We start from the raw sequence: 72089 nt of genomic DNA, 5'->3' as shown, positions 1-72089 counted from the left end.
TACAACAGGCCATAACACATAACCCACCTTAATAAAAACACGCAGCTTTCTTTACCTTGCTGCAGGGCTACGCCGCGTCGCCGCCCATAGTATGATGCCCCCCCTATGAAGGCCTCGCCCGGCGCCTCAGAGCGGGTTTTTTGTGTGTTTTCTTGTCCGTGTTGCTGTTTTCATTGTCGCCATCCTTGTCTCGAATCTCCCACGTTAAGTATGAAGCTTTACATGTTTCAGCTATTACGGAGACATGAGTTCCTTAGAAACGACAAGATTTATGTCTGTAATAGTGTATGAAGTCATGTCCGTGGAAAAAATAAAAATTTTCACACATATATAGTTCATGAAGTCGTGTCCATGTAAAAAAGAAAAAAGCATACACACACACACACACACACACACACAAACACACAAACACACACACAAACACACACCGCCTTCATAACAGTCTGTACAATCAGTTCAAGATTTATGGCCCTTACTTAACCTTTCCTCCTGCTTCCCCCGCCCATGACTGTGTACTCGCGGGAGCTTGTATTGTTTTTATATACATGTTTTTTTTTAACTTCGTTTTTGTCAGCCCGCGGCTATCACAACTAATCTGTTTCTAAGGCGAGTTATGTTTTATGGCTTTATTTTACGACGCGACCTCTGGAGACCTTTTGGGCGTTAGACTAGATACACAATTTTGAACACAGTGACGGGACCTTTGATGCTGTATATCAGCTTTCACGTGTCGTTTGTTTACTTGTACACAGACTTCAAAATCAAGAGAGGTGTATTGTACAGGGGTAAATACTGCCTTAAAACAAATAATTAGCGTTGTAACCCCTCAATTAGATGTGTTTTTTACGAATGAATGCACGTTACTTGTATATATAGTGGACTACCATAATGAACATACAAATATATCATGAACTTGAGGAAAAGCATAAACAAACGAGAGGGCATGACTAGTGAGCTTTATTATAATCAACCTGCCGGAGTTTGGATATCATTACTAAGCCCCTTCTTGTTCACTCCTTCGTTCGAACAGAGAGAACGTTTATTTTGTTTTCAGTAAGTGATGTCCAGATTTCCTTGTCTCCTATTTGCTATTAACGAAGAAGTGTTTTTTTTCATTGAGGTAAGTATCTGGAATCGCTACTAGGGAAACAATTGCGTGGCTTTACTTCCATTATCATTATACTTTAACCCCTCCTCCCCGTCCCTCTCCCCGCCCCTACAAGTAAGAGAAGCGGGAAGATGGTGGTGATGATGCTAGTAATGATGAATGGTTATAATAGCAAGCAAGATTGATAATAATTGATAAGAAAGATAGTTGCAAGTCTACCGGCGCTATAGGCGTAGACGTAAAAACAAACGAACAAACAAGAAAAAAGAATCCTCCACTTGTGATAATGAACTTCCTATTTAATTCCTGCACTCCGTCACATCACCTTAACCCGAACCAATCCCTTCAATAGTAATAGCGAAAACAAAGGAGCAAAGACTTATAACTAACTCTGGGGAGAAAACAAACAAACAAACAAAAAAAGAATCCTCCACTTGTAATCCTGAACTTCCTACTTAACTTCTGCACTCCGTCACATCTCCTTAATCCGAACCAGTCCCTTCACTAATAACAGCAAAAACAAAGGAGCAAGAAAAACAAGAAATCAAACTAACTTCGGGTCCGTCCGTAACTTCCCATTTTTCCGGCTTAAAACTTTATATTCGTCGCTCATCATCCGCAGCAAACTTTACGTGGCCTTCGAGGCGGCGAGAAAAGGATGCCACGGAGCGCCTAATGAGTAAAGTGTGGCCCTGATTGCGATAAATGTGGCGGAAACCTTCGCTAAGTGGAGGCGCGGGAGGCGAGTCGAGGCTGCAGACGGACGGGATGTATGTATGTATGTATGTATGTATGTATGTAAGTATGTGGTGTCTGAGGTGGGGGAAGTAGGGGGGGGGGCGTATGTGTTTGTGGGTGTGAATGGGATGTATGTATGTATGTATGTATGTGGTCTGAGGAGGTGAGGGGAAGCGAAGGGGAGTGTGTGAGGTCTGTATTTGTAAGTATGTATGAATGTATGCAGCGTGAGGGGGGAGAGGGGGGGGGGCGTGTGTCATTTACTGTGTCTTTGTGTGTGTTCGTATGTATGTATGTAGTGTTTGAGAGAGAGAGAGAGAGAGATTTACATAGATTTACATAGAAAATCAGACCACACAGACCCCATGGTCCAGACTTGGTGGTCTGTCCTTAAACCTAAGTGATTTTACATTAATCAGAAGACTCCAAAACGTTGCATTTCTACTCTAGTTGATATTAAGTTGAAGGAAGTGACGGTCGAGCTTATTTTTGAAGGAGTCAATCGTGTTACACTGGACCACTGATGGTGGAAGCTTATTCCATTCTCGCACTACAACGTTGGTGAAGAAAAATTTGGTGCAATCTGAATTTACTTGTCTACATCTGAGTTTTACGCCATTGTTCCTCGTGCGCAGACTGTCATCGATCATAAACAATGTTGATCTGTCTACATTCGTGAAACCATTAAGTATTTTAAAACATTCGATCAATTTTCCTCGGAGGCGACGTTTCTCAAGAGAGAACATGTTAAGGATAGAAAGCCTTTCTTCGTAGGATTTGTTGCGCAAGGAAGGGATCATTTTCGTTGCCCGACGCTGAACACCTTCTAATTTAGCAATATCCTTTGCATGGTGGGGGGACCAAAACTGTACCGCATATTCCAAGTGGGGTCTGACTAAACTGTTGTAGAGCGGGAGTATTACATCTTTATTCTTGAATACAAAGTTTCTTTTAATGAAGCCCAACATTCTGTTCGCTTTATTTGCTGCATCGATGCATTGCTGTGAGAATTTGAGGTTTGACGCGATTTTGACCCCCAAGTCTTTGACGCATTGAACGCTTTTGAGTTTAAAGCCGCGCATTTCGTATTCGAACTTCTTATTCCTCGTTCCAACTTGAAGGACCTGGCACTTGTCTACGTTAAAGGGCATCTCCCATCTATCCGACCAAGCTGAAATTTTGTGCAAATCCTCTTGGAGGCTTTGCCTGTCTTCGTCAGTGAGAACCGAGTTGCCAATCTTTGTGTCGTCTGCAAATTTACTAATGCGGTTATTGAGTCCAACATCCACGTCGTTGATGTAAATAATGAAGAGCACTGGGCCAAGGACCGAGCCCTGAGGGACGCCACTAGTGACAGGCGCCCACTCTGAGTTAAATCCGTCAATCACTACTCTTTGTTGTCTGTTGCTCAACCAATTCGCGATCCATTGGTTTACTTGACCGTCAATACCTATTTGCTTTAATTTGTAAAGTAATTTATGATGCGGGACTTTATCAAATGCTTTCTGGAAATCAAGATAGACTACGTCCAGTGATTTGGTTACGTCATAAACAGTGAAGAGGTCGTTATAAAAGGTTAATAGGTTTGATAGGCAGGATCTTTTGTTTCGGAAGCCATGTTGTGAGTCCCCAATCAATGAGTGGCTTTCAAGGTAACTCACAATTTTGTCTCTAATTATGCCCTCAAGTAGCTTACCTACAACCGAAGTTAGACTAATGGGCCTGTAATTACCTGGTACTTTTTTGTCTCCTTTCTTGAAAATCGGTGTCACGTTAGCCTTTTTCCAATCTGAAGGGACGATGCCTTGTCGCAAGGACATATTGAATACGGTTGTGAGGGAGGAGAGTATTTCGCTCTTCGTTTCTTTCAGCAGAGTTGGATATACTTTGTCAGGTCCAGGACTTTTATTTGTTTTAAGTGAATGGAGAGCTTTAAGGACTTCATCGGTTGTTATTTCAAAATTAGGCAATGCATGCTCGAGATTTACAATAGTACTGGTGTTGGTGGTAGCGAGAGGAAGACTGTTAGTATTAAACACCGAGGAAAAGTAATTGTTTAAGAGGTTTGCAATGTGTTGGCTGTCAGTCACTAGTGCACCGTCGCTGTTTGTTAAAGGTCCAATACCACTTTTGATCGCCTTTCTGTTGTTTATGTAACTGAAGAAAGATTTCGGATTATTTTACAGTTGGCTGCAATATTTTCTTCGTATCTACGCTTTGCCTGACCTACTAGTCTTTTTACTCGTCGCCTGGCATCATTATAAAGTCTAATGTTTTCGGGCGTGCTTTGTTCTTTCTTTAACCTGTAAAACAATTTTCTCTCATTGACTGATTGTTTAATTTCGCTATTAAACCACGGTGGGCTTTTATTAGTGTTAATTCGCTTCTCGCACAAGGGGACGAATGTGTTCTGCTGAGTGAGTAAGTGATTTTTAAGGCTTAGCCAGGCTTCCTCTACGTTGCCGTCATCTGATAGTTGTATTTCTGTTAGTTTTTGTCGGATTTCTACGAAGTTAGCTCTTTTGAAATTGGGCACCTTTACTTTATTTTCAGTCACTGATGATTGAGCTTTAATGTCGACGCGCACTAATTTATGATCGCAAGAACCGAGGTGTTCTCCTACCGTGACACTACTGATTAGGTTATCTTGGGTCGTTATAACAAGGTCGAGTATATTATTTTGTCGAGTTGGCTCAGAAACCATTTGGCTTAGATAATTTTCTTCTAGAAATTCGATCATTCTATGTGACTCGCCTTCTGTACCTGACAGTGTCGCCCAGTCGATATGGGGGAGGTTAAAGTATCCTAATATCAGTGAGTCGCTGTTATTAAGTGACTGCCTTAAGACGCTGTACATTTCAAGGTCGTCATCGAGTGATTGCCCGGGAGGTCTGTAGGTGACAGATATATTTAAGTTGACTTTTGCAATGTTTACTCGCACGCACAAATGTTCAACGTTACTGTTTCCCGGTGTTTTGTCAGTGGGTTGCAAATAGCTTTTGACATAAAGGGCGACGCCACCGCCTCTACAGTTTACACGATCTTTGTTGAAGAGTCTGTAGCCATCTATGTTGTATTCGGAACTTAAATCAATATTTGTGGTGTCGATAAATGTTTCGGTTATAGCAATTACGTCAAAATTTTCTGTTAAAGCAAGACATCTCAGTTCATCAAATTTGTTTCTTAGGCTACGCGCATTGAAACTAAGGATTTTTAAGTTATCTAGAGTCTTAGTAATAGAGGTGGTGGTACTTGCGGGATCACGGTTACGGGTTTGTCGCGATGCACGGCGTCTATTTACACGGGCGGATGGAGGACGTGGCCGTGACTCGTTTTTGGTCGGATGACACGCACTGCTTCGTTGAGGAGCCTTCCGAGTCTGGCTGCCCCGATGGGAGAAAGGTGCAATCCGTCCCTGTGGAAGAGCTCATTTTGTCCATAGAAATTGTCCCATGCGTTTAGGAACTCCACGTCAAGCTCCCTACAAAGAGTCTGTAAGCGAGAGAGAGAGAGAGAGAGAGAGAGAGGACAAAACCACTTAACACATGGAAATTATTCTATCTCCTATTAATTTGTATCTCGCTTTATCTGCCTGGGATGGTCTTGGGGAAGATCCGGGGAAGGGGGGTGGAGGGTCCGGGGAGGGGGTGGGGAGGGGTGAGGTTGTGGGGTTAACTGTTCCCCTTCACCCTGGCCATGCTCTCGTCCCTCCCTGGCCACCCTGTTCCGCCCACGTCGTTTAAGAGATGGCTGGAGAGATACGCCTAAGGCCTCATTCCTGTTCTCCGTAATAGCTTCCCCCTCCACTGAACCTCAACAGGAAGAGAAGGCACGTCCTCTCTCCTCGCGTTATGTGGATGCCAAAGTAAAATGTTCCAGTAGAGTTCAAAGTTTATACCGTCCACGTGTGTTAGAAGGGAAATGTTTTAATAAAGACCAGAGTTTACTGTGTCAGAGAAGGGAGAGAAAAGGAAGTAAAGAACGGCAGACAATTTTCCTCTTTTATATAGACCTACAATGCTCCTTTTATATAAATCAACAATGCTCTTTTTATATAGACCTACAACGCTCCATTTCATAGACCTACAGTTCCTCTCCACGGCTTTCACGGGACTAACTTTGTTATGGACCCGTAACACTCACACTATGATGAAAGCAAGAACGACTACAGATAACGGTAGGTCGTATTTTAGTTTTGGTATAGTTGGTAAGAACGTATGGCAGCTATAGCTAACGGTAGGTCGTAGGCGCATAAAAAAAAATCTTCATCGTGTCACAGCCTGAAAATAAAAGATACAATATAGACTAGAGTGTAACGGTAGTATACCTTGTCCCATTAAAAGAAATCCAACTTCTAAATCTTCGCCTTATGGGTCACGTCTTCTTGTCATTGATAGTAATTCCCTCGTCCACAAACTCCAGAAAAAAATGCCAGATTCACTCGTAAACTTCATATGATCCAGAGAAAGTCGGTCAACTACAAACAAAAACATGTAGGTAATATTTTAATAAAGAACATTCAGAGAGTATTTAAAGAGAATCAGGAATAAGAAAAGGAATTGGACAGGCCGTGTAATACGCAAAAATGCCAACAGATGGACAGGGAAAGTGACAGCGTTGGAACCCAGACGTAGAAATCAGGGCAGACCAAAGACCACGAGAGATTACATTAAGAACATTTGCTTGAGCAGGATGAAGTACACTAACATCAGATAGAGGTAGAGAACGTTTGGGAAAGTCGAACAGTTAACTAGTAATGCCTGAAGATGATGATGGTGATGATGATGACGTCAGTGTGCATGTGGAAAGGCTGACGTGAGGTGGTGCTCCAGGGCGCTCCTCACCACATAGCCAAGATACGGGCATATTATAGATCTTGGATAGGGTGTCATAAAGATGATATCGCGTGTCCTCCGCCTCGACACGACTCCGCCCTCCTTTCTGCCGAGTCCCACCCATACGTTGTTGTTTTTGTTTTTCATTTTATGGGGGACTAAAGGAGAAAGACGATGTGGACGAGTTTGGAGGGAGAAGGGGAGGGGAAGAGAGCGGGAGTGGACGCAAAAGTGGATGGAGGATGAAGAAGAAGACGAAGAAGACGAAGAAGAAGACGAAGAAGAAGAAGAAGAAAAAGAAGAAGAAGAAGTAAAATAAGAAAAAGAAGAAGAAGAAGAAGAAGAAATAAAGAAATTAAAAAGAAAACGAAAAGTGAAGAGGAGAGGAGGAGGAGGGGGAGTAGAAGGAGAAGGAATAATAAGTAGTGGGAGGCAGGCGGACGTTGATTGCCGGTGTCGAATGGCAGGTGAGGGAGGTACCGAGTTTCCTGCTATAATTACAATCACTGCCATGTTTACAATGACGCCCAGGGCTTCCTCTGCCACTGATCAACGAGACCTTAACCTGACACGTACATAACACATCGACAGCAAAAAAAGCAGATTAGCAAATTTAAGTAAACTCGGCGCGATCCTCACTCAGCTGGTGCCGAATACGTTAGTCAAGTCGATGATTGTACCCCGCTTAGATTTTATATTTTTACATGTCAAATTGTAGCGTGTAATTATCATGAATACACGGACTTTTAAGGGTGCGGAGCCTGTATACATCACGATCAGACTCTGCGGATGACAGGTGACGTGCAAAGACTGGCATAATTGGATTAATATACGTGTTGAAGCTCACTGAGGGTCCCGCCGGCACGAGGGGTTGCCAGACTCGCTTTAAACACAAAACCTGCGCCGAGGAAGGGAATATGCCTTATCTTAAACCTCGCTTGCTTGTCTCAAAAATACTATATCGGCCACGCTTCTTCATCTTTAAGAGAAAGCTAATTAACAAGAAAATATAGATGCCAGGTTTTTGTGTGTTTTAACTAACGCTCTGGACCCGGGGATTAAATACTTATCAGCCAAACTCGTACGTTTCAAGACAAAAGCTCCTGGGCAGGTACGTATCTCTAGCCTCGCCTTAAGACTGATTATAGGCGGCTGACTAGAGGACGCTGCAGTAAAACACAAGTATTGCGTTGCCCATTCCGCTGAAAACCACAACTGCGACGCTTCCGCTGGCACATAACCATACACAATTCTAAACGGCAATCTCCTGCAAGTGGTAAACTATCATTTGGGACGCCTGTCATCGAACAGGGGCATCGACAACTTAATGACAACGCGCCCATTTAAGTCTGAGGACGGCGCAGGGCTAAACTGACACCTATATAGACTTGGGACGTAATGTTGAAGGGGGGGTGGGGGGTATAGGAAGCTGTTTTCGTGTGTGTTGCTTGTTGACCCTCTCCCCCCTCCCCCACCCTCACCTCTCAACTAGTTTTTTAAAGGAGCCCACCAATATTCCAAAGAACATTCTGTGTAATGCAGTGAAAATACGATTACAGTCAGAGTGCAGTGCTGGTATGGTCGAGGAAGATGCATAGCGATTGTTGAGTATGTCGCCCATCTACCCCGTCCACCCGCCCTGCCGACACGCCGAGGTCCCCAGGGTACGCCCGTCCGCCCACCCTGATACTGGCATAGATGCGTTCATGTGGCAGTGCAATGTTGGAGTCTCGTCACTCAGGTGGAATACGATGCACGCCCCCCCCGGCCCCCCCTCCAAGGCTGTGCAGAAGCTCCCTCAACCACCATCTCCTAGCCGAGCAGAATCCACCCTCCCCTATTATTAATGTCCAGGACTTGGCAATCACTACTAAGCCTGTAACCTGAATAACCTTTCGACACCACTGCACCTGCCCCCCGCCATCACCTGTTACATGACCCACGTTGGACCTGGGGCTAGCACCGCCACAACAACTGTCTAGCGCCACCACACTGCACTGAGCCTCATCTCCACCCCCGTGCCACCAAATCATCATCAATCCCACCATCCCACATATATTTTAGCAGAGATTTAGTATTTTTATATATATTAACATTCAAACAGACAGAGACACGGGCATAGATAATCCTACCCCTGCCTAATGCCCCTATCTACGGTCTAAATACTTGCCCCTTCTAAATACTTGCCCCTGCTAAATGCTTGCCCCTGCTAAATACTTGCCCCTGCTAAATACTTACCCCTACTAAAATACAAGCCAGACACATTCACCGCAGCTGGTATCGGGCGGGACGCGGAAGAAGCCCTCGCCGCAGTCCCCTGTGTGTGGGCAGCCGATGAGGGCGGCGCACAGGGCGATGGACTTCCTCCAGCGCTGGGGGTGCAGGCGAACGTAGCGGGCCTTGAAGGGGGAGTTGAGGTAGTGGCGCCGCTCCGTGTGCTTGTCCAGGTTGCCTCCAAACACCTGCAACAGTGCACAGGTGACGCCTCTGCCTTGGATGTACACAGAATATTGCTGGATTCGTCATGGAAACATTTGTGGTCACGGCGAACAGCATCTCGGCCGTCAATGGAGGTTAGGGGACGAGAGGGTTAGGTGCGGCTTTCATATCCGAGGATAAAAAGCTGCGGGTTAAAATTACACTTGTTGCCTTGACGTATTTGAAATTAGTAAGATTTTTATGTGAATTTGGTATAGCAGCGAGTAGTGATGCTTGAATGTACTCTGAGGGCTGACTTTCTCCTGGGCGTTAGGTGAAAATTTTGGATAAGATGGTGAACCGAATAGGACTCGTATTTTTTATTTTATATATTTATCTATTTATTTACTTTATTAATTTTCATTTATGCTTGGCCCATAGCACCGGTAGGATTTCATGCTGGGCCCTGTTGGTCGGCCCCAGCCCGTTGGTGGCACAGGCAAGTGTTTTGGTGGCGCCATTTATGCTTGGCTCATGCTGCCCCGCGGAGCTCCACTTGATCCTCTATAGAGAGTTTCCCTAGAGTCCAGGTTCATAGATGGTCTTCAGGAAAGTATATGGGTAGACTTTGGTCACTTGGTTATGACTAGAAACGGTCAGCTTGTAGCGGCGGGCGGGACTTGAACCCGGGTCTTCCACGACATCGCGCCTGCACGTAGCCCACCCAGCCACCGCCTGCTCTTGAAAATATGTAACACACACACACACACACACACACACACTTCACAGAGGCGGTACAGGTGAAGGTTGGGGGGTCCTTCATTGAGTCCCGCCGTCGGCTAACGATTTATCAGCCATCGTCAATTAAGATCACTCACATTCTGTTTGTAGCCCTACCTACCACGCCTTCTGCCAAAGGAAACACCGGGATGCATGAGCTAAGTAGTAAAAAACAAAATACCACGCACGCTGGCTGGGACCAAGACTGGGGCTGACCACCACTGCCTCGGGACAACACAGCGGTGTAGGAGGTTCAGATCGCTCCCCTGATTGAAATCACTCAGGAGTAGTCTGGACCTGGTTGAAATCACTCTAGAGTAGTCTGGACCTAGGATGAAATCACTCTAGAGTGATCTGGACCTAGGTTGAAATCACTCTAGAGTGATTTCAACCTGGGAAGCGATCTGAGCTTCCTGTACTCCCTCCAGGTTCTGATTACTCCCTTATAGGTTCATAACACTTTCGTATTTTTTCCCTATAAACAAAAAAATTAAAATATCCTAAGTTGACTGCCTTTATTATATAAGAACATAAGAACGTAGGAGTCTGCAAGAGGCCGGTAGGCCTGTACGAGGCAGCTCCTTTGAGCCTAAGCTCCCGTATATCTAACCCCACCTAATATCCCTGTCCATGAATTTATCTAATCTATTTTTTTAATGAAACAATTGTATTGGCACCCACCACATGACTGCTAAGCCTATTCCAATCATCCACCACTCTGTTAGTAAACCAATTTTTGCCTATGTCCCTGTTGAATCAGAATGATTCCAGTTTAAACCCATTACTTCGTGTCCTACCCGGTTCTCTTACCAACAAAACCTTATGAATATCCCCCTTATTAAAGCCCTTCATCCATTTATAAACCTCAATCATGTCTCCACGCACCCTTCGCCTTTCTAGAGAATGCAAGTTTAACTGTTTGAGTCTTTCCTCGTATGGCAAGTTCCTCAACCCCTGAATCATCTTAGTCATCCTCCGCTGCACCGATTCTAACATTTTGATATCCATTCTATAGTAAGGTGACCAGAACTAAGCCGCATAGTCAAGATAAGGTCTAACTAATGCTAAATATACTTTGTGGAAGACTTCGGCGCTTCTGTTGCTTACGCTCCTTGAAATAAATCCCAATACCCTATTTGAGCGATTTTTAGCTTGAATGAATTGTGCCCTTGGACGGAGATCAGAGCTCACTAAGACCCCTAAATCCGTCTCGCACCCAGACCTGCTTATGAGAGTCATTTAAGCAATAGTTATGTGAGGGGTTGCTCCTAGCTATACTCAGAATACTGCACTTCCCTACACTGAACTCCATCTGCCATTTATCCGCCCAGTCATACAATCTGTTTAGTTCATCCTGGAGAATACTAGCGTCCTAATCCGACTCTATTATCCTACCGATCTTGGTATCATCTGCAAATATACTGACATCACTACTAATTCCTGTATCTAAGTCATTGATATAAATAATAAACAAAAGTCGACCTAATACCGAACCTTGTGGGACCCCACTCGTAATACATCCCCAGTCAGATCTTTAACCATTGATTTGCACTCATTGCTTCCTATTGATAAGCCACGCCTTGACCCAGTTCAGAACTTTACCCTCTACTCCGTGAGCCTGTAATTTAAGCAACAGTCGTTGGTGAGGAACTTTGTCAAACGATTTACTAAAATCAAGATACATTACATCATAATATTCATCTGTCTTCCGCCTCAAATACTTTATTGTAAAAGGACAAGAGATTGGTGCGGCATGACCTGCCTTTCGGAAACCCATGCTGCGAGTCGTGAATTAAGCTATGTTTCTCTAGATGCTCCCGAATGTTCTTGTCTGTTATGTACTTCTGCATCTTGCCTATAACCGATGTTAAGCTAATTGGGCGACAGTCTCAAGCAGCTGACCTGTCCCCTTTTTTTTTAAATCGGCGTCACATTAGCTACTATCCATAGGCTGGGCACATAACTAGTATTTACCAGAGCTGGGCGCGTTACTGGATTTGGGATATTCCGCTACCGCTCCTCCGCACCTCGGACGAAGGTAGTCAGCACCTGTACTTCTGCGCCTAAAATGTTTTCGCTCGGTCCGCTACCGGACCTCAGTACCTCCTCTACTATACCCAAAAATATTAGAGCGCGCCTAAAAAAAAAACTGGTCCGCATCTCAAAAAACTACTTATACCTCCCTAATTTACATTTTCCCTTTCTTAATTAAATTCTTGCATTACACTGGGAGGGGTCCAGCTCCATGTCAGACAAGGAAATGTCTGACGTCGCCAGCGGCGTAGGGGTTCATGAGGCTGACGGTGCAAGCGTGCTGGTTCTGTAGCTCACGCTATTGACGCTACTATCCCCAGATACACTCCTTCTCCTGTCGCTATCACCTCTTTTCACGTATCTGTCCATGTTTATTTTTAAACACTAAACAATTAACAATCGCAGTGAATCACTAAAAGTCAAAAGATTCTGAAAAGAAAAATAAACTTGACATAGTAATCAACTGGTAGCACATAGCTCTCCGAAACGCGCTAAAGTAATGCCGCGGGCTATTTGTCGTCTTCGTTGTGGTTTTTCCTTGAAAATCTCAGGTGCGGAGATCTGGACCCCAAATTTCGCCTGTCCGCACCTGTTACTTCCGCACTTTATAAAACTCTCCGCACTTCCGGGCTTTCGCTCCTCGTTTGGTGGTCCGCAGGTGCGGAGGAGCGGAGGTCCGGACCGAGGTGCGGAAGAGCCCAGGTATGGTATTTACCGACATCTTAAAGGTGTCGGTTAGTGGGTCACTGAGTACATCACTAAATTCCTTTAATACCCTCGAAAATATCCCGTCAGGACCTGGCGACTTATTTTTCTTAAGGTTATTTATCTCATCCTGAACTACTTGCCTGGCAATGATTATATCCCTCAATTTATCGCCAACCCCGCCCTCGTACATACACCTGAACCCTTTCCGGAATAGTCGTTCGAATACTGAAAGGAAGTAGTCGTTCAACAATGTGCTCATATTTTCGTAATTTTCTACTAGCTCGCCTGTGTTTGTTTTCAGCGGTCCAATTTTCTCCCTTGTTTTTGTTCTATACATCTGAAAGAAGCCCTTAGGATTACTTTTTGCCTTATTTGCTACTTTGTTCTCATAGTTCCTTTTTGCTATCCTGGTGTTTTTCTTCACTAATCTAGATAGTTAGACATACCGGCCCCTAAAATGTGTTTCACCATTCTTTATTTCCTGATAAATTCCCTTCTTTAACTCTATCTCGTGTTTTAGTCCACGAGTCATCCACTTAGGGTCATTGTTTTATTTTCGAGGTGTTCGCTGTGGTATATGCTGTCCTTGCCCCTCTACTATTACTCTAACTAAATTATTGTAAGACATTTCTACCTGGTTCTGCTGGCTCTCCAAGCCACCGTTCTGGCCCTCATGAATCCCTAAATTATCCCAGTTTACCCCTTCAAGATGTCTTCGAACCCCCTCGTAATTTGCTCTTCTAAAATCTTGAACTAACACTGGGTTTGGTTCGCGGGTTACCGCCCAGTTTAAGCTAAAAGAAACCGTTATGTGGTCACTATTTCCTACCTCCGCCCACCTCCAACTCACGTAGCATGTTTCCATTATTGGTTAGGACTAAGTCTAATATGTTATCTCCTCTGGTAGGCTCAGAAACTACCTGCTTACGGAAATTATCTTGTATAAATTCAAGAAAATCCTCGGCTTCCAGGTCACCCACTTGGTCTTCCCAGTCTATATTCCTATAATTAAAGTCCCCCATTACGCAGACATTTTTACTCCTACTCGCCCTGCCAATCTCCTGTAGTAATATACTCGTGCCCTGCCTGTTAAGGTTGGGTGGCCTGTATAGAACTTCTAGAGTTAGTTTTTCTTTCCCTTTGTAAACGTCCACCCAAACTGATTCTGAATCCATGTTAGTTTTAACTGAATTTTTAACTAAACATTTAAGTGAGTCTTTAACATATAGCGCAACTCCACCTCCCTTTCTGCCCCTTCTGTCTTTGTGAAACATCTGATAACCCGTTATTTCAAATTCCGATCTAAAATTTCTATTGGCTGTGTTTATCCATGTCTAAGTGATCGCTATTATGTCAAAATTTTCTGAACAAGATTCACCCCTTAGTAAGTCTATCTTGTTTCTGAGGCTACTGCTGTTAGTATAGAAGATTCTTAGCCCGTCCTCTGTTACCCCCCTATAATTACTTCTAAGCTGCCTGATTGTATTATGAGCTAGATGTCCTCTCCCATTACTCCTCCCCCCCTCGTCTATACTAAAAAATCCCTCAGGGTACTAAGTGCTCGCTCAAGGGAGTCTGAGAGAGCCTCAACATCCTTGAACGTCAAGTGTTTCCAGTCACGGGCGTAGAGGGCGTCGTTGCCGAAGAAGAGCTCCCAATTATTGTCGACGAACAGCCACCCATTGCGCTCGCAGTGCTCAGCAAGTCTGCTGTTCACTGCTATCGCCCTGGACAGCCATCCATCAAGAACGCTCCTCATTGGCAGGACGCCACACACTACTGGCGACCCCCCAGCGTCTCGTACCCTACCTAACAATTCCCTAAAACGCTCGAAAAGGTCCTTGCTAGGCACACGGGAAACGTCGTTTCCGCCACAGCTGAGAAAGAAAATGGGGTTCGATCCCTCGCTTGCCATACACGCCTCAATCCTGTCTGATATATGGCCCACCCCTGCCCCTGGGAAACACATCCTCATCCTGTTTTTATCCTTGGAGCAAAAATACCTGTCAGCATAACGCACCTGACTATCACCAACGACAAGCACCCGGCGGCCAGGAGAAGGACCAGAAGGAAAGGTGGGTGAAGGGGGGAGGGGAGAGCGGAAAGGGAGGGGAGGGATCTGCTGTGAAGAACGAGGAGACATTGTGGAAAAGGAGGAGGAGAAGGGGGAGGAGAAGGAAGAGGGAGAGGAAGAGGAGGATGTTGGGGAGGAGGAGTAGGATGGGGAGGAGGAGGAGGAGGAGGAGGAGGAGGAGGAGAGAAGGAAGAGGAAGGAGGAGGAGGAGAAAGGGAGGGTGAGGGGTGGGGAGGGAGGAACGGACGAGGGGAGAGAGGAGGAAGAGGGGGAAAGGAAAGGTAAGGGACAGGTGTGGGAGGGAGGGACGAACGAGGAGGCGGAGGGCGAGGAGGAGAAAGAGGAGGAGGGGGTGGGAAGAGGGGAGAGGGGGGACGGAAGAGGAAGGCGGAGAGGAGGAGGATGAGGAGGAGGAGGAGGAGGAGAAGGAAGAACAGGAGAAGGTGTGGTGGGAAGAGGGGAGAGTGGAAACGGTCGAGGAGGAGGATGGGAGGGGGTACTAAGTGGGAGAAGAGAATACCAAAGCCGGTAAAGAAGGGAAGGAGGACGAGGAAGTAGAGGAAGAGGAAGAGGAAGGGGAGGAGGAGGCAGGGCTTGTTGGTGTTGTGCTAACTAATAAGTCTACCTGGGCGAGAGTCGTAACCCTATTTTGTAACTCGATGATCCTCTGATCATCCTTCTGAGTCTTAACGCAAAACCTACAAACGTCCTTGGAAAGAAAGTACTGCTTGGCCATGCGTAGCTACACCCGGAACAGCGCTTGAGGGGAGGCGGCATGGTGATAATATGGGCGAGGCAAGACGAAAATAGCAAAAGTCCGCAGCTGCGGTGAGGTCGTCAGGTCAAATCTCTGGGGAAAAATGTGTATCAAGGAAAAGGGCGCTTTTTTCTACCTACTAAGACGAAACAAAACAATAACAAACCAGCAGCTGCTGTCAGGTCGCAGTCAGGTCAACTCCCATGGGAAAAAGGTGTCTAGGAAAAAGGCACGGGTCTTTCTACCTACCAAGACAAAACACGTGCCTATATTATTATACCGATAAATCACATACCTAAATAAGATAATAACTGTGTTCACTAGGCTTGCGTGGAAAGGTGAATTATCTAGTGTTTTGTGTGGGCTTAGAAATTAACGTAGCTTGGCGCGCCTGATTCACGTGTTCCTATTATCACAAAACAGTAAAGTATCATAATAGTAGAATGAAAAGAAAACACAAAAGCAATATAAAACCATGTAGCACTGGGCTCGCGTGAAAGAGTGTTAAAATTAGTCTAGGTGTGGGAAGCCAATACACGTGTCCTAGAAGTAACTCTGGATCACTATCTATCTAGGTAAATACTAAATTAGAACACCTAGCGTTCCGGAGTATGCAGGTAGTGGTAATCCTCCTGAGTGTGTAGTCCTCTAGCACAGCAGCAAGCTCCCAGAAGCACAGAACGCCTCAAAGCACACCACAACAGCAGAGGGAAAAGGCTAGTGGGCACCACACAGCAGCGGAGCAAAAAGTCAACGTCTTAACCTTAGGAAGGTCAGCGTGAGACTGACCAAAGGACCATGCAGCTCCCTCGACACATTGTTCACAGATTCACGACCCTGGTCATTGATTTGGATAGCTGGAACGCCATGGCGACATACGGTCTCATATATGAAAAAAGTTATATACGAAAGCATATTGTATTCTCATGCAGATGTCAGGAAAAGTGACTGGTTGTATAATATGAGACTTCTTTGTTGACTGTAAGTTATATTGAGAATCTCCATGACGGAAAGTTCGCTGGGATTAAATGATTAAATAAGATGCAATTTAATTATGTAGAGTGATATGAACCTTGGTTTAAATTAGTATTCCCCTTAGTTTCACAGCACACCCCTTTATAAGTTCAAATAACTCCTCATTTTTAAATCACTCTAGTGCAGCGTTTCTCGACCGGTGTAGCAGGTCCAAAGCAATGCCGTCAAATACCACTCTAGAGTGATATGAACCTTAGTTGAAATCACTCCCTCTGATCAGGCTCACTACACTCCCTCCAGGTTCAAATTGCTCCCCTACAGATTCAGAACATTCCCTTATATTTTTTTCCTACAAACAAAATAATAAAAAAAGGTTATATACCGAAACATATTCTATATTCATGCGTATGTTAGGAAAAGTGACTGGTTATATACACACCAGTACTTTTTTTTTACGCCTTGGCCTATTGCGCCGGTAGGCTTCTTCCCGGTGGATCCTGGATTCCTGATCGTCGGTCCAAGGCTTCCTCCCGGTGGGGCCTGATGGTCGCCACAGCCCGTTCTGGCGCAGGCGAGTGTTTATAGTGGCGCCATCCTGCTTTGGCTCATGTTGCCCTCCCGGAGCTCATCTTTAATCCTAGAATCTAGAGTCCGGGTTGATAGGTGGTCTTCTGGACAGCATGTGGGTAGTTTTAAGCCACTCGGCGGCGGCTGAAAAATCCCAGCTTGGTGGCACCGTTCGGGGATTGAACTCGCGTCCTCCTGAACGCGGGGCCGTCACGCTATCCGTTCAGCAACCACCTCCCCATATACGTAACTTCTTTGCTGATTATAAGTTGTAGAGAGAATCTCCATGATGGAAAGTCTGCTGGAGTTTAAATGATGAAACGGGATGCAAGTTGACTATTTTATTGCAAAGACAAAAGCATCTGACAGATTACATGTCGTTGCTCTGCATACAAACACATTGCAAATTCCTATTCTTGAGAGTCCTTTGAGACACTCACACACTGAGAACACGATTAAAATGTTCCTGATAGTTGGTTAGATACACTTGGCACCGATGATAGGTATATGGTGGAGCCACACGCAGTGGTTCATATGACAGCCATCTTCTTACGCCTGCTTGGTCTTCTGTATGGATCACAATGGGCGTATTTAGCAGGGAAGCTGCTGCAACAATCTCTGCATCTGTTGCCCACACAGCATTAGCGTTCATACGACTGTTGTTCACGAATTCTTCCATGTGTTTCTGACCTGAATAGTTTTCGAAGTGAGACTTATATTGCTGATTTGTGAGAACTTCCAGCACACTGTGTACTTTTCTTGTGGTGGTTCTCAGTTCCTATAATTTCCTTTGGTAATGCTCGGAACAGGCAGCTGCCATCCCCAAGAACTGAGTCAACAGATGATGGTTCATCTGACAGTATTCCGGGTCTACGTCTGGGGAGTCTTCCCTTAGGAAATGGTACGCCAAGTTTCGTGGCACTGGATTTTCTCAAGCGCCGTCACTTGGGATGAAAAGACGCTCATATTGTTCCTGTGTTCCAATCACTTCCACATCTTCATTACCTTCCGCATCATCAACTCTAGCCCTGTAATGTTTCATATTGCAAGCATTTGATTTTTTCATCAGGACTTGAGAAGATTTAGGGTTCTTCAATGGATACAGTCCCTTACCCACCTCCATGTAGATGTCATATGGACCAGACCAAGGGTCAACGCTTTTGCCTCCTTTCCTCTCTGCACGCTTGCTATTACACAGAAGAACATGATCACCAATTTGAAAGGAAGCCTTGTTGTTTTGTCTCTTGTTGTAATATTGTCGTTGACGAGCTTGAGAAAGGTCTATATTTGATGAAACTTTCGGGTACACAACGTCTTTAAGGTCAGCAACAGACCGCAGGCGCTCTTCAAGGGATGATGCATCGAAATCACAATTAGAAGCTTTACATGAGGCATCTTCACACTGAATTGCTTGGACTTCAGCAGGCAGCACGGCAGTGCGACCATACATCAAATAAAATGGGCTACACCCTGTTCATTTATTCTTGCTTGTGTTGAAAGCAAAGAGCACACCAGGCAGAGCCTGCTGCCATTAACACTTTAGCCCTCCTAACACCTTCTGCAGGGACGACTGTATTGTACGGATGTTTCGCTCAACTAAACCGTTGGCTTGGGGATGATATGCACTGGTGATTCGTTGCCCCACACCCAAAAGACCATGCAGCTCCCTCGACACATTGTTCACAAATTCACGACCCTGGTCATTGATTTGGATAGCTGGAACGCCATGGCGACATACGGTCTCAAAGATGAAAACATCTACACCTCTGGCAGTCTTGTCCTTCCGCGGGTTTGCTTCAATCCATTTGGTGAAGTAGTTCACCATAATCGCCTTGCTGACATAGCCCTCCTCTGATGGTGTCAAGGAGCACATGTCTATGTCAACTTGTTTCCATGTTTTTTTTCGGGAATAGGTACAGGATGCAGGTCCAGTGAAATCTTCTGGAGCCTAGTCTTCTGACAACGATCACATGTTCCTAGGTATTTCTTCACATCAGCTGCAACACCGGGCCACCAAAATCTGTAAATTAATTTACTGGCATTAGAAGAAAACACTTGCTTATATTGACTGAAAAATGTCGTCCATGACTGAACCACTGAATCTGCAGTGTGTGTGCGTGTGTGTGTGTGTGTGTGTGTGTGTGTGTGTGTGTGTGTGTGTGTGTGTGTGTGTGTGTGTGTGTGTGCGTGTGTGTGTGTGTGTGTGTGTGTGTGTGTGTGTGTTGCCTGTCCATAATTTTGGTCAATGTCTTATCCCTGCCGATGTGGCCTCCAAGAGCTTTTGACTGTGTGTAGTTACCAGTACCCTCATGACACATGGACACTATTCTCCTTGGTTCAGCTTCTTCTGGAATGACTCCGGTGGATAACCGAAATGAAAAGGAAATGAAAATGATGACATTTGATCATTCTCTTAGAAATATGTTGGTTTACTGAATTACTTCTCTTTTCATGTTCAGACTTTTCTGGATACTGGGTCGGAGACTAGACTTGTTTCTCTGGATTTTTCTTCTGCATCTGATGTAGTTAATCATAAGGCTTTACTTTTTTAAACTTAAGTCTGTGGATATTAATGGTTCTTTTTTTTCTGGATTTTTTATCTGCCAGGCACCAACATGTTGGTATTGATGGCTAGTTTAGTAGTTGCTCTCATTTCACGTCTGGTGTCCCCAAGGCAATGTTCTTGGGCCTCTTCTTATTTTTTATGCTAGTGATATGTGGCATGGGATTTCTTCCCATTTGATGGCTTATGCTGATGACACTTCTTTTATTTTGTCATGTTCCTGATCCTTCATTTATATATCACGGAACAACACAATTGAGCTCTGATCTTTATTTGATCTTTTCTTGATGCCAGCGTTGGGGTATGAAATTACGTCCAGTCAAGACCAATATTATCCTTTCTAGTCGTTCAAGGACCCTCCATCCCCCTAATCCGAATATTATAATTAACAACCAAGTAAATAAATCCTGTAATTCATTAAAACTTCTTTGGGTAACTTTAGATTCTAAATTGACTTTTGAAATTCATATTAGGATAACTTCTTTCCTAATTTCCCAGAAGATTGATTTGTTGCGAAAATGCAGAGCCATTTTTAATGATGATAAGAATGTTTTAAATAGTTTTTTTTTTCCCCTTAATTTTACCTTTCTTTGAGTATTGTAGTCCAGTTTGGATGTCAGCTGCTCCATCTCATTTAAAGCTTTTGGATCGTTCTTTTAATTCAATAAACTTTATACCGCCTAATTTTAGCATACATCGTCGAGTCGTTGGTGCATTGACCATGCTTTTCAGAATTGTCAATAATAATGAACATCCTCTTCATAGTGCATTACCTGCTCGATTTCAGCCTGTTCGCCGAATACGTCATAATTTACATTTCAATGTGCATGCTTTTCAGCAAGTTTTTTGCTCAACCAACCAATTTTCCCGTGCATTTATCCTCAGTTTGACTAAAGTGTGGAATCTACTTTCAGATGCAATTGTTTCAGAAATTGCTATTGATACAATCTAAAACAAAAGTTAAACCTTCCTGTTAACTTGCTAAGTATTTACTCCCTTTCTTTTATTTTATCTTTTCCTTTTCATATCCATATTTGCGCAGTGGGAGGACCCTGCTTGGGTCTATATCAGTATTAGGATTCTCCCTGATGCCCTTTCATGGATTTCAAAAGAATGATAATAATAATAATAATAATAATAATAATAATAATAATAATAATAATAATAATAATAATAATAATAATAATAATAATAATAATAATAATAATAATAATAATAATAATAATAATAATAATAATAACAATAATGGTAATAATAATTATAATGATAATAATAATAATTATAATAATAATAATATTTATTGAATATAAAACTTACTTTTGGGGTCATTTCTTGATGCCTTATGCTTGTAAAACAGTTCTGCATTCTGCAAGACATACTTAGATGCCTTCCGACGGAAGTTTGACTTCTTTCCATGATCACCAATCTGGATATTTACTTGACAGCAAATATGTTTGTATTTCACGAAACTCCATTTAAAAAATGCAAGGTAAAAAAAAAACTGAAATCAACAGCCTATTTGAGAGACCTCTTGCCCGTAAGGAAGCAGAGTTAAGACTGATGGAGAGTAAATATCCAGACTGGTGCAGGAGTGATCAAGGAAAGAAGGCAAACTTCCGTCGGAAGGCATCTAAGTATGTCTTACAGAATGCAGAACTGTTTTACAAGCATAAGGCATCAAGATATTAACCCAAGAGTAAGTTTTATATTATTCAATGAATATGAAACGAGAAGTAATTAAAAAAACTAACATATTTCTAAGAGAATGATCAATTGTCATCATGACCCAAACTTTTCATTTCAGTTGTCCACCTGAGTCATTCTAATTAGAAGAAGTTGAAAGAAGGAGAACAGTGTCCATGTGTCAAGTTACCAGTACCCTCAAGACACATGGACACTGTTCTCCAGCGGTAATTCCACACAGTCAAAAGCTCTTGGAGGCCACATCGGGAAGGATAAGACATTGGCCAAAATTATGGACGGGTAAGTTAACTGAAAAAAAGTATTACAGTGGATTACACACACACACACACACACACACACACACACACACACACACACATACTGCAAGTTCAGTGGTTCAGTCATCCACAACATTTTTCAGTCAATATAAGCAAGGGCATTCTACTTATGCCAGTAAATTAATTTAGAGATTTTGGTGGTCTGGTGTTGCAGCTGATGTGAAGAAATACCCAGCAAAACGTGATCGTTGTCAGAAGGCCAGTACTAGGTTCCAGACGAATTCATCGGACCTTCACCCTGTACCTATTCCCGCAAAGCAATGGAAACAAGTTGGTATAGACATATGCTCCTTGACACCATCAGAGGAGGGCTATGTCTGTATTAGTGCAGGGCCTGAGGGGGTCCCCGTGTGCATGGCAGGCCCAGAAAATTTATTTTCATATTGTTGAAGTACACCATCTGGCACACCAAAAAAGTTTGGGTAGACTTCTGGTAACCCGGCAATAAGCGAGAAAATGACGTCACAGACCACACCCATCGACGCTCTTTTTTAAAGCAAAATTTGGGGGTAGGGGAAATATGATTAGGCATATCTCAGGAAGTATAAGTCACAGAACAACGAAATACATCTTAAAATGTTTGTATTGAAGTCTTCTATCCATTCCAATAATCATTATGCAAATGAATATGTTAATGAGTTAGCCAGAGGTCAAAAGGTCACGAAAAGCAGGTGAAGGTCAAAATTTTACCATAACTCCAAATACAGTTTGACAAATTATATCGGTACCTATTTTGGCATTGGTAGGGCATGGAGATGTTAGTAGAGATGCTAATTAGTCTTTTGATATGTATTTCAGGCCCTTAAATGGTTGATAACATGGTGTCATATCAAATGAAACTAGCATTAATCGAGTGGTTCGGTATCGCACACTAAAACATGACCTTAGTCTGGTGCCAGTCACTTTTCTATATACCGGTACTAAAATTCTTTGAGTACAAATACCCAGAATGCACTGCTCTGCACATGTCCCTAGTCTAGGCTATGAACATTCTTACATTGCACTACTTGTTCATCTCCCTGTGGACTTTGGCACTTGCAGAAACCGATGCATGGAAGTCCAGCTTTGCGGCAGGCACATCTCTCAGTGCTGCATTTCTTACAGCTGCAGATGATTGTGTATTCCTCAGGAATTGGTCTATGTCCCTCAACTGGCAGCAGAAGTTCATCTGTTTTCCTGAAGCCGAATGCACTAGGATTCAGTTCTGCAGGCTTATTCGGGTTTAACAATGTTACCATCTGATAGGTTGCATAGTAGGCTCGGCGGATGTGCTGTTGTACTGCATGGCTAGTTGGGGGAAGCTGCTCTAAGGAGATCCCTTTGCTCTGATGGTACATGTAACTCCTCAATTGATCCATGGTAGAACACAAGGAGTTCTTTTTCAAAACTTGTACTAAGTATGCCTCACATGTTTCTGTGAATACGTCAGAACAGCCTTGAGCGGAATCAAAGTCTTTGAGTTTGTCGACCGGATCGGCATTGATGGCTGCATGCTTGCTTCCCACTTTACTTGTGTAGTCGCATCCAGTCAAGGTGTGCACAAGTGGTAGCAAACAGCACAGACCTGTACCAACCCTTGGTGCAAGTGTGTGCACTGGAATGTATCTGGTTGAATCTGCAACCCCTGCTCTAATCCAAAGTTCCTTTAGACCTTCAGAGTGGAGACTACTCCAGTAGAACATAAGTAGAACGAAAACGTCTGTGTCACCGGACAAGACGAGGATACGTTCAATTCCACTTCTGACGGCATGCATTGCATGAGGGACAATACGAGCATCAGCCTCTTCTACATCTGGACAATACAGGTCTGCTGTTCAAGACTTCCTTACAGGGAACACTGCCAGATTCTCCAGAGAAACAACTTGCTACAACATGGACCGAGGAAGGTGCTTCAACTGCACGCTTTATGGCCTGTTCATGAAGAAGCATCTGAAGTTTGACTTTATTGTTGCTAGATGACCAGAATCGATCCATCTCCACCGGCAAAGGCGTGTCACAAGAGATGTAGTTCATTTCAATGGGGGCTTTGTTTTGACGGCGACTTCTCTCTGAATCCTTTATGGAACTTTCGACGTAAGAATCGAACACCAAATCAAGCCTGTCTGGTTTCTGAACAACTGCAGAGATGTAGTCCAGGAACTGTTCACAGAATTCTCCAAATGTCTTCATGTCCTTGGTCTTTATCTTCCTGATATTAGCCATCACATCAGCAATACAGGCAGACTGCAATTCACTCCCCTTGGCTGGAATTCGCTCATCATCATCTGTCAGCTTTGCCTCTAGTTCTTGGATAAGTGCACTCTTCTGTGGTTTTTTTACCAGTCCATCTGCATCAAACAAGTATGAAGTTGATGAAACATCATACTGCAAAAGGTCTTCCATCGTCCTTCCCCGGGCACGAGCAATTTCAATTGAGCGTTTCATCTGTCTATCCTCCTTCTTCTCTCCAGTGGACTTCCCTGTCTTTTCTTTTGCCGGTTTGTGCAAATTGATAAATGTCCTCAGGTTAGTGCGATGAATCGTTGATGAGAATCTCACTGACTTCTCGACAAAGCGCTCTTTCCTCAGGGTTTCATATGCTTTGGTCCCAATGTCCATCACAGAGAGCAGCTGGTCTCTGATATCATCCGACATAACTTCCTGGGTCACCTGCTCAGGAACAAGTTTGAATGGGTTCTCATTCCTTTCGATTGTCGCGATGATGGCTTGGACCTTCTGTTCCCCAGAAGCTATCTCAGCTTTACTGATGGCATGTTCTTCGGAAAGACTGGAGCTGACCCCGCTTAATTCCCTGTGCAGGTTACTTATCGCAAGTATTTCGTGGTAAGTCAGTTCCCACATCGCCACAAAGTTCTTCTTTCTGGTGTTGCCTACATGCATGCAGTAGCATTCTTTTACCTTAATTGGTTGCTAATTACTGGTCATTTGATGAAAGAGGCACCTACCTATCCAACATGTAGTCAATCTTTAAGATATCGGCCAAGTTCATGCGGATGGGGATCGATTGTAATTCAGATTATTTTTTGCATTTCTTTTTGAGATGCAAAGCATGTTCCCTAAAACAAATGGAGAAGTGGTGCCATCTGTCAGAATGAATGCTTACTAGGCTCACCAATTCCATCTATCGGGTAAGGCTTGAACTAAAAGATAAATGCAAAGAAGAATTATGCCTCAAATAATCTACTTCATTTTTCAGTTACATTAATGTTATGATAATTTGCATTTAAGGGCCTGAGATGCATATCAAAAGACTTATTAGCATCTTTCCTAACATTCCCATGCCCTACCAATGCCAAAATAGATACCGATATAATTTGTCAAACTGTATTTAAAGTAATGGTAAAATTTTGACCTCCACCTGCTTTTCGTGACCTTTTGACCTCTGGCTAACTCATTAACATATTCATTTGCATAATGATTATTGGAATGGATAGAGGACTTCAATACAAACATTTTAAGATGTATTTCGTTGTTCTGTGACTTATACTTCCTGAGATATGCCTAATCATATTTCCCCTACCCCCAAATTTTGCTTAAAAAAAGGGCGTCGATGGGTGTGGTCTGTGACGTCATTTTCTCGCTTATTGCCGGGTTACCAGAAGTCTACCCAAACTTTTTTGGTGTGCCAAATGGTGTACTTCATTAATATGAAAAGAAATTTTCTGGGCCTCTTATGCACACGGGGACCCCCTCAGGCCCAGGACTATATGGCGATTATGGTGATCTACTTCACCAAATAGATTGAAGCAGAACCGCAGAAGGACAAGACTGCCAGAAGTGTATATGTCTTCATCTATGAGACCGTATGTCGCCATGGCGTTCCAGCTATCCAAATCAATGACCAGGGTCGTGATTTTGTGAACAATGTGTCGAGGGAGCTGCATGGTCTTCTGGATGCGGTGCAACGAATCACCAGTGCATATCATCCCCAAGCCAACGGTTTAGTAGAGTGAAACAACCGGACAATACAGTCGTCCCTGCTGAAGGTGTTAGGAGGGCTGAAAGGTCAATGGCCGCAGGTTTTGCCTGATGTGGTCTTTGCTTTCAACACAAGCAAGAATAAGGCAACAGAGTTTAGCGAATTTGATTTAACCTACCTCTAAAGTGATTTCATCCAAGGTCCAGATTACTCTTGAGTGATTTCAACCTAGGTCCAGACTACTCTAGAGTGATTTCAACCCGGGGAGTGATCTGAACCTAGTTCCAGCTCACTCTAGAGTGATTTCATCCTTGAGTGATCTGAACCTAGGATGATATCACTCTAGTCTAGAGTGATATCATCCTAGGTCCAGATTACTCTAGAGTGATTTCAACCTAGGTCCAGACTACTCTAGAGTGATTTCATCCTAGAGTGATCTGAACCTAGGATGATATCACTCTAGAGTGATATCATCCTAGGTCCAGATTACTCTAGAGTGATTTCAACCCGGGGAGTGAGCTGGGCCTCCTACACCGGCACAGAGGGAAGGCACATACTGAGCACATGACTCGCAGGGCGCGCTACTTGTTCAAGATCCCAGTGCTAATGGAAGTTATAGCCAACACTGCTGCCTCCATTGTGGTGGTGTTCCGGTAGCTAAAGAATCTGCTTGGTGATGACGGTGATTAAGGAACAACCCACAGGCACCATCACCGCCGCCCTGTCATTATCGCTGGTTTTATCGCCACCACCCTAGCTGTTAATTTGTCTGAGCGTTGATTATGCATGAAAAAAAGTTAATGTATTGAACTTCATTTTCTGGCCGCCCCGCCCCGCCCCGCCCCCTCCTGCTGATCCCGCTCCCTCCCCGCGCGACGGCCCTGGTGGGGTGAGTCTGTGCCGCCTCCGTCCATTACGAGCTGCTCATCACCACGTCGGGGACCTTTGGCGGCTCATTTTCTTGGCGTAAAGTGTTTCAAATTCTCATCTTCCATAAAGTAATATTACAGTGCATATTTAGCATAACTTGAGGTTTCTGAAGAGTTATCTGATGGTGCAGGGATGGCTGTCGTGATAATGATGGTGACGATGATAGCGATGATGGTGATGCTAGTGGTGCCGCCGGAGCCATTGTTGATCTTGAGTGCAGGCAGGAGCAAAGGATAACCTGATTACCTCGATGACCCTTGGTGAGATTAAACACCTGGGTCGGGCTGGCAAGAACTTACTCTAAAGCTACTTAAGCCACACCCAAGCTGATGAGATCATCTGAAACGCATTAACTCGATTTCACGCTCCCCTCCTCAGTAAGAGTGGCATCAGCCTCATCAATATAAGCTCCCGACAGACACGCTCAGCAGCTCCCGTAAAATCTGAATCTCAGACATACGTATAGGGGGCTACGTAAGAATAATCTGTGAACTCCAGAATGTAGAATACATCAAGGCAAATATAGTTAACATGATCATTACTATCACTTAGATTTTTAGTTCAGGTCTTGGCCACACGCTCCCACGCTTCCAAAAGGAGGATTACTGTTAATAGCTTTTAGCGTTATTTTTAACGTGGTTAATGTAAAGTGTTACGTTTAAGTTTAAGGCGCAAACTGCTATCTCACGTCAGGTCCGGTGTCCCGTTGCCTGCGTTCTCCAGTTGACTGAAGTGGTTGAGACAACACAATAGCCTTTTAGTTATGTGATGTGTGGCCGAGCGGTAGCCGTTATAAGTTCACTTTAATTCACGTTAGTTCTCTCTCTCAGGTTAATACAAATACCAAATGTATTTTAACTATATTAACGGTTGTACTACATAAGGTTTACAGTTTACGTGAGCGAGACGCTCGAAATCAGAGACAGCCACACCGCTGCAGGGCGCGGGGCGGCAGAGCACCGCTCGCCTGCTCGTCACCCGTCTTCTCTCTCTTCGCGTTGTTCGCCCGTTGTATTTGCTTGTAGTTCGTCCGGAAGGGTGTGGGTTCCGGTTGATGACTGTTGATGAAAGTCATCATTTACTGATCCTAGTGTCAGTTCATCACAGCTTCCCACGGCCAAAAGCACGACGTGTTGTTAGACATCCTGTTGTGCGACACCGACCGGGTGTCGCCACACGTACAGTCATACATACACATGTACATTATAATATACACATTACATCGCTCGGTTCTCTAAAAGTCGCGACCTCGCGACTCACCTGACCTTTAAAAGCAGTGTACCTACCCATGTTACAGTCGCACAATGTGTACTAGTTAAACGAGGTCCTGTTATTGCATTAAAAAAATATATATCTATACAAGTCAGAGCCCGCCTAACGATACAGCAGCGGGAAATGCCAATGACAATTAAAAATAAGCATGGAAGTAACAAGAAATGGGCAAAGTACATACAGGGCGAGGTAAACTTGGCAAGAGTCGTGGACATGGAAGCTCAGTACTATTCCGAGAAAACAAAATAATAGCTCGAAAAATTATTTACATGATACATCCTAGTAAAATTAAATTGACTAAACTGTCATTAGGATACATGGTAATGGAGCTATTTGGAATAGTAAAAAGAAAAAGGAACAATCCTTGAAGAAGATCTGCTTCACACTGAACCTTCGAGTCACACCTGGTCACAAAACTGTCGCAGAGAAACACTCATCCGTTGCGTGACAATTAATTGCCAGTGTCGTTACCCTCGGCACGCCTTCGAGACGGGTGGGGTTTACAACAATAGATAAGGTTGTGTGAAAAGAGGTAATGTTATCCGGAGAGTCTCCTAATAGTTACAATGTGATAACAAGGACAAGTCTGGAGAACCTTAGAAGCATCGGCAGTCAGCACCACTAACTCCTAATACTCCGTTTTACAGGTCTACAGTACTATAAAAGAAAATCCTGTCACCAAGTTGTGAAATCACTGTTGTAACAAATCTCACTGAAATATATAATTCCAGCATAATTGATTAAAGTAATTCCAGCATTAATAAACATCAAATGAAAAAGACAAATTTCCACCTATCCCGCGATCGTAACGAACGTGGATGACTGACATCTTTGACGCCAAAAATAACTCCCGTAACGGGTAACAGTGGTATGTCAAGTAAGGGTAAGTAAGACTTGTCTGCTTACCTCCAAAGTTTACAGATATTCACACGCTGGTTACGATAAAAGTTAGGGACAGCATCTGCTCCAGTTAAGTTAAGTCTGTCAGTGCAGAGAAAAAGTATGTTTTAAGCAGAAGCACATGAGGTTCAAGGTTAAATTGTACCTATCCCTATGTTAGTCTACACCCTCGGTTATTACGGCTCCAATTAAATTAAGAAGACTGACTGTCTTGCATCAACTCAGCAGTAAAAGAAAATAGTGGGTTAGAGTGAAAAGTATTACTCAAGCACTCCCTTTCTCGCATGAAAAAGATGCAGGCAAAAGCTTAGGAACCAAACATAAATTAGTAGATGCGAGGATGCAGGTTATAGTCGTGTGGTGGAAAGATACACAAAGCAGCGTCAGGCTGAACCTCAAGCCGGCGCTAGTCTTTGGAGACGATCACTATGCACCATTCTGTGGAAAAAAAAAAAAATAAATAAAAAAAATAAATAAATCGTAAAGCTCAAATTTCCAACCACCTACTTATCTGACTATTTCTGCCTAAACCACTGGTAAAAGAACACACCAAGGAATTTTTTATTACCGCTGGTGACACCCAAAAAGGTTTAGGTCAGAGGGTCGCGAAGGCCCCCCTCCCCGACGAACGTGTCGACGGCAAAAGAAGCTTCAAAAAGGACCCAAAATTACTTTAAGGGCCATAAAAGTTGGCTGGCAAAACCGTGTAGGTTGCCAGTGGGGCTGTAGTCAAGGGATACTGCACTCCTTCGAAGAGGAACTTTAAGGGCAATCATGTACACAAGGAACTCTAGTAATAATCTAGCATTAGCTACAGTAATGGTTTCTCCATCTGTCTAGTTTCCCTGTTTAAAACACGAGATCAAATCAGTAGATAGCCTATAGGCGTCCACTGGCCTATTAAAAAGGCCACTCGTTTGCACAATGTCCACAGCAAAATTTTATACCCTTTACGAGGCTGTGTTGCCCATCTTCCCCAAATGTTTCAAGAAAAAGTGACCGAAGCGCATCATAATCCTTCCGTCCAGTGAACGCGCTCCTGTTTATGAGGGCCGTCGTTCCCGTTCCCGGGATTGACCTTCGAGCGGCTGAGAGATATATATCTCCCGGATTTGACACGAATGAAATGTCCATGACAATCTCACTTTGAAACAAGAAGTCCCTGGCCGAATAATCTGCCTCCCTTGCTACCCTGCGAAAGGCCTAACTGCTGTTGCTGTTAGTGGGTGATCAGAGGCAGAAGCCATTGTGGGATTAGTAAGGTAAGTAAATACCTCTTGGTTGCACATGCAGCGTATGAGGAGCAAGCACCCTTTGAAGTCTGCTACACTCCTTACATGAGAACAGTTACCGTTATCCTTGACGGGACTGTTCATTTTCCTTTACCCACTCCTAGTCCTCAGTGAGAGCTTGTAACTTCAGGTCAGGTTTCAATGCCATTAAAAGAGTTACTAGTAAAATGAGGAGTAAAATGGAAAAATAAAAAAATAAATATTGCTGCAAGAAAGTAAAGTAATAATCATTCACCGCTAAGTATGTGCTCACTCCTCCCCGATGATTTTAAAATGCATAATAAAAGAGGAAAAAGAATAATGAGTGAGGCTTAGCAAGACAAAACGTCTCCACTGTGCAATAAAATACACAAAAGAAAGGAGAAAAGAAAATGAATGATTATACATAAAATGCGTAACAATGTTACTCAAGAAAAATATTAAACAACCACACGTCAGAAAAATCAACAGCTGAAAAATCTAATAGATTAGATACGGCCCCTCACGCCTAAACACGTGAACATAATAATAGTAATTCACCTGAAATCATGTTACAAGTGGTGTAATTACTGAAACCGTATCAATGAGTGTCAGCTATAATGTGTTAAAAACTTCGAAGACAGCAACTCGATGCCCCACTACTCAGCACGTTCGCGTCCTTCGCCTCGCCGGTGGCAAGGGCAGGGCTGCAGGGGTGGCAGGGTCTGCCGTCCCCCGTCTGGTAGCGGTGGTGGGAGGGGCGGCGGGCAGACAATATACGCCCACCAGTCACCCTCAAAGGTCCGAGTTGCCTGGCGAAGATAAGTGCGCACCTACGACGAGTTGTGTCGTAGGAAGAAACAAATGCCTGGAAACCTCCAAGGAAACTTGGTTGTGTGGAGGTGCAAGGCGGGGCGCGCGGGCTGTGTGGAGGTGCGGGGCGGGGCGGGGTGTGCTCTCGGGTGCGGCTGTGTGCTGACTCACTCACTGGGGCAGGAAAAGCCGCGCGCTGAGGTCAGCGTTTGCTTGCTGTGTCCGATACCGTTCACTGCCCCACACACTGTCACTGAAGTACGTTTGAAAGAGAGATATAACAATTTGGAGTAGTTCGTAACCACTGCTGCCACCATTTATGTTAATAGCTTTTAGCGTTATTTTAACGTGGTTAATGTAAAGTGTTACGTTTAAGTTTAAGGCGCAAACTGCTATCTCACGTCAGGTCCGGTGTCCCGTTGCCTGCGTTCTCCAGTTGATTGAAGTGGTTGAGACAACACAATAGCCTTTTAGTTAAGTGATGTGTGGCCGAGCGGTAGCCGTTATAAGTTCACTTTAGTTCACGTTAGTTCTCTCTCTCAGGTTAATACAAATACCAAATGTATTTTAACTATATTAACGGTTGTACTACATAAGGTTTACAGTTTACGTGAGCGAGACGCACGAAATCAGAGACAGCCACACCGCTGCAGGGCGCGGGGCGGCAGAGCACCGCTCGCCTCCCGTCACCCGTCTTCTCTCTTCTCCGCGTTGTTCGCCCGTTTTATTTGCTTGTAGTTCGTCCGGAAGGTGTGGGTTCCGGTTGATGACTGTTGATGAAAGTCATCATTTACTGATCCTAGTGTCAGTTCATCACAGCTTCCCACGGCCAAAAGCACGACGTGTTGTTAGACATCCTGTTGTGCGACACCGACCGGGTGTCGCCACACGTACAGTCATACATACACATGTACATTATAATATACACATTACATCACCAGCTTGATGTGAGCTCTAAAAGTGAGAGTGACGGCCTGCGATGGGTGTCCAGCACGCTGCCTGTGTTACAGTCGCATATTTTTCTTTATTTATCACCATTGGCTTCGCTTTAGTTGCACACCAAAAAAATATATATATATATATATATATATATATATATATATATATATATATATATATATATATATATATATATATATATATATATATATATATATATATATATATATATATCAGAGCCCGCCCAACGATACAACATCGGGAAATGCCAATGATAATAAAAATAATCACGGAAATAACAAGAAATGGGTAAAGTACATACAGGTTGAGGTAAACAGGGCTAGAGTCGTGTACGTGGAAGCTCCGAGAAAACAAAATAATAGCTCGAATAGTTATTTATATGATACATTCTAGAAAAATTAAATTGACTAAACTGTCATTGGGATACATGGTAATGTAGCTATTTGGAATAGTAAAAAGAAAAAGGAATAATCCTTGAAGAAGATCTGCTACACACTGAACCTTCGAGTCACACCTTGACACAAAACTGTCGCAGAGAAACACTCATCCGTTGCGTGGCAATTAATTGCCAGTGTCGTTACCCTCGGCACGCCTTTGAGACGGGTGGGGTTTACAACAATAGATAAGGTTGTGTGGAAAGAGGTAATGTTATCCGTAGAGTCTCCAAATAGTTACAATGTGATAACAAGGACAAGTCTGGAGAACCTAAGAAGCATCGGCAGTCAACACCACTAACTCCTAATACACCGTTTTTTTCAGGTCTACATTACCATAAAAGAAAATCCTGTCACCAAGTTGTGAAATCACTGTTGTAACAAATCTCACTGAAATATATAACTCCAGCATAATTGATTAAAGTAATTCCAGCATTAATAAACATCAAATTAAAAAGACAAATTTCCACCTATCCCTCGATCGTAACGAACGTGGATGACTGACATCTGTGACGCCAAAAATAATTCCCGTAACGGGTAACAGTGGTATGTCAAGCAAAGGGTAAGCCAGACTTGTCTGCTTACTTCCAAAGTTTACAGATATTCACACGCTGGTTACGATAAAAGTTAGGGACAGCATCTGCTCCAGTTAAGTTAAGTCTGTCAGTGCAGAGAAAAAGTATGTTTTAAGCAGAAGCACATGAGGTTCAAGGTTAAATTGTACCTATCCCTATTTTAGTCTACACCCTCGGTTATTACGGCTCCAATTAAATTAAGAAGACTGACTGCCTTGCATCAACTCAGCAGTAAAAGAAAATAGTGGGTTAGAGTGAAAAGTATTACTCAAGCACTCCCCTTCTCGCATGAAAAAGATGCAGGCAAAAGCTTAGGAACCAAACATAAATTAGTAGATGCGAGGATGCAGGTTATAGTCGTGTGGTGGAAAGATACACAAAGCAGCGTCAGGCTGAACCTCAAGCCGGCGCTAGTCTTTGGAGACGATCACTATGCACCATTCTGTGCAAAAACAAAAAAACAAAAAAAAACAAAAAAATCGTAAAGCTCAAATTTCCAGCCACCTACTTATCTGACTATTTCTGCCTTAACCACTGGTAAAAGAACACACCAAGGATTTTTTTATTACCGCTGGTGACACCCAAAAAGGTTTAGGTCAGAGGGTCGCGAAGGCCCCCCTCCCCGACGAACGTGTCGACGGCAAAAGAAGCTTCAAAAAGGACCCAAAATTACTTTAAGGGCCATAAAAGTTGGCTGGCAAAACCGTGTAGGTTGCCAGTGGGGCTGTAGTCAAGGGATACTGCACTCCTTCGAAGAGGAACTTTAAGGGCAATCATGTACACAAGGAACTCTAGTAATAATCTAGCATTAGCTACAGTAATGGGGTCTCCATCTGTCTAGTTTCCTGTTTAAACACAAGATCAAATCAGTAGATAGCCTATTGGCGTCCACTGGCCTATTAAAAGGCCACTCGTTTGCACAGTGTCCAACGCAAAATTTTAGAACCTTTACGAGTCTGTGTTGCCCATATTCACCAATGTTTAAAGAAAAAGTGACCGAAGCGCATCATAATCCTTCATTACAGTGAACGCGCTCCTGTTTATGAGGGCCGTCGTTCCGTTCCCGGATTGACCTTCGAGCGGCTGAGAGATATATATCTCCCGGATTTGACACGAATGAAATGTCCGCGACAATCTCACTTTGAAACAAGAAGTCCCTGGCCGAATAATCTGCCTCCCTTGCTACCCTGCGAAAGGCCTAACTGCTGTTGCTGTTAGTGGGTGATTAGAGGCAGAAGCCATTGTGGGATTAGTAAGGTAAGTAAATACCTCTTGGTTACACATGCAGCGTATGAGGAGCAAGCACCCTTTGAAGACTGCTACACTCCTTGCATGAGAACAGTTACCGTTATCCTTGACGGGACTGTTCATTTTCCTTTACCCACTCCTAGTCCTCAGTGAGAGCTTGTAACTTCAGGTCAGGTTTCACTGCCATTAAAAGAGTTACTAGTAAAATGAGGAGTAAAATGGAAAAATAAAAAATAAATATTGCTGCAAGAAAGTAAAGTAATAATCATTCACCGCTAAGTATGTGCTCACTCCTCCCCGATGATTTTAAAATGCATAATAAAAGAGGAAAAATAATAATGAGTGAGGCTTAGCAAGACAAAACGTCTCCACTGTGCAATAAAATACACAAAAGAAAGGAGAAAAGAAAATGAATGATTATACATAAAATGCGTAATAATGTTACTCAAGAAAAATATTAAACAACCACACGCCAGAAAAATCAACAGCTGAAAAATCTAATAGATTAGATATGGCCCCACACGCCTAAACACGTGAACATAATAATAGTAATTCACCTGAAATCATGTTACAAGTGGTGTAATTACTGAAACCGTATCAGTGAGTGTCAGCTATAATGTGTTAAAAACTTCGAAGACAGCAACTCGATGCCCCACTACTCAGCACGCTCGCGTCCTTCCCCTCGCCGGTGGCAAGGGCAGGGTTGCAGGGTGGCAGGGTCTGCCGTCCCCCGTCTGGTAGCGGTGGTGAGAGGGGCGGCGGGCAGACAATATACGCCCACCAGTCACCCTCAAAGGTCCAAGTTGCCTGGCGAAGATAAGTGCGCACCTACGGCGAGTTGTGTCGTAGGAAGAAACAAATGCCTGGAAACCTCCAAGGAAACTTGGTTGTGTGGAGGTGCAAGGCGGGGCGCGCGGGCTGTGTGGAGGTGCGGGGCGGGGCGGTGTGCTCAGGTGCGGCTGTGTGCTGACTCACTCACTGGGGCAGGAAAAGCCGCGCGCTGAGGTCAGCGTTTGCTTGCTGTGTCCGATACCGTTCACTGCCCCCACACACTGTCACTGAAGTACGTTTGAAAGAGAGAGATATAACAATTTGGAGTAGTTCGTAACCACTGCTGCCACCATTTATGTTAATAGCTTTTAGCGTTATTTTTAACGTGGTTAATGTAAAGTGTTACGTTTAAGTTTAAACAAACTGCTATCTCACGTCAGGTCCGGTGTCCCGTTGCCTGCGTTCTCCAGTTGATTGAAGTGGTTGAAACAACACAATAGCCTTTTAGTTATGTGATGTGTGGCCGAGCGGTAGCCGTTATAAGTTCACTTTAGTTCACGTTAGTTCTCTCTCTCAGGTTAATACCAAATGTATTTTAACTATATTAACAGTTGTACTACATAAGGTTTACAGTTTACGTGAGCGAGACGCACGAAATCAGAGACAGCCACACCGCTGCAGGGCGCGGGGCGGCAGAGCACCGCTCGTCTGCTCGTCACCCGTCTTCTCTCCCTTCTCCGCGTTGTTCGCCCGTTGTATTTGCTTGTAGTTCGTCCGGAAGGGTGTGGGTTCCGGTTGATGACTGTTGATGAAAGTCATCATTTACTGATCCTAGTGTGAGTTCATCACAGCTTCCCACGGCCAAAAGCACGACGTGTTGTTAGACATCCTGTTGTGCGACACCGACCGGGTGTCGCCACACGTACAGTCATACATACACATGTACATTATAATATACACATTACATCACCACAGCTTGATGTGAGCTCAGCAAAGTGAGAGTGACGGCCTGCGATGGGTTTCCAGCACGCTGCCTGTGTTTCGCAGTATATTTTTCTTTTATTTATCACCACTGGCTTCGCTTTTAGTTGCACACCAAAAACTCTGACCATGTGTCAGGAGAAATAATAACTAACATTTACTTCTATATCTATCAGTAAAGTTAACTTACGTGCGTGCCCCAAGAAAATGTGTGTGGAAATGAAAGAGCAAGTGAGAGCCAGTTCGGTACTTGTTAGGTATGGATGGAGACATTGGCTAACATGATTGCTTTGATAAATTAATAATTAAATACAATTGCTGGCTGACGTGGATCCGAAGCAAGGGTGCGGCCCGTGGAGTCATGTCCCACACGTGCACAGCCACTGTATGGGTGCTGCATCGTGCGCCTGCGTGGCGGTATTTACTCAGCTAATCACAAGGTGCGAGCGAGGCGGACCGATCTATTCCAAGCTTCTCCTTCACCCCGCCATCTTCATGGAGGCAGCTGCCTTAGGAAGGGATCGAAGGACGTGAGTGCTAGCGACAGCATTAAGATCGATCAATCTCTCTCTCTCTCTCTCTCTCTCTCTCTCTCTCTCTCTCTCTCTCTCTCTCTCTCTCTCTCTCTCTCTCTCTCTCTCTCTCTCTCTCTCTCTATATATATATATATATATATATATATATATATATATATATATTCCTAGTTATGCGTTAGAATAATCATGGCAGCGTGACCAAAAATACAAACCTTTACTACGTTAACCCTTCAAGTCCTGTTATACCACTGCCACTACCACTGCAGTGACCGTAATAACGCATTTTTCAACGAAGAATACTGTGTCTACTAATTATTAACACGACAGACAATAACCTGAATTTAAGGAAAAGCAAGCAAACAACAGGTCAACACAACACCAGGTTCCCCAGGTCGCAGCCGTCTGCATCCGCCGCCGCGAGCCTTGCCGTCGTCGCCACAAGGCCAAGGGTTCCCCCTCGATGCCCACAGCTGCCCGCGTTACAAACCGGTACAGTAAATCTAAACAGGTTTGCTCGTAAAGACTGCCTCGCAAAAGTTATTTCTAAACGTGAAAGTTTCGCAGATAATTTAAAAGAAAAGTGTCAGGGCCTGGGGAGGGCTGACCGCTATTATTACTGTTATTATTTATCTTTATTCCTGCCGAGTGTTGGGTCAGGCTTCGAAGAGATGATGCTGATGACGCGTTTGTGATTAGTGCAGTCAATTGATGGCTTACTCTAACAACCTTATGACCTAATCAAAGGAGAACTCGAAGAATATTAAGCAAGAGGAGAACTTACTATGACTTATTTACAAGATGAATACACAGAAACCTTGGATTTTATACATTGATGATATGTAATGATCTAGGCACTAATTAACGTTATGAAGCCCTAGACGAGTAAATGACTCCAACGATAAAATTACGTTGTACTTTTTCTCCTTACTTTTATTTTTAAGGCGCAACAAGTTAAAACATCTCGGAAGAATTAATGTCTTTATCCGGCGCTATGTACGACACCGGATGTTCATCACTGTCCTCATACTATGACAAGGAAAGGCCCCATGGCAAAAAAGTGGATGCTATTAGACGCTGTAGATAGAAGCTACGATGCTGTATACTAACGCCCGTCCCTCCACAGCTTATGACGATGAAAGTGTTAGTCATGCATGGCGGCAAACCCTCGCTCAGCCGCAGCGCTCCTCCACCGGGCAAGCACATCACAGCTACAAGTAACATAGCCCAAGGCCACACTTCCTCTATTAGCCTAAACACACACCACTGCCTACCATTAGTTTGAGGGCGTTAGTAAAGCGTTGCAGCACACCCAGGCTCAGGCACAGCACACAGCACCTCTCCCCAAAGTCAAGACAGAACAGCCCACATCCTTCACTCGTTACGCAGCGCCGAGACGCACTCCGACAGTCCCTCCACAAGCCTAAACACACACCACTGCCTACCATCACTATGCGTGCGTAAGTGAAGCGTTGCAACACACCCAAGCTCAGTCACAGCACACAGCATCCCCTCCCCAAGCCAACACAGAGCAGGCCACACCCTCAGTCCTTCCACCAGCACGACACACCACTGCCTACCATCAATACAGGAAGCTCTATCTGGCTCACCTTAGTATCGAGGTGCTTGTCGTCTTTGTTGGTGAGCCAGACCTTGGAGTCGTTGGAGTAAGTGAGGGTGTAGGCCTTGACCCAGTGGTTGCGCCCCGTGTCCCTGCGGCTGCGCGTCACCACCCCGGTCACTAGGTGCGGCGGCCCCAAGTCCCACTGCAGCCACTGGTGCTCTGCAGGAAGGAGTTTAAGGCGGTGCTCTTGGTAACTATGTGGTGACTCATCATGCTGAAATTGCAGTGTGATAACTATCTCATAATAAACAATTTAAATGACCTCTGAAAAAATGCAGTGATCAGTGAAAATGGTAATAAGTAGAAAAGTGTGTTATTCACCATGGTCTGATCAAGTGCTAGACCATGCCATCGCCAGGCAGTACCCTCCCCGAAAGTGCTTGGAGTTGTATAGTGACGGATCTTTGCGTGCGGGTGAAGCTTCACATCACGCCTATACATACCCGAGAGGCGGGACACAGCCCCCAACTGACACCTGGGACCCATTTACTGCTGGGTAGACAAGGGATACAGATGAGAGGCGACTGCCCCCGGACATCTTAGTTGTAAGCCGAGTGCGCTAACTACTGTGTGTGTGTGTGTGTGTGTGTGTGTGTGTGTGTGTGTCTCACCGTCCTTCCTGCGGGCACACCAGGCTCGGTGGGAGTTGAGCGTCGCGTCCTTTGGTTGGCAGGAATTTTTTTTTTTTTTTTTCGTGGCCTATTGCACCGGTAGGCTTCTTCCCGGTGGATCCTGATGGTCGGTCCAAGGCTTCTTCCCGGTGGGTCCTGATGGTCGGCCCAGCCCGTTCTGGCGCAGGCGAGTGTTTGCTGCGGCGCAACGGCTTGTGCGAGCTGGCGGTGAGCACCACGTCCGAGCCCTCGCTGATCACCATCTTGCACTCTGCGGCACAAACACATACACAATCAGCATACACTCGCTCTATATTACGTATATTTACATATTTTTGTGTTCCTGAACATTGCAATACAGATACAACCGCCACACAGACTCAGTGTACGGTCTCTGTGTCGTGTTATTTCTATTAGCATCTGCCTGTAAGCTGTAACGTTGTCTGCTAATAATACAAGACTGAATTACGTGTCAGAAAATAAAGTTTGTCACAATAAATTATGAACGCCATTTTTTTTATGGTATGCTGGGAGTAGATAAGAACTTTGTGGTGCCCGCGGAACTATTTACCACCACTACGCTAGCTGCAGTATCACCATTATCCACCACAATATCTACCGAGGGCGACAGTGGTATAGAACGCTAAACATTCCCCTTACAAAAACACTGAAGAACACTGAACACAGCACGGTGCCCGGAGAACATACAGACGAGGCGCCAGGGTGTCCCTAAAACTCGCCGCTTATCTACCAGCAGTCAACACACGAGCAACGGAACATCCATCGACTCCATCGACGGGTCAAGGGTCACGTAAACCGAGCTGCTCGGGTGCGCCACCTCCCACTTGACAGCCACCCTTCTCATTCTAAGGATTAGAATCCATTAACCATAAGGCTACACACCATAAGGATGTTCCTATGATACTCACCCCTACGTTCCATGTATATAAAATCAACCGGTGCTAACCCTAGCTCATAATAATGTAAAAGTCAGGCGCGTGAACCAACCTTATAGACCAGCCGGTTAGGAAGATTGTTATATAAGTTTGATGTAAGACTCACACATTACCCTCGTGATGTATGTATGTATGTCATGCCCAAAAACCCATTTTGCAGGAGAGACCTCAGATCAGCCAGCACTCTGCTCGCTCTCTGTACACTTAGTTGTCCTCCGTAGACAACATGGGCAGAGCACTCATCTTTATTACCGTGAGTACGGAGTGAAGTGGTACCGTAGAGGAAAGCGTATCCATTGTGTTAGTAGTTCTGTTTAGGAATATTTAGGAAATAAGTGATTATAATTCTGTAACAGTTAATTTACGTATTGTTGAGAAGAACTTCTCAGTGTTATACAAGTACTGACGTCAGTAACCAGCCGTGAGAGAAAGCCTGAAGACTCATTGAGTCTCGTTAAGCCAGTCGCTGGTTTTAACAATATTTTTGCCTCTTTGTGGTGTTAAAGTAGTATTAAGGTAGATTAAAATAAATATAAGAAAAGCGACACCATTTCATCACCCCAACTTACGAGCTCCTTTAAATACTCTTAAAGTACCAGAATCTTAAGTCAATTGTCGCAAGTGCAAGCAGTGTGTTATCTCCCTTTAGAGCCCGCTAGCGGGTTACAACAACTTCATTAGTTTTATCTCGTGATTTTTCTCTCTTTTTTCCATGCAGCGAATATATATATATATATATATATATATATATATATATATATATATATATATATATATATATATATATATATATATATATATATATATATATATATATATATATATATATATATATATGATAAATATTGTAATAAATATTCTTTTCATGTCTCCTTCCGCCTCACTAAGCATCAGGATGACAGGAACAATTTCACGCACAATAGCAAGGGCTTAGTGAGGCAGCTCAGCCGTCGACTCGTATTTACTCAGATTTGATCAGTGCCACTCTGACGCGCACCATCTGTATCTTTTTTTTTTTTTTTTTTTTTTTTTTACAGCAAAGGAGACAGCTCAAGGGCACAAAAAAGTAAACATTAATAAAAAAAAAAATCCCGCTACTCGCTGCTCCTAAAAAGAATCCAAAGAGGTGGCCGAAAGATAAGTCAGTTTCGGGAGGAGAGGTGTCCTGATACCCTCCTCTTGAAAGAGTTCAAGTCGTAGGCAGGAGGAAATACAGATGAAGGAAGATTGTTCCAGAGTTTACCAGCGTGAGGGATGAAAGAGTGAAGATGCTGGTTAACTCTTGCATAAGGGGTTTGGACAGTATAGGGATGAGCATGAGTAGAAAGTCGAGTGCAGCGGGGCCGCGGGAGGGGGGGAGGCATGCAGTTAGCAAGTTCAGAAGAGCAGTCAGCGTGGAAATATCGATAGAAGATAGAAAGAGAGGCAACATTGCGGCGGAATTTAAGAGGTAGAAGACTATCAGTATGAGGAGGAGAGCTGATGAGACGAAGAGCCTTTGCCTCCACTCTGTCCAGAAGAGCTGTGTGAGTGGAGCCCCCCCACACATGAGATGCATACTCCATACGAGGGCGGACAAGGCCCCTGTATATGGACAGCAACTGTGCAGGGGAGAAGAACTGGCGGAGACGGTACAGAACGCCCAGCCTCGAGGAAGCTGATTTAGTAAGAGATGAGATATGAAGTTTCCAGTTGAGATTTTGAGTTAAGGATAGACCGAGGATGTTTAGTGTTGAGGAAGGTGATAGCTGGGTGTTGTCAAAGAATAGGGGATAGTTGTTTGGAAGATTGTGTCGAGTGGATAGGTGGAGAAACTGTGTTTTTGAGGCGTTGAAGGACACCAGGTTCTTCTTGCCCCAATCGGAAATAATAGTAAGGTCTGAGGCTAAGCGTTCTGCAGCCTCCAGCCTTGAGTCGTTAAGTTCCTGAAGGGTGGGTCTTCTATTAAAAGAAGTTGAATAATGCAGAGTGGAATCATCGGCGTAGGAATGGATAGGACAGTTCGTTTTGGAAAGAAGATCATCAATGAACAACAGAAAAAGAGTGGGAGATAGGACAGACCCTGTGGGACACCACTGTTAATAGATTTAGGGAAGAACAGTGACCGTCTACCACGGCAGAAATAGAACGGTCAGAAAGGAAACTGAGATAAAGGTACAGAGAGAAGGATAGAAACCGTGGGAGGGTAGTTTAGAAAGCAAAGATTTGTGCCAGACCCTATCAAAAGCTTTTGATATGTCCAGCGCAATAGCAAAAGTTTCACCGAAACGGCTAAGAGAGGATGACCAAGAGTCAGTTAAGAAGGCTAGATCACCAGTAGAACGCCCCTTGCGGAACCCATACTGGCGATCAGATAGAAGGTCAGAAGTGAAAGGTGCTTTTGAATCTTGCGGGTAAGGATTGATTCAAAAGCTTTAGATAGACAAGAAAGTAAAGCAATAGGACGGTAGTTTGAGGGATTGAGCGGTCACCCTTCTTAGGTACAGGCTGTGTGAAGGCATACTTCCAGCAAGAAGGAAAGGTAGATGTTGACAGGCAGAGGCGAAAGAGTTTGACCAGGCAGGGTGACAGCACGGAGGCACAGTTTTAAGGGCAATAGGAAGCACTCCATCAGGTCCATAAGCCTTCTGAGGATTGAGGCCAGAGAGGGCATAGAAAACATCATTTTGAAGAATCTTTATAACAGGCATAAAGGAGTCAGAGGGGGGAGTGGTAGGAGGAATATGCCCAGAATCGTCCAGAGTGGAGTTTTAGAAAAGTTTGAGAGAAGAGTTCAGCCTTAGAGATAGATGAGACGGCAGTGTTGCCGACAGGACTGAGGAGTGGAGGGAAAGATGAAGAAGTGAAGTTGGAGGAGATGTTTTGGCTAGATGCCAGAAGTCGCGGAAGAGTTAGAGAGAAAGCAAGGTTTTGACATTTTCTATTAATGAAAGAATTTTGGATAGTCGGAGAATAGATTTGGCACGATTTCGGGCAGAAATGTAAAGTTCATAATTAGCATTAGTTTGAAGGCTCTGGTATCTTTTCTGAGCTACCTCTCTATCATTGACAGCACGAGAACAAGCGTGATTAAACCAAGGCTTTTTAGCGTGAGGAGTAGAGAAAGAACGAGGAATGTATGCCTCCATTCCAGAGACAATCACCTCTGTGATGCGCTGAGCACACAGAGGGGTCTCTATCCTGGAAGCAATAATCATTCCACGGGAAATCGGAAAAGTACATCCTCAGGTCGTCCCACCGAGCTGAAGCAAAATGCCAGAAGCATCGCCTCTTCGGTGGGTCCAGAGGATGTACAGGAGCGATAGGACAGGATGCAGAAATAAGATTGTGATCGGAGGAGCCCAACGGAGAGAACAGTTTGACAGAATAAGCAGAAGGGTTTGAGGTAAGGAAGAGGTCTAGAATGTTGGGCCGATCTCCAAGACGGTCAGGAATACGTGTAGGGTGCTGGACCAACTGCTCTAGGTCGTTGAGGATAGCAAAGTTGTAGGCTTGTTCACCAGGATGGTCAGTGAAAGAGGATGAAAGCCAAAGCTGGTGGTGAACATTGAAATCTCCTAGGATGGAGATTTCAGCGAAGGAGAGTGGGTCAAGATGAGCTCCACTTTAGAATTCAAATAGTCAAAGAATTTTACATAGTTGGTAGAGTTAGGTGAGAGATAAACAGCACAGATGTATTTAGTAATAGAATGACAGTGAAGTCTTAACCAGATGGTGGAAAATTCAGAAGAGTCAAGGTCGTGGGCACGAGAGCAAGTGATGTCGTTGCGCACGTAGGCGCAACATCCAGCTTTGGATTGAAATTTAGGATAGAGATAGTAGGAGGAACAGAGTAGAGATTGCTGTCAGTAGCCTCAGAAACCTGTGTTTCTGTAAGAAAGAGAAGGTGAGGTTTAGAGGAGGAGATGATGTTCCACAGAATGAAAATTAGAGCGAAGACCGCGAATGTTGCAGAAATTGAGAAGAAAGAGGTTCGAGGAGTTATCAAGACACCTCTCGGGTCGGCAGCCAGAAGGAGTCCTCCTGGGAATTTGTGGTCCCCCCAGGCGGGGAGGGGGACTCCGATATCTTGAATCGAATATCCGTGTATGTGAGTAAGATCTTTGAGCAATGGCAAGAGCTTTCTACAATTCTGTGAGACAAGTCGTAGTGTTGCAGAGAAAGGATCCTGCTACCTCCCCCAACCCCACTCCTCAAAAAACAAAGCAGAGAAAAGTTTACGTTCTTAAGTCCTATTTACGCTCAGCATCAAGTCTCGCGATGTGTTGTCCAGTGTTGCCAACTCCTAAAGACTACTCGGCCCTACAAAGTCCTGAACTTGACCTATTTTTCTTCATTACCTACGACGACTCAGGAAAAAATCTCACTATGATAGGCAGTACTGTTTTATGTATATGACTATTTATGGTAACAATGAAAAATGTATGTTTTAGGGTTTTGTGCAAAAATATCATTCTTATACTAAATAAATTATCTTCTGTTCTGTAGTAAGTTTGACTCCTACCCACAACTCCTAATTACCCTACGTTTTGTTCAAAATTTCTGAAGTTGCTAAATTTCCATACAAACGAAGAAATGAAACTGAATTACTCTCCGGATGGCAACACTGCACGGAATCGAGCTCATGCAACGAGTTGGGCAACACATCGCGACGCCTGATGCCGGGGGTCGTGGCTGAAGAGACACGGGTAGGTAACACGCTTGGGTTTGAAATGGCTAAGAATGCCTAAAGAAATTGATGTGTTGCAGAAATAAGAAAACAAAGGAGAAGAAATATAAGCAGGTACACATTCATAGAGACGAGGGAAGACGCCAACCAACAACGGCAGCACGCTACAAGGTAATACAATCCAGGCGGCAACTGAACTATACATATATTGGGCCTTTGGTCTGTTAAAAAAGGTGAGATGGATTCAAGACTATGAGAAAACTTAAACTCTATAAGGAATAGTTCACCATAAATTTACCGACATAATGGCTGTATTTAGCACGGTAATACCACAATTAGATTCCACTACTCACAGCCTGCACGTTGATTTCAGGTTGCTCATGTGAACACGGCCTGCACGGACAGATCAGCAGTCAATCTTATTATTTTTTTTATTCGCCTAAACACACACACACACACACACACACACACACACACATATATATGCACCCGTCCTCAAAACCAAATAAACAGGAAAAGAAAGTAGCATCATGGTCTTAATATTCATAAAGTCAGCCTCTCACCCGAACTATTTACTTCACTCGAACAACTCAAGATGCATATAAAGTCTTGTCTTCAGTCTAAACTTAAACGTGGAAACTGTACCAGGGATAGATGGACCAACTAGTTTTCTCAAGAACAACAATATTCACTCATAGTTTACCCATGTTATAACAATACTCCCTTCACTGAATTTGTTTCGTTTCGTGTGAATCGGGGCCGCGGGAGGGGGGGAGGCATGCAGTTAGTAAGTTCAGAAGAGCAGTCAGCATGGAAATATCGATAAAAGATAGAAAGAGATGCAACATGGCGGCGGAATTTAAGAGGTAGAAGACTGTAAGTAAGAGGAAGGGAGCTGATGATACGAGGAGCCTTACGGCCATAGTGTTAGACTTCGCCATTCCCATCCCATCCCCATCCCTTACCCGTGGCCACAGACCGTAGTGTAAAGCGTCCCCATGTGGTTGGGGTTGCTTTACGCTACCCGTGAGGGTGCGGATGGGGTGGGAAAAGTGTTGACTCCGCGGGGTAGAGAGCAGGACATCTTCGGCTTTTCCTTCGTATATTCCACGAGTAAATAGTGTTCTATTTGTTATTATAGAAGGACATATATTGAAAAGTATCAGAATATTTGTATGACTGATATTATGTCGCAAACTTCGCTAAAGTTGATATATATTTTTAGTTTGTAAAGTCTGTGGTGTTTCCATTTGATTGTAAACGTAAAGTTATTCCTGAAAATTCATTTATAATTGTCCCCAAGAATGGCAAAAGACGGCAGATTGATAACTAAATATGGAATTATTATGGGAATACTTAACATATACCATAAAAAAGGGTATTTCTTGGCCACCACCTTGATTTAAGACAAAAATGCCATAAATGACACGACCTGGCAACCCCGGTGTGGCTGTCCAGGTGTGTGACGAGTCATGGATACCAACCTGTCTCATAAATTAACTTACCCGCGTTACTTGTTATTTACTTGTAGATCAACAACGCTATTGTTTTGTTTTATGAGATATAATGTATATGAATACAATGTTGTCTAAAAAATGCATTATTTATCTCGTTTTCTGTAATTATTGATTTGAAAGTGCTGCCAACATTATTATGACGTGCGGATTGGTGCCTCATATCTGTCCCGGGGATGGGAAGGTGACGGGGCGGCTTATCCATACCCCAGTCCCGCGTATGGGGATGGGGACGGAAAGGGAATGGGGAAGACTAACACTATGGCCGTTAGACTCCACTCTGTCCAAGAGAGCTGTGTGAGTGGAACCCCAAGTGACGATCTCATTCATACCTGGCCAGCCCCGAGGCCTACAGTGACTACAAGGTTAACCATGACTGAGGAGAATACTGGCGATAAAGGAATAGGTATCCTACTCCACACGCGGATGGCGCGATTCACCCTTTTTTATATGCTCGTGCGGGACCTCACCTTTATCTTACCAGGAATAAGTTACCCAACCCATTCCAACAAGTCCATTTAGTATCCACAGGTCTACGTAATTCACAATTTCTCCCGGGTAATTACAACTCTTTTGCAAACGAAAAGATGAAAAAATTACAAAAGGAATTCTTTAACTTTTTTTCCCGTCATCGATTCTAGCATTATTGCAAACTTTGGTTTTTCGATAATTTCTTTGTGGAGTTGAAATCTCTGAAAAGTTACCCGCCGTGTTTCCTTTCCTTCCATCACGGCAGCCACCACGTGACTAATTACCGAACTATCCTGAAGATGACGAGTGTAGCTCGTTTTCATCCCTTTCCTTGTATTATGACGGTTGTATGAGAAGCCACGCTGGGAGAAGGTACAGATTCCTGAGGTACGAGTACTTGCCAGTTAATAAATAATCACTATCATCGATAACTTCAGCGATTACCTAATCATAAAAAATAATGTTATGAATTATATGAGACGACGAAATGAGAAAATATAGGAAATGCATACAAATCAAAAGAGTGACAACGATACGAGTGAGCCACACAATAGGTATAAATGACAGGGACAGTTAGGCAGACAAAACACCTGTGCTTAGTTAAATTTCATCCTTGTAAAACATTCACTCACCTATTTACTGGGAAGGAGTCCAAACCAGATTCTGCCACAGTCTTGCGCTTGTTCTTTGAGTACTGGGATCCCAAACAAACGCCAAAGGCCGCCACGCTGCTGGCATTACTACGTCCACTCTAGCGGCGCGAGGACTACAGGAAAGGTTAGCGATGATACGGCAGCTCCTTTCAACAAACTCCTAGAGTACCCCCCCCCCCTTATCATCATGATATATTTCTCTTATGTTATATATTATGTTATTTTCTATGCATCTATCTGTACATCAGCACACACACACACACACACACACACACACACACACACACACACACACACACACACACACACACACACACACACACACGGATATCCCGATGAACCGTCTCGATACCCACGGGTGAGCAGCGGTATTACTTTAACAACTTTGTCCTCGCCGCATCAACACCCGGGTTTGATGCAGCCGTCCCACGCACAACCAACGTCTGGGCTAACTTGGATGGCAACAGCTGTCCATAAGGCCTAGGCGAGCTTATTGGAGGCGAGAGAGACAATTTCGCGTCGCAGAACAATGTATGCCATGTAGTATTATGTCAGCACGGACTTGTGTTTGCCTCGTCTGACCGTAGGAAATGTAAGGGTACTGTGAGGTAATTGTAAGGTAAATGTTATGGTAAATGTCTAGGGAAGGGCATTGTAAAGAATCACGTGTCCGATAATGCTCGGAGCCTGAGTGCGACATGGGGTTTGGGAGAGGCGGGTGGACTGCTGGGCGAATTCGTTTTATTTTCATATTATTATTCTTGAGCTTATCAGAGGTGCCAGTCACACGGTTTCTAGTTGACAGATCACCTCACTGCCACCTGCTACCTATTATATTCTGTAAGCGGATACGGGTACTACACATTAATAAATCTACATATATTAATTAAGATGAGGGCGAAAACTACATACGATCCTCGAGTCTGGGAGCGGAGGACGGAAAAAAAATAAGGAAGAAAATTGGGAGCAGCGGAAAGGGAGAGTTGAATGTCGTGGAGTGACTTGTACAACTTTTTGGCCACTCCTATGTACTCTACTCGGGAGCAGTAAGTGGCGGGCTTCTTTTTCATTATTGTTTTCTTTTTTTTCACGCCCTTGAACTGTCTCCATATCTGTAAAAAAAATCGCCGGAGCAACACCTGAGTGGGAAGATTTCGTGCCTCATTGCTAGTTATTCTTGCGTCAGATGAAATAATTATTCAGTATTTCAATGAGCTCCGCACACCATTCCCACCATCTCCGAAGAACTATAACATGGGTCGTATTATAAGACACCTCGTCACCCAAGTACGCATATTTTATAAGGGTTTCGTAGCAGGTGTGGGCATTTCAGTAGTAGTTTATGACACTGGTGTTAGTTTGACCCTTCTTCTGCACCATGAACCTGAAGAAACACTTATTAGAACCCGAAGGACCCATCTTTGACCTTTAGAAATAGCTGATGTGAGAAGCGAAAGTGTCTTATGATACCGAGCACAGTCTCCAGCTCGATAACCTCCACCACTCCTCCCCTGGCCGATCTTAGTCACCTTATCATTGCCATCGCTCCATGATGCCACCACCGTTGTCACTGTCATCACCATCATCATCCTTGCCCACATTATCATCGTAGTCGTTACTATCATTATCACCATCAGTACTTGGTCCTTGTTTATCTCCAAATCACCCTCTGTTTCAGGATTCTCACCTTCCCTCCCTCCTTCATATGTATATATATATATATATATATATATATATATATATATATATATATATATATATATATATATATATATATATATATATATATATATATATATATATATATATATATATATATATATATATATATATATATATATATATATATATATATATATATATATATATATATATATATATATATATATATATATATATATATATATATATATATATATATATATATATATATATATATATATATATATATATATATATATATATATATATATATATATATATATATATATATATATATATATATATATATATATATATATATATATATATATATATATATATATATATATATATATATATATATATATATATATATATATATATATATATATATATATATAATTATATATATTATGAATTTATAGACATATATATACACCCACTTGACAATTTTGCAATTTTTTATAATTTATCTTCTTGAATGATCATAAGATTATATTTACCTAGTCAGTTAGTTATTTTATATTTGCTGTTGACAAAAATAGTAATAATCTGCCAGGCTACCAGAATGCAGCGGTGATGAACGCCTTTTCCACATCATTACCAGAATTCCCATCTTATAAATCTGCGCTAACAGGCAGCGAAATCTCAATCCAAACAAAGTTCTCCAGTAGAAAAATGTCAAGAATGACATCTTAATATATATTTTATCAACACCATAAACTTGAACCATATTGGCGAGTCTAGGATCTGTTTGGACACCTGTCTCTGAGTGCCCGAGGCCGTGTAGAGACAAGCCTACGCATCGCGGGGCGTGGGGCAAGGGACGAGAGGAGCAGAGCCACACGAGCTGCCAGGCCCACCAGGCCGGGCGCCGCCACGTTGTAATCGTTTCCATACTGAGCTAATATAATAATTTATACTTTATATTAAAACTAATAAAGGTTATAAATGATCTCTTAAATAAGTTTTCAAATTAGTCTGTGATAGCTATGTGTGCGTGGGTTATTGTTTTATAGTAAAATTCAAACGAAAACTGCATAACAATCAAGGAGAGAGAGAGAGAGAGAGAGAGAGAGAGAGAGTGTCAGCTGTTTAGTTTTATACAGAACTATGACCACCTCTTGAATCTTGCATTTCCCCCTCCGGCGCGTGCTGATGTTGCGTTTAAGAAGTGGCACGTGACAGGAGGCCTCGGCCAGCGATCTGCTGACGGCCGTAATTAGAACTGTTCGGCAGAGAAATAACAGGTACAGGTGGAGTCACATGCTACAGCTGCGCGTGGCGTCGGTGCTCGTCTCTCTCTCGCTGGCCAAAGAGCACGTGGCGGGTGCTGCCCGGGTACAGGTCCGGTGTCATGTGCGAGGCACCACAATTTATAATCTCCACGTTTCCCCAGGTGCCCATTTATTGAACGTACACCTGTGCAGTGCAGCAGACACTTTCCTTAGAGCCATGTTACGTAACGCATCAGAGTAACAGTGAACAACTAGGCGAGAAAAGTGCCCTCTTGACAGGACGCGTAAGGGAAGGGAGAGCCAGCCATTGGCGGAGAAAAAAGCCAATTGCCGATAAAGTCAGCTGAGGAGCGGTAGTTTTGAATTTTCTACGGTCAAAACGTTCAATTCCTTTGGTGGCTGCGACGCACTTATAAGGTCACCAATCAGCGCGGCGGTCCTCGGCGAGTGTAACAATTAGGACGCCGGGCGGCAGGTGAAGGCTCTATCGGATGGATCAGGTTTTTGCGGAAGAGTATATTGCGTTGTTCTCTTTTTAATCCCTTCCAGCAGTCTCTCTCTCTCTCTCTCTCTCTCTCTCTCTCTCTCTCTCTCTCTCTCACACACACACACACACACACACACACACACACGCACGTCACAATATTGTATCTCGCACGCTTATCTCCTTCGTTAACTTTGTCCAAACACATTCCACAGTTTTTGTTTTAGCCGCAGGACACTTCTGCACAAATTTCAACATCTTCCCATTGGCAGGCCACTCTTGCCGCTGGGGAAACCTGTTCAGCAATTTACGACCTTTCCCTAAGTATACCACCACCACCACCAACACCACCACCAAACACCTACTGTCCTCATCACGACTAGTCTCCACCACATAGATGTGGCTGTGTGTGTGTGTGTGTGTGTGTGTGTGTGTGTGTGTGTGTGTGTGTGTGCTTGGAGGCGCCCTGAGATTGTCTTTTTGACACCTACCGATAATCACTAGTACCACTTGCACTTCTTTATATTCTTCGTTCCTGAGGTTAAATTCTTCCTCTTTGTTTCTCTCTCTCTCTCTCTCTCTCTCTCTCTCTCTCTCTCTCTCTCTCTCTCTCTCTCTCTCTCTCTCTCTCTCTCTCTCTCTCTCTCTCTCTCTCTCTCTCTCTCTCACTAGACAATTTGAATTTTCCTTTATATTGTTAATTATTATTTAACAACATGAAGAAGCGTGTTGCTGCAGCCCTGTCACCCGCCATCCGACGCGTGAACTGCACTACTTAGCCGACTAGGCAAGATTACAGCAGAAAGAATTTGCTGGAGGCCAGTCGGTCTTCATGGACATAGCACCTCCTTTATTACCTAACACCGATTTCCTCGATATACGGATATTTTTTATATCACATCGAAGCAACGATGGGAAACTCTGCATCTCGACAGAAATTCAACGTGTGGGTAACCCTGGAGCGAGGCTCCTCCCTGGTGGACTCCATCAAGCTCTCGTGCAAGGACTCCACCTCCTGCCTGAAGAGGAGGCGTACGGTCGCCTCCGTCAAGCTCCCCGTGGAAGGATGGTCTTGCGTCGCAGGGATTCAAGGCTGCCACGCCGAGGGTGAGCTGCGTGTGCCCTTGGCGAAGCTGTGCAAGAAAGACGGCAACGCGGCCGTCAAGGTGCAATGTGCCTCGCTTAGGAAGCCAGTCTTCACCTCTTCCATCCCACTGGCCTGGCTGCTGGACAACATCAGCGGCCTCCACTTCTCTCTCTTCTGTGATGACGGGCCCGTCTTCAGCAGTCTCAGTGCAACGGGAGGCGGTGTGGCGAGCCCGTCCGGGCGTGAGCCCTGCACCGCGTGCGGCCACTGACGGGTGGCCAGGACCGATGAGGCTGATGCATGGGCAGCCTTTGAAGTGACGACCCATGATGACTGGTCCGTGGAGGCTGATGTTTCATGGGCAGCCCCAAACTTGGTGACCTCCGCTGCTATGGTCGAGGCTGATGCATGGGCAGCCTTTGAAGTGACAACCCATGATGACTGGTCCGTGGAGGCTGATGTTTCATGGGCAGCCCCAGACTTGGTGACCTCCGCTGCTATGGTCGAGGCTGATAATTCATGGGCAGCCTTTGAAGCAATGACCCGTGATGACTGGTCCGTGGAGGCTGATGATTCATGGGCAGCCCCAGACTTGGTGACCTCCGCTGCTATGGTCGAGGCTGATAATTCATGGGCAGCCTTTGAAGCAATGACCCGTGATGACTGGTCCGTGGAGGCTGATGTTTCATGGGCAGCCCCAGACTTGGTGACCTCCGCTGCTATGGTCGAGGCTGATAATTCATGGGCAGCCTTTGAAGCAATGACCCGTGATGACTGGTCCGTGGAGGCTGATGTTTCATGGGCAGCCCCAGACTTGGTGACCTCCGCTGCTATGGTCGAGGCTGATGATTCATGGGCAGCCTTTGAAGCAATGACCCGTGATGACTGGTCCGTGGAGGCTGATGATTCATGGGCAGCCCCAGACTTGGTGACCTCCGCAGCTATGGTCGAGGCTGATAATTCATGGGCAGCCTTTGAAGCAATGACCCGTGATGACTGGTCCGTGGAGGCTGATGATTCATGGGCAGCCCCAGACTTGGTGACCTCCGCTGCTATGGTCGAGGCTGATGATTCATGGGCAGCCTTTGAAGCAATGACCCGTGATGACTGGTCCGTGGGCTGATGATCCATGGGCATCCGCCGGTGGTGACCGCCATCACCGATGAGGCTGATGATCCATGGGCACTCTTTGAAGTGACGACCCGTGATGACTCGTCTGATGAGGCTGATGATCCATGGGCACTCTTTGAAGTGACGACCCGTGATGACTCGTCTGATGAGGCTGATGATCCATGGGCACTCTTGGAAGTGACGACCCGTGATGACTCGTCTGATGAGGCTGATGATCCATGGGCATCCGCCGAATTGGTGGCCGCCATCACCGAAGAGGCTGATGATCCATGCCCATCCGCCGAATTGGTGGCCGCCATCACCGAAGAGGCTGATGATGCATGGGCAGCCTTCGAGATGATGACCAGTGATGACTGGTTCGTAGAAACTGATGCCTTCCTGGACGTCACGGCCATCTGTGCTGTCGTTGTGTAAATTGTCATGCTTCACTAAGCAGCCTGGTAACACACTCACCAGTGAGCCCCGGCGCAGGCGCGAGCCACATCGTGAGCCACACTCCCGGGGAGCGAGACACCCTTCAGTGACCGTCGCTCTTATTACACCTTCAGGGGAGGAGCTCCAGCTGTATTTCTTTTCTTATCAATGAAAACCTTTACAATAAAACTATTATCCTATTAATGAATTTACCTTACCTATTAATAATAGTGTGCCTATCACAGTGAAATTCACCACATGCACGACTGTCAAGCCTCTTCCATTCGACTACCATTCTATTAGCAAACCAATTCCTGCCTGCATGTTTAACAAATCTATATTGATCTAACGACCCATGGCTAAGAGTGCATGCCCTTTTACGAGCAGACCCTCATTAAAGGCCGTCACCCATCTATAAACTTTAATGAAGTCTACTCGCAACGTCCGCCTTTCCAGGGAATGCAAATTTAGACGTTAAGGGCAACCCTTTTTACGGCACGCGTTCCTTTACTCACCAGTTACGGTCATATTGTACATTACACCTTTTTAAATACATTGGAAAACAGTACAAGAAAACTACTACTACTACTACTACTACTACTACTACTACTACTACTACTACTACTACTACTACTACTACTACTACTACTACTACTGCTACTACTACTACTACTACTACTACTACTATTGCTACTACCTTTATTTATATATTTTTTTACATCTTGGCCTATGGTGCCGGTAGGCTTTCTTTGGGGGCCTGGTAGTCGGCTCGAGCCCACCGTGGCGCAGGCAAGTGTTTATAGTGACGCCATCTATTCGTGGCTCATGCTGCCTCCCGAGCTCATTCTTGATTTCCCTTTGACAGCTCCTCAAGACTCTTAGACCATAGCCACGGAAAAACTCAGCACAGCGCCCATACACCAAGTTCCAACTACGTGTTTCCAGACCTTATTCCTATGATATCAATTTTCCACGAAGCACTTTACTTGATGATGAACACCTCTAAAAATTATCCATATATCTCATATTTACTGTAATAATGATCCAACAATCTGATGTCCACTGATAGTAATAATTTGACGCAAATGTGCAAAGCAAAAAAAGTAATTGGGTGTAAAGTACTATATGTGGAATTCAAAGAAGGTGAAAAACTATAAAACCTGCCGTTGAGTAGTAAATGAGAACTTTGTATTTAGCGATGAAAGACTGAGTACAATATGGAGAGGCATAGGCATACTTGAAATACTTCTACTATATACGATGATGATGATAATAGTAATAATAATAATAATAATAATAATAATAATAGAGCAAGTAGGTATTGGATGTATTCTGGTCTCATTAGTAACAATCCAGGGGTGTAGTAGGTAGAAAGGCAACTAAAATTAAGAAATCGCAATGGACGGACACGGGATAAAGGGAACAGATATGGAGGGAAAGAGTACCTACGCGACACACTGGGAAATAACTAATGTATGAAGAACCCAAGGCATGTTATCCACGCATTGTGCATGAAAGAAAAGTTAAGCACGGTTATTTTTTCTTACTTATCAAGATTTATTTGCGAATAGTTGCCATTCAAAAGAATTAAGAATATTCTATCTATTCCTTTATAGTTTATCAACAGCCCTGTCACCCGCCCCCACCACAAGCAGTAGCGGCAACATGACCACCACCATCAACTATCACACAAAATACTTCCACCATCACTATCATCACTACCTCCATAAACCATAAAATTCCAATACCAATGACAATATTAATCTTACCACCATCAACACCACTGATATCAACAGGAATATCATTACCAATATTAGTACCAACAACAATACCATTACCAGCACTATATAGTACCACCTCCACCACCACCACCACCACAAACAACAACAACAACAACAACAACCATTAATACAACCACCACCCGCATCCCCAGCGCCGCCCGAGTCAGGTGTTAGTGGAGGCCGTGCGGCGAGACAGCAGGCAGCAGCGGGCGGGCCAGGCAGCCGCACCTCACCTGACGGACTCGGGTTCTCCAAGGGCGCCTCCGTTGATATGATGGGCGGAAGGAAATCGTCGGCGTCGTCAGGCAGGAGCGGAGAGTCGCCCTGGACGCTGCTGGTATTGTAACTATACTCCTCCTGCCCCAAGACTTCCACGTCCGGCACCTCCTCTGGCGTGACGGGCGGAGACTCACCTTGGCTCTCCGCGGGGGGCCCGGCGGCGGCGGCCTGTGGTGGCGGCAGCAGCAGCAAGAGAAGCAGCAGGAGCAGCCAGTACCCCTTGGACGCCACGCCCTGCACCACGGCAAGGGCTCGCCGCCATCTTGGCTCCTGCAACGGAAATAATTATTTGTTAGATGCTTATAAGTGTTTATTTATTAGTGGTCTCCCAAAGTACCAAGTAGGTCTATAGAGATAAAATACCGGGAAAACAGAGAAGAATGCTTAGGGGGGGGGATTAAAACCACCCATGTGCGTTTAAGTTAATATTACAACACAAAAGGTAACTCATCATTTTTACTGGGGAAAAGTTTACATATTATTATGCAGCTCGTGAACAAACTGCTCCGGTGTGCGGCCGACTTCAAAGAAACTCATTATTTCAGCGTTACTTGTAGGGCGAGCCAACCTCACCTCCCGACCGTGAAATTCCACCAAGCAGTAATTAACGGGGTCTCACCAGCACTTACGAAAACTTCATCATAGTTAGCCAATGAAGTTTCCAGTGCTGAGTCATGTAAGTTTATTCCAATCAAATTCCACTCTTTAGTTTTATCAAATCTTCCTTCCTTCCTTCAGACCCCTTTCCCCTCTCACTAACAGGTTACACAAGGTTCGCACTGAACTCTGACTCTTTTCTAAGTCTAACAATACATCTGCCATCGCCTTAGAGGTTCCTGCCCCTTGATCATTCGACGAGTAAGGAGGCAGGAGGCGGCCGTGGGTGATTCCTTCACTTATCTCGCCTATAATCCGCGGCACACCGAGAAGTATGACATTAAGCCACAACCTTACTGTCAGCTTAACCTTATCTACCTACCGAGGTCGACTTCCCTCAATGAAAGGTTGATTTTATTAAGCAGATCCCAGTGAGTTGCAACCTCCCGACTTAATCCATACCTCTTCACCGGTAAGAAAAAAATATAAATAATCCTTAGAATTCCTTACTGACCGCCGAATCCAGTCGACACTTCCCGTCGAATTCTTTACGTCTGGCGCCTACTAAAGGAAGGCTTCAAAACGTTGCCGTTATTTTATTTGGCGTTTGGGATGAGGCGACCACACATTTCTCAAGCTTTCAGCTGGGAGAGGAAAGGGCGGCGAGCTGTGACGGTGATGGTTACATAATTCTATACTTTCCTGAACTTTCCCCCGCAATCAAGGAATGAAGGAAAGCCACACGAGTTACGGTGAAAACATTTCTCGCAGTAATGTATTTATCGCATACCTTGGAGAAGGCTGTGTGTGAAGAAGCGTCCAAGAGTTACGGGCAGTGAGTAGTTTCTCCATAAATACTTAATTTGAAACGCCTGGTCAACCGGGGGTTTAAAATTGTCAGCTTCTTTTGAGAGAGAGAGAGAGCGTGTGTGTGTGTGTGTGTGTGTGTGTGTGTGTGTGTGTGTGTGTGTGTGTGTGTGTGTGTGTGTGTGTGTGTTCTTTCATGTCTTTGTCTCTAGTTGTGTGTATCTGTCCGTTGTTCGTCTGTCTGTATGCCCAGATGCCTACCAGTCTGTCACTAACAGCTTTCACCAATGAATAATACTTGAATACTGAGTTCCACGGATTTATCTTTGACAGACCTTTTTTCCAGCACATTATCCTAGCACACCTGTCTTTATGAAAAAAATGGGAAAGGTTTACATAACACTCCTTTCAGTCCCTTTGACCTTCTGACCACCGCGATGGGACGGATGGAGCGGGTGTGGGGGCGGGGGGGGCAGGGGGGGAGCTTGGCGGGGTGCGGCGGGCAGGTAGGACCCCCCGCAGAGTTGTTCATCGGCGGCGTCGCGGGAGAAGCTACTTTGCTGATCCGCTTTTATTTATGACGAGTGAGGAGAGCGTCGCCGCCTTTCTCTCTAAGCTGACCAGCCGCGCTGAGTGGCTGTGTCAGACAATCCTCAACGTCTTCATTATCAGATGTGATGAGAAAGACACACACACACACACACACACACACACAGAAAGGAAGTTTTATTGTGCGTGAGTGTTGTGTGCGTGGTACGTACTAACCTTTTACGTAAATCTGTGACGGAGAAGCAGCTCAATTTTCCTTTACGTGCTGAGCAAACAACAGATTAAGTTTTACAGTTTCTATCCAGACTCTTTTTTTTCTATTTCTGATGAACGTATTTTTTTTCAAGAAGTGCGAAAAATGGAGGAATGATAACTGGAAAATAATCATAACCCTTAATACTTTCTTACACGTTTTCACTGTCACCGCCTCCGGCACTTGGCGCACGCAGCACGGCCGTCATATGTGTGTGTGGAGGGAGCTGTGTAAACGTTTGGGATGTTCACCCATGTGGAACTGGTAAATATATTCATCAGATTTTTAGGTTTTTTGGTAAGAAAAAAAACAGACAGGTAAACAGACGGACAACGACGAGTGTTTCTTTCCTCATTGTCCGTCGCTTTCATTGTCTGCCCCCAAGTTGCAACAGAAATATATATGTTACAAGTTATTGTTCTTGCTTAAGCAAGTGCCCGTGTGTCCTTAGCCCGGAACTCCCCGATGACAGCCTCGCCCTCCCATGCAATACTTCACCTTCCCCTTCGCAGGTTGGGTCTCCACTGCCACTCCCCGATGAATGAATATCTCGCCTCCCATGCAATGAATTTATATCAGGTGCCATTGTCAGACTTAGGAGAGAGATGAGAGAGAGAGAGAGAGAGAGAGCCTTAGAGAGAGAGAGAGAGAGAGAGAGAGAGAGAGAGAGCCTACAATCACTATGCAATGCTACTTTTACGCCTGTTTCAAAGCCGCTGGTGTGTTACCTAATCTAGAGAGACTGTAACGAGGTTGTTATCAGGTTCCCGTGTGTGCGTTATCCGGCTCCAGATTAGGACTATTTTTCCAAGCCCATACAGAAGATTAACTGGGTTTTTCACGGGGTGTCCCGTTGAGGGTGCAGAGGTCGTGTATACTGTCACCGGATCACGAGACAGTCCGTGAAACCCTGGTTGAGAGGCTTTTTAAACAGGCGAACCGAGGCGCCGATGCGTTAAGAATACGTGCCGTGCAGCCTTACTGACCCATCCCTGCAGCACTGTGTGTGTGTGTGTGTGTGTGTGTGTGTGTGTGTGTGTGTGTGTGTGTGTGTGTGTGTGTGTGTGTGTGTCTCTGTGCTCATTTCCCTGCAGTATAGATGTATTTACACATTTCGGTCTTGCTGTCATCTAATCCGCTTAAGTGTCTATTTCAAGCGTCTGGCCCCTCAGTTCTCTTGTTTGATAAGCCTCTCGTGCCTAAGTTGCTGGGCTTTCCGTGGACTGTTTTGTGATGCTGGTGATAGGTTTACACGACCTGCTGCACCCTGAACTGAAAACCCTGAAACCGAAAGCTAAGTAAGCAGTAAAACTGTTAAATACTGTAAAATAAGGCCCTCAGACTTGCTCATGACTTACGCATCTTGATCAGGAAAATCGCGCATGATCATCCATCTTCCTTGCGGCCTTGGGAAATAGTCGCCATGGGGGCTGATACGTTCAAATTCAGGGGGTCAACATTTCGTCCTTAAGCACAGCACACGTTTGCCAAGGCTTCCGTAGGAGTTGTGGGCATTCTCGAGAATGTTCATGACCCTGGTGGTACTCTGACCCTTCTTTTGTTCCATCAGCCTAAACGAACACTCATTAGAGCCCGATTAATGTCCTCTTTGGGCCTTGAAAAAGTTGATGTGAGAGGCGGAAGCGTCTGACAATGCCGACCTGAGTCTCGTATTCTTAACGCTTTCCACCTCACAACAAACGTTTACAAAGTTTTCCGGGTATTTTCAAGATCCCATCACAGAGGCTTGTCAGACTACCGCCAGGGCCGTAAACTACCCTGGACGCGCCCACTCCACGACAGCCTTGCCCAGTGTGTGCCTGGACGCGAAAGGTTTACCAACATGACCCCCAAGTAGCCGGTGACGCGTGATTCAGGGCGCCGCGACTGGCTCGGGTCCGGCATGCAGGTTTAAAGGCCCATCATTCATCCTGCACCGCCTCAAGGTCACGCTGGCCTTAGCCCCGCCCCGGCACACGATAGAAAACAGGATTTTTGTAAGGCAGACTCCGGGATTTGATGGCGCTCCCTGCTGGAGTGACTTACTTTAGAATGGCTGATTGAATGCCTGACTGACTGACTTATCTTGACTAGCTGACCATGCTGATGTAAGTGGCTGACTGACTTACTGCTGTGTGGCTGTGTGGCTACGAAAATAACTGACTGAATGCCTGACTGACTAATGACTGACTGACTGACTGACGACTAGCAGTCTGACTACCCTACGTAACTGTCTGACTGCCGGACTAACTAATGTATAATTGAATGACCGATTTGGCTGACTGACTGATTGACTGACTCTGTGGCTACGTAAAAAAGTGATTGGTTGCCTGACTGACTAAATGACTGACTGACTGAATGAATGAATAAATAAATGAATGGCAAACTGGACTGACTGAATGAATGGTTAACTCGGTAGGAAGCAGCAGATCATGTTTCTTAATGGTTCCTCCAAGTGAGAAAATAAGAAAATCACCCTCACACAAACCACTTCTGTAATATATCCAAGCATTTGTGATCAGATTATGTATCATCATCTATAGGGGGGTTATATCATGGCACAAATTATGGCCTTGGCCCGTCGCTGCTACAAGGTGAAGCCAAATTTGGACCGTCGCTGCTACCGGGTTAACTATCTAACTGACTGGCTAAACTGAGGACTGATGACTAACTGAGTTCGATGAAAAGAAATGGGAAAGGTTTACATAACACTCCTTTCAGTCCTTTGACTTCTGACCACCGCGATGGGTGTGGGGGGCGGGGGCAGAGGCAGAGAACGAGTGGGAGCGGCGGGTGCGGCGGGCAGGTAGGATCCCCGCAGAGTTGTTCATCGGCGGCGTCGCGGGAAGCTACTTTGCTGATCCGGTTTATTTATGAAGAGTGAGGAAGAGTCGCCGCCTTTCTCTCTAAGCTGACCAGCCGCGCTGAGTGGCTGTGTCGAAACAATCCACAACGTCTTCATTATCAGATGTGATGAGAAAGCACACACACACACACACACAGAAAGGAAGTTTTTGTGTGTGTGAGTGTTTAATAGTGCGTGTTCTATGCTAATTACCTTTTACGTAAGTCTGTGACGGAGAAGCAGCTCAATTTTCCTTTACGTGCTGAGCAAACAACATATTAAGTTTGACAGTTTCTATCAGACTCTTTTTTTCTATTTCTGATGAACGTATTTTTTCAAGAAGTGCGAAAAATGGAGGAGTGATAACTGGAAAATAATCATAACCCTATAATACTTTCTTACGTTTTCACTGTCACCGCCTCCGGCACTTGGCGCACACGCCGTCACGTGTGTGTGGAGGGAGATGTGTAAATGTTTGGGATGTCCACCCATGTGGAACTGGTAAATATATTCATAATATTTTTAGTTTTTTTGGTAAGAAAAAAAAAAGACATGTAAACAGACGGACAAAGACGATTGATTCTTTCCTCATTGTCCGTCTCTTTCATTGTCTGCCCCCAATTTGCAAAAGAAATATATATGTTACAAGTTATTGTTCCTGCTTAAGCAAGTGCCCGTGTGTCCTTAGCCCGGAGCTCCCCGTTGACAGCCTCGCCCTCCCATGCAATACTTCACCTTCCCCCTTTCTATCAGGTGCCCGTGTGTCCTTAGCCCGGAACTCCCCGATGACAGCCTCGCCCTCCCATGCAATACTTCACCTTCCCCTTTCTATCAGGTGCCCGTGTCCTTAGCCCGGCTCCCGTTGACAGCCTCGCCTCCCATGCAATACTTCACCTTCCCTTCGCAGGTTGGGCCTCAGCCTCCCAAAGCGGCAAGAACACAACAGAGGAAGTGAATGAATATCTCGCGCTCGCCATTGACAGACTTAGGAAGGAAAATTGCAAGCCGTTCCTCCTTACGTTCACTAAGCCCAGCGTGGAGAAGGTGTGTGTGAGAGAGAGAGAGAGCATTATAGATATATAAACCAGCCTTACAATCACTATACGTAGCTACTTTTACGCCTGTTTCAAAGCCGCTGGTGTGTGCGTTACCTAATCTACAGAGAGACTGTAAACGAGGTTGAAGTGAGTTCGTTCCATATTCCTAAACGTCTCGGCTCAGATTAGGACTATTTTCCAAGCCCACAGAGAAGATTAACTGGGTTTTCACGGGGGTGTCCCGTTGAAGGTGCAGAGGTCGTGTATGACTGTCACCGGGATCACGAGACAGTCCGTGAAAACCCTGAAACTTCTACGAGAGGCTTTTAAACAGGCGAACCGAGGCGCCGATGCCTTACTGACCCATCCCTGCAGCACTGTGTGTGTGTCTGTTTACAGCTGACGGTGTGTGTGTGTGTGTGTGTGTGTGTGTGTGTGTGTGTGTGTGTGTGTGTCATTGTGTGCTCTAATCTCTATGCCTACCCATTTCCCTGCAGTATAGATGTATTTACACATTTCGGAGAGTAGAAACCAGTCTTTCTAATCACTCTATCCGCTTAAGTGTCTATTTCAAGCGTCTGGCCCCTCAGTTCTCTTGTTTGATAAGCCTCTCGTACGTACAAGTTGCTGGGCTTGCCGTGGACTGGTGTGTGATGCGGGTGAGAGGTTTACACGACCGCTGCTGCACCCTCAACTTGAAACCCACCCATGAAAGCCACGTTAATCCTCTATGTTGAAGCTGTAATGGCAGCCGGATACTGTTAAAATAAGGCCCTCAGACTTGCTCATGACTTACGCATCTTGATCGGGAAAATCGCGCATGATCATCCAGCTCATCTTCCCTGCGGCCTTTGGGAAATAGTCGCCATGGGGCTGATACGTTCAAGAATTCAGGGTCAACATTTCGTCGCCCAAGCACGCACACGTTTGCCAAGGCTTCCGTAGGAGTTGTGGGCATTTCTCGGGGTAGTTTCATGACCCTGGTGGTAGTCTGACCCTTCTTTTGTTCCATCAGCCTAAACGAACACTCATTAGAGGCCGATTAATGTCCTCTTTGGGCCTTGAAAAAGTTGATGTGAGAGGCGGAAGCGTCTGACAATGCCGACCTGAGTCTCGTATTCTTAACGCTTTCCACCTCACAACAAACGTTTACAAAGGCCACGAAGGCAGCGAGAAGGGCGCGTAATCGAGAGTTTTCCGGAGTATTTTCAAGATCCCATCACAGAGGCTTCGTCAGACTACCGCCAGGGCCGTAAACTACCCCTGACGCGCCCACCACTCCACGACAGCCTTGCCCAGTGTGTGCCTGGACGCCGAAAGGTTTACCAACATGACCCCCGAAGTAGCCGGTGACGCGTGATTCAGGGCGCCGCTACTGGCTCGGGTCCGGCATGCATGGCAGAGTTTAAAGGCCCATCATTCATCCCTGAGCCGCCCTCAAGGTCACGCTGGCCTTAGCCCCGCCCCGGCACACGATAGAAAACGGGATTTTTGTAAGGCAGACTCCGGGATTTGATGGCGCTCCCTGCTGGAGTGACTGATTTACTTTAAGAATGGCTGATTGAATGCCTTGACTGACTGACTGACTTATCTTGACTAGCTGACCATGCTGATGTAAGTGGCTGACTGACTTACTGACTCGCTGGCTGTGTGGCTACGAAAATAACTGACTGATTGCTTGACTGACTAAATGACTGACTGACTGACTGACTGACTAGCAGTCTGACTACCTACGTAACTGTCTGACTGCCGGACTAACTAATGTATAATTGAATGACTGATTTGGCTGACTGACTGACTGACTGACTGACTGTGGCTACGTAAAAAAAGTGATTGGTTGCCTGACTGACTAAATGACTGACTGACTGACTGAATGAATAAATGAATGAATGGCAAACGGACTGACTGAATGAATGAGTGAATGGTTAACCCGGTAGGTAGCAGCGGGGATCATGTTTCTTAATGGTTCCTCCAAGTGAGAAAAATGAGAATAATCACCCTCACACAAACCACTTCATAATATATATCCAAGCATTTGTGATCAGATTATGTATCATCTATTTAGGGGGGGTTATATCATGGCACAATTTTGGCCCGTCGCTGCTACAAGGTGAAGCCACAAATTTGGACCGTCGCTGCTACCGGGTTAACTATCTAACTGACTGGCTAACTGACTGAGTGACTGACTGATTGACTGACTGCTGGACTGAGAGAGAGAGAGAGAGAGAGAGAGATGGGGGGGAGGGGAGTATATAGACGACTGAAGGAGTAACGGGGATAATATACAGACGGATGAAGGACGAGGAATAAATGGAATATATTAACAGATGAAGGAGGGACGGAGAGACACGAATAGAAAGAAACTGAGAGAAAGAATGTACGAGCAGGTATTAGATAAAATAGACAGGAGACGGTGACTGGCAGTGGGACAGGAAAGGAAAGTGTGTTGGGGCTGGAAGAGCAAGAACATGTGCGGGCATGAACGAGACGGAGCAAAAGAGAAGGAGACTGAATGAAGGACAAAGACGAAGAGAGAAAAAGAGAGGAAGTGAGCCAGACGTCGCCTGCCTCCGTGTGTTTCTTTCTTGTTTTGTTATCCATCAAGGTGAGGATATTATTTTTTTCATGGGTGTTAGCGAAAAGCCTATTCAGTAGTACGGGCCGTGCCCGTGAAATACTACCACTGTTACAAAGGAAGTGTTGTGTTCCCCACACTACATTCCCTGCTCCCTCAGCACAGCTCCGCCTCGCTATTTCCAGCACACTCCAAATTCAGGGTGACGCCTCGCCGCTGTGCTCAGCGTGATCAGCTCGCCTTGTGTCTCAGCTACAGTCGTCGTGTTGTTCCTTACATCACACTGCGGCCTCGTGTGTCAGTGTGTGTGCCGGGGAGGTGTGTGTGGAAGGTGATGCGTCTAGTGTTCTTGCATGGAGATATCTTTAAACACTGTGTGGGAATTGTGTGTGTGGGGAATGTGATGCGTCTAGTGTGCTGGCATTGAGATAACGTTAAACACTGTGTGTGCCTTGTGTGTGGGGGGAATGTGATGCGTCTAGTGTGCTAGCATTGAGATAACGTTAAACACTGTGTGTGCCTTGTGTGTGTGTGGGGAATGTGATGCGTCTAGTGTGCTGGCATTGAGATAACGTTAAACACTGTGTGTGCCTTGTGTGTGTGTGGGGAATGTGATGCGTCTAGTGTGCTGGCATTGAGATAACGTTAAACACTGTGTGTGCCTTGTGTGTGTGTGTGTGGGGAATGTGATGCGTCTAGTGTGCTAGCATTGAGATAACGTTAAACACTGTGTGTGCCTTGTGTGTGTGTGGGGAATGTGATGCGTCTAGTGTGCTGGCATTGAGATAACGTTAAACACTGTGTGTGCCTTGTGTGTGTGTGGGGAATGTGATGCGTCTAGTGTGCTGGCATTGAGATAACGTTAAACACTGTGTGTGCCTTTTGTGTGTGTGTGTGTGGGGAATGTGGTAAATCTAGTGTGCTGGCATTGAGATAACGTTACACACTGTGTGGGCCTTGTGTGTGTGGGGAATGTGATGCGTCTAGTGTGCTGGCATTGAGATAACGTTAAACACTGTGTGTGCCTTGTGTGTGTGTGTGTGTGGGGAATGTGATGCGTCTAGTGTGCTGGCATTGAGATAACGTTAAACACTGTGTGTGCCGTGTGTGTGTGTGGGGAATGTGATGCGTCTAGTGTGCTGGCATTGAGATAACGTTAAACACTGTGTGTGCCTTGTGTGTGTGTGTGTGGGGAATGTGATGCGTCTAGTGTGCTGTCATTGAGATAACAATAAACAAATACAGTGACTAGAGTATGTGTGTGTGTGGGGAATGTGATGCGTCTAGTGTGCTAGCATTGAGATAACGTTAAACACTGTGTGTGCCTTGTGTGTGTGTGGGGAATGTGATGCGTCTAGTGTGCTAGCATTGAGATAACGTTAAACACCGGCGTACCAGAAAATTGAAAAGGGGGGGCCAATATATATATATATATATATATATATATATATATATATATATATATATATATATATATGTATATATATATATATATATATATATATATATATATATAATTTTTCATGCGTCCAGTATTATTACAAGCGCAGGGATCCCATACAGCTTGAGGATTCAGGTTAGATCGCTAGGTAAATTTGTTATTTTTTATAAATACATGTATTGATAAATTCATATACATAAATTGTACATTTTAGAAGTTTATTGGCAGCATATAAGTACAACATAAACCTGGGAAATTTAAATAATCTTAAAAGTACTAATTTTATGTTACTTGAGCAAACATTACTTTTAACATAAGAACATAAGAACGTAAGGAGTGTGCAAGGGCCGGTTGGCCTATACAAGGCAGCTCCTGTACACTCAACCCCACCTTACCTCACCATCCATGGCTTTATCTAACCTCTTCTTGAATGTATCTATGGTATTGGCACCCACAACATGGCTCCTAAGCCTGTTCCATTCGTCCACCATTCTATTGGTGAACCAATTCTTGCATATGTCTTTGTGGAATCTGAATTTGTCTAACTTAAACCATTGCCACGCGTCCTACCTGGCTCTTTCACTCTCAAGATTTTATTGACATCCCCTTTATTAAATCCTTCATCCATTTATAAACTTCGATCAAGTCTCCTCGCAACCTTTCGCCTCTAGAGAGTGTAGATTTAACTGCTTCAGCCTGTCTTCATAAAGCAAGTTTCTCACCCCCTGAATCATCTTTGTCATCCTCCTCCGTACAGATTCTAACATCTTGATATCCATTCTATAATAGGGGGACCAGAACTGAACTGCATAATCGAGATGAGGTCGAACTAGTGCTAAGTAAAGTTTGAGGATGACTTCAGCGCTCCTTATTGCTCACGCTCCTTGAGATGAAACCTAGTACTCTGTTTGCCCGATTTTAGGCCTGATTGAGCCCTAGGACGGAGGTCAGCACTCACTAGGACTCCTAAGTCTCTCTCACGCCCAGACCTGCTTAGAGTGTCATTTAAGGAGTAATTGTGTAAGGGGTTATTCCTACCTACACTCAAAATGCTACACTTCCTGACATTGAATTCCATCTGCCACTTCCTCGCCCAATTATATAGTCTGTCAAGCTCATCCTGGAGAACGGTAGCGTCGCTGTCTGATTGGATTACTCTACCGATCTTGGTATCATCTGCGAACTTACTGACATCGCTACTAATTCCTGTGTCCAAGTCATTGATGTAAATAATAAAAGCAGAGGACCCAGCACCGACCCTGTGGGACTCCTCGTAACACTGCCCCACTCAGATTTCCTACCATTGATTTGCACTCTCAGCTTCCTACCACTAAGCCACGCCCTGATCCAGCTCAAAACTTTCCCATCTACGCCGTGAGCCTGTAATTTTAGTAATAGCCGGTGATGAGGGACTTTGTCGAACGCTTTACTGAAATCTAGATATAATATGTCATAGTTTTCATCTCTGTCAACCGCCTCGATTACTTTAGTGTAGAAGGACAACAGGTTAGTAAGGCAAGACCTACCCTTTGTGACCCCATGTTGTGAATCATGAATTAAATTATGCTTTTCTAGATGGTCCCGAATGCTCCGGGCTATAATTGACTCAAAAATCTTTCCTACAACTGATGTTAAGCTAATTGGGCGATAGTTTGAGGTGGCTGACTTGTCTCCCTTTTTGAAAATCGGCGTCACATTAGCTACTTTCCATTGATTGGGCACATACCCAGAATTTACCGACATTTTAAAGATATCGGCAAGAGGGCCACTAAGGACTTCCTTGCACTCTTTCAGAACCCTTGGGAATACTTCGTCTGGGCCCGGCGATTTGTTTTTCCTCAACCTACCAATCTCATCCTGGACTACTTGCCTAGTGATGATCACATCCCTCAACTTGTCGTTCTCGTCACCCTCATATATCTGAACTCTCTCCGGAATGGTTGTTAGATTTTCCTGCGTGAAAACTGAGAGGAAATAGTCATTCATCATTTGACTCATATCTTCTCCATTCTCAACGAGCTCGCCCGTGTTTGTTTTCAACGGTCCAATTCTGTCCCTTGTTTTCGTCCTGTACAATTTAAAGAAGCCCTTGGGATCGCTCTTGGCCGCGTTGGCTACCCTAATCTCATAATTTCTTTTGCTAGGCGGGTGTTCTTCTTCACCGACCTGACGAGGCTCAACATCCCTACCCCTGAGATGGATCTCTCCGTTCTTTATTTTTCTATAAATTCCTCTCTTCAAGCCTATTTCATGCTTGAGTCTGCGGGTCATCCATTTGGGGTCGTTATTTTCCTTCCTACGTGCTTGGTAAGGGATATGCTGTCTCTGACCCTCTGCAATTTCTCTAACTAAATTATTGTAGGTCATTTCTACATGGTTCCCTGTCTTTCCGGTTCCACCCCTGAGATCTGGCCCTCATCCAGCCCTAAGGTTTCCCAATTTACCTCCTCAAGGTGTCTTCTGAGCCCCTCATAATCAGCTCTTCTAAAGTCAGGCACCAACACAGGGTTGAGTTCATGGGTCACCGCCCAGTCTAATTTAAACCTAATTTCCTTGTGATCACTGCCACCTAATTCTCCCTCAACATCTAGCTCGCTGATCATATACTCGGTGTTAGTTAAGGCCAAGTCCAGAATGTTGTTACCCCTGGTGGGCTCTGTTACTATCTGCTTGAGAAAATTATCTTGTATTACTTTCAGAAAATCCTCAGACTCTAGATCACCCACCATGCCTTCCCAATCTATATTCCTATAGTTAAAATCCCCCATTATGCAGATATTTATGCTCCCGCTCGCCCTGCCTACCTCTTGTAATAATATGTCAGTGTCCTGCCTGCTAAGGTTGGGTGGCCTGTAAAGAACCCCTAGAATTAGATTGTCTTTCCCTTTGTGGACGTCCACCCAAACTGATTCTGAGTCGCTATTTGTTTGAATAGAGTTGTTAGCGGAACATTTAAATGTGTCTTTAACACTAAGTGCCACCCCCCCTCCCCTTCTTCCCTTTCTATCTTTGTGAAACATCTGGTAACCATCTATTTCATATTGAGACACAAAGTTTTTGTTGGCAGTATCCACCCATGTTTCCGTGATAGCTATAATGTCGAATTTCTCGACACATGCTTTCCCCCTCAGTAGATCTATCTTGTTCCTGAGACTCCTACTGTTGGTGTAATAAGCCGTTAGCCCATCCTTTCTTATATCCTTTCGATGTCTCCTGCGCCCCTGGTCCCAGTCTGCTATGCATTGACAGGCCCTCCCCCCTCGCCTACTCTAAAAAATTATGTAGGGTGCTAAGTGATCGCTCGAGGGAGTCTGCGAGAACCTCCACCCCCTGGAGTGACAGATGCACGCCATCCTTGGCATACAAGGTGGCTTTATTGTAGAAGAGGTCCCAATTGTCAAGGAAAAGCCAACCATTTCGCTTACAGTGGGCCGCCAGCCTGCTGTTTACTGCTAAGGCTCTGGAAAGCTATCCCTCTCCCACCCCCTCCTCGGCAAAACCCCACAAACAGCCGGCACCCCCCCGAAGTCCCTCACCTTAGCAAACGATTCCCTGAAGCGCCGAAATATCTCTTCGCTACCCACCTTACTGATGTCATTACCACCGTAACTGCAGAAGACGGTTGGCTGTGTCCCCTCCCCTGCTAAAATTTCCTCCAATCTGTTAGATACGTGCTGGATGCCTGCCCCGGGAAAGCACACTCGAAGCCTATTTTCCTTATCCCTTGAACAAAAGTACCTGTCAATGAACCTGACTTGAGAGTCCCCAACCACCAGTACTTTCTTCTTATTAACTTTGTCAGTAGACGGAAGGGAAGCCGCTACAGGAGGAGAGGGAGGGGCGGCAGCAGGGGAGTGGGAGGAGGAAGAGGAGGAGGAGGAGGAGGAGGGGGAGGAGGAGGAGGAGGAGGAGGAAGAGGACGATGAGTGAAGAAGGAGAGAGAGGAGATGACGTCGAAGGGGAGGGGGAGGAGGAGGTGGCTGAGGTGGTGGCGGAGGTGGTGGGGAGGCAGGGGAGGAGGGAGAGGAGGAGGAGGAGGAGGAGGAGGAGGAGGACGATGAGTGGAAGAAGGAGAGAGGAAGAGGATGACGTCGAAGGGGAGGGGGAGGAGGAGGTGGCTGAGGTGGTGGCGGAGGTGGTGGGGGAGGCAGGGGAGGAGGGGAGAGGGAGGGAGGCGGGGGAGGAGGAGGAGGAGGCGGGGGAGGTAGTGGTAGCAGAGGAGGGGGGAGGTGATGTGGGGGAGGACAAGGAGAGAGAATGCGAGGAAGAGCAGGAAGAGACGGAAGGGAGGGAAGAGGTGGAGGAAAAGGGAGAGGGGGGTGATGAATGAGAGTCAGCGGCGGCAGAAGGGAAGGGAAGTATGGTGGGTGTGGAGAGGGGAGAAATCTTGTTCATTTCTGTAATTTGGACTGCAAAAATTTACCCTCGAAACAACACTACTTACTCTAGAACTAAATGTTCTGATAAAAAAGTAATATACTGGCAAGGAAAAAAATGTTATATTCATATAACATGTATAATCTTCGTTTATACAGGCTGCTGCTGTAATACATATTTTTACAAGATACATGGAAACTGGGTCAGGTATTTTATTAATATAAAATAAAAATTAACTAGATGAATTAGATTCGTTACTGTCAACAACAATACATTGTAACTGGTTTACCTCAAATTTATGCGTCTGTTCTTACGTGCAAATTCATCAAGGACTTCATGATCAAGATTTGTGTGTAACGGGCTTGTCGGGGGGCGTTTAAAGGGTGTTGATTAAGACTTCAGCTTCCTTAAGGCGAATTATATTCGTAGCCTTTATGTACAAGAAGCGACGGAGCGAGAGCGACTGTCGTTGTGTGTCAGTCGGACTCTCGTGAAGGAGTGGCGAGTTACAGGTTGGAAAATAATTGTTACAATTGGTCACGTATGTCAAGGTGACCTCCACGCACCATCGGAGTGCTAAGTATACAAAACTGAGACGGTAAACACTGACGGACGACATTCCTATAAGGTGGCGTGATCTATCTGTCGTGGGGTTTTCCCATTGACAATTGTATGCCTAATTCGTGGTGATATTAAATAATAATAATACATTGATATCCTACTATAACACTGCTCGGTCACCTACCAGTGATCGCGACCTCGCGATATATAAAAATCGAAATAGCAGTCTAGGTACCATGAACATACATAGTGGGAGTTTGTCAAGCAGACTGCCGATGATACAATTATATTAAAACACTGGCTATGTAAGAACAGATGTGGAATTATAATATAAATAGGGAGAGGGAAACCACAACGTGTGTGACATGAAACATAAGAAACCTCTCAAAAGATAAATATAAGGACACATGTATAAGAAACTATCAACTGGCATAGTTACAGACAATGAAACGTTGATCTAGCTCCTAAAAAAAAAATACAGTAGTGAAACACAGTACAATGTTAAGTATAGGAGCAGCCAGGTATCTGTCCCCTGACTTGTCTGAGAAAAGGAAAAACTACTTGCCAGTGGCCTCCGGCATCCAGTCGCCGCGTCTGCACAACCAAATAATCGTGCAGGACAGAGTTTCTCCTAATAAGGTAGCACATGACGACGAGACTGACGAACATCAGAAACATTGGTACAAAAATCCAGGGTACAGGTAGGGAGATGCAAATAATCAGGCAGCGTTTCCTCCAGGGTTTCCGCAAACTCTGTTTTGTTCGCGAAAGACAATGAATTAAGGAATTAGTCACATACGAGATGCTGGAGAAATGAATGTCATCGAGAGACCGTAGAGGAAACACTCGATGGGAAATATTGGCCGTGAAAACCAGACGAATCCGGGACGGGTACGTTGTTATGTTAGTGGAGCGGATATAGCATGCTTCCGCTATGGCATAGTGACCAGTAATCCGTTGATAAGAGGTACCCTCCCGGCAGATGACCGATACATCGAAGGACTGAGGAAATAAAAATAATGCAGACCCTGAAAGTTCTTATGGAAAACAGGCGTCGGTGTAAGCTGCTTGTAAGGGCACAGGAAAGAGCGTCAGACGCGTTCACGCGGGTGAGGGCGATCTCCCAAACCCTCCCCGAACTGGAAGGAAGGCAAAGAGACGCAGAGCAATTGAATCGCCCGAAGAACTTCTCGTTGCAATACTTGAAGAGTGAGTTGCTACCGGTTGTATACAGAGCGAAATCCTTCGCGATTAGAACAAGAGACGGGGACGTGTCCAGGACCAACACACTGTCCTTTGCCGAAAAAGGGAACGGAACAATTTCGTGTGCCTCAAACACGTCCGCCGTCTGAAATGGAACATGAATGATTATGGCATCAGGGGTGAGGCTGGACTCAATCAAGGGGTAAAAATATTGACTCATGACCTGGGTGAATAAAGGCGTCAGGCTATAATTTTGATACCCGATCTGGACAGTCGTTCTCAAATCGTGTAGAGGGAACAAGGCAGGTGTGACTCTACCGTGCGCTGCATCAACCATGTTAATAACCTGCTGATTAGCCGTTGCGACGGAGGTAATGACGTTTTCCAATACATGCAAGGCCTGATCTAGGAGGAGAAACTGATTCACCTGGTCGATCTGTTTGACAACTATGTTGATAACCTCTACCATCTTATTTGTCTGCTCTAGCAGTACCGCAATGTTAGTATGCAATTGCGCAAGTTTTCTACAATTGGCATTGATCACCCTGCGATTTCGAGCAGCAAAGGAAAGTACATGAGCGTAGTGGTCCCGCAAATCGCGAACGTCCTCGTCGGTAGCCGTACCGAAAAGGAACTTTGAGGCGGACCCCACGATATTGAGCAACCCTCTTTACCCGAGTGAACTGAGTGAAAACTATAATCCATGTTTACCTCATCAACTTTTCCCCGTAAGAACAGAATCCTATCCTCCAGTAGTTGAAAAAGAGTCAGAGAGTTGGTACTAGAAGGTGCCTTTGATTCCCTAGTCTTGGTAGCCCGTACGGCGTCTGCCATGCCGAGGAGTTTTTCTGAGACTATCCTGATTGTGTCCGTGGTGTTGGTCAAGGAAGTATATGGATATTTTACGAGGAGCACATCTTCTATGAGGAAGACCTCTCCTATGTGTGCCGTGAGGGCGCCAGGCTTCAGGTGGATGGGTGTTGTTGCAAACAGGGAGCCGAGGGACAACAAGATGGTCAGAAAACGCAACATCATGATCTGAAAGTGGTGGAAATGAAGTATTTAAA

At 44.8% G+C, this 72089-nt stretch overlaps 1 long non-coding RNA gene across 2 annotated transcripts; it reads right to left on the bottom strand.

Moving 5' to 3' along the window:
* Window positions 1-51455: 51455 nt before the first annotated feature.
* Window positions 51456-52290, bottom strand: LOC126994710 (uncharacterized). Of its 2 annotated transcripts, none has more exons than XR_007749507.1 (3): window positions 52217-52290; window positions 51995-52105; window positions 51456-51772 (listed from the first exon to the last, which is right to left on the bottom strand). It is a non-coding gene; the product is annotated as an uncharacterized LOC126994710 (long non-coding RNA). The 2 variants fall into 2 exon arrangements; XR_007749506.1 differs by having other exon boundaries at window positions 51456-51661.
* Window positions 52291-72089: the final 19799 nt, after the last annotated feature.

This window comes from Eriocheir sinensis, unplaced genomic scaffold, assembly GCF_024679095.1.
Source record: "Eriocheir sinensis breed Jianghai 21 unplaced genomic scaffold, ASM2467909v1 Scaffold852, whole genome shotgun sequence".
Classification (NCBI taxonomy): Eukaryota; Metazoa; Arthropoda; class Malacostraca; order Decapoda; family Varunidae; genus Eriocheir; species Eriocheir sinensis.
Note: the sequence above shows the minus strand (reverse complement) of the source record. Positions and strands in the feature narration are given on the sequence as shown.